Genomic DNA, 72089 nt, shown 5'->3' on the forward strand with positions numbered 1-72089 from the left:
ACATTGTGTCACATTCCTAGTCCATTGGACACCCCTGTTCTTGCATGTTTAAAAAACTCCAGATTCCAGTTTTTCTCCAGGAAAAAAAAAGAAGAGGGCCACACTGATTGTGAGCTCTGACCATCATCCTCTGTTCTTTCTCTAGCTACCGCAGACAACTTGTCTCGCCTGTAAGTCCAACATTCCTCTTGAGGCCAAGCACAGCATGAGCACCACAAGAAAATTCAGACTGAGTATCCATGCTTCTTGTATGGACTTAAGTCAGAATTCATACACACTACTCAGCTTCTCTACCGCAACTGTGAACTGCTTCTTACCTTGCATGTGGTCTCTGAGGCCATTCACTGACTTGGGAGTTGGGTGGAGGCCACTTTCCAGCCATCCGGTGTGCCATTTGTGGTGAGAGTGAACACACCCAGTCATGGCAGCGACACCATTTTTCCCCTATACTGCACTTAATCCAAACCCTGAGGTAGAGGTCAATCCCTTCGGCTAGGGAGTTGATGCTGAGGGTTACTGTTTCTAGGAACTATTCCTGTATTCTCTAACCTGATATAGACCATGAAGCCAAAAGATTTATGTTCAAATCCAATCCAAGTCCTATTCTATTGCTAATATGTCTCTTACTTGTGAACCCTTTAGAATGTTCTATATTTCTGTATAAATTTGACAGAAAACTTCAGTCTGTGAGTCTTCAGGGTTAGCAGGAAATATGAAGGACAAATTATAGACTGGTATTTTCAATAAATGGGATGACATTCAAGTGTGAACAGGCAAAGCTCTGTTTTATTTAAACATGTATCAAAGTAGCATGTGGAAGTGTATCATGGTATGAACAAAGGAGACTTCTGAGGGGCTCAGACAAAGAGTTGTAGATGCTCATCAGGCTGAAAAAGTGTACAAAAAAACACCAATTCACAGACTGAAAATTCAAGACCATGTATACCATTCACAGGAGGAATCAACCAAAAGACTTCATGAAAAGCACAAGGTAAGTATGAAAAGCATGTGATAGTCCTGTAATAAGTGACTTCTAAGCAACTAAAGGCCTTTCTCACATTGGCTAATGTTAATGTTCATGAATGGTTACAAGGAAAAGGCCACTGTAGCATTGCTGCCCACTTGCAATTTGCTAAAGCTCACATGGACAAGCCAGAAGGCTATTGGAACAATATTTTTAAACAGATGAAACTAAATTTGATCTTAAAAGCATTATATTTAGACAATGTATAACACTTTATTCCACCATACAAAACCTAATCCCATCTGTAAAACACAAGTAAATAAAAAGTCTTTACCTTAATCCAATATAAATTCTGTGGGAACACCTTAGCAACCACCATGGACATCATAGCAACACCTTAGCAACACCTAAGCAACCAACCAGCTTTTGAGCAACAGTTTTGGCACTACAATCACACTCACAGTTTCTTCAGGAGCTTTAATCAAGTTAGTACTCTATCTCATAATTATGACTTAATATCTCATTATTAGGACTTACTGAAGAACTCTTTTTTTCTTTAAATGGAGATAATTGGCTTCTATACTTGTATGAATATGAAATATGACAACATACCAAATACTTTTAGATAACAAATGTATTTTTAGTTTCAGTCCTGTTCCTCTGGGACTGGGGGGCTTTTGGGGTCAATGAGGGAACAAGAAATGAATTCTCAATTATACCAGCAAAAACTCTTAAGGAAAATGTCAGGCCAAAAGAATGTGGGTCATGCAGCAATACAGCAACTCTGAGCACACAAGTTGTTTTACAAAAAAAAAAAAAAAAAGATAAAACAAAAGTCCTTACCTTAATCCAAAAGAAATTCTGTGGAAACACCTTTGTACCCACCTAGCAACTCCTTAGCAACCACCCAGCTTTTGAGCAACAGTATTGACACTCACAGTTTCTGCAGGAACTTCAATCAAGATTACTATATCATCATCATATCATTATTATAACCTAATGTCTTATTATTATGACTAACTGGAGAACTCCTTTTTTCAAATTGAGTAAATGGGCTTCTATGCCTTTACAGATACGAAATATGAGATGTAACAACATACCAAATAACTTTTACATAGTAAGATAGTAAGAGTATTTTACAGAGTTTCAGTCCTGTTCCTCTGGGACTGGGGGTATTTAGGGGTCAGTGAAGGAACAGTTAGAGAACAGTGAGGGAACAGTCAAGCCCCCTCACACTGGAACGGCAAATATTCTAAAAGAAATTGTCAGGACATCTATTCGTGAACAGAATCTCAAGAGAACATGGGTCATGCAGCAAGAAAACAACCCTGAGCAAACAAGTTGTTTTACCAAAAAAACATTTAAGATAAAAAAATAAGACAATAAGTAAATTAAAAAAGTAATTACCTTAATCCAATAGAAATGCTGTGGGAACACCTTAGCAACCACCTAAAAAAACACCTTAGCAACCATCCAGCTTTTGAGCAACAGTTAGTAGTAATACATCTTGTTAGTACTTACTAACTCATAATTATGACTTAATATCTCATAAATAATACTTAATATCTCGTTCTTATGACTTACTGGATAATACTTTTTTTTAATTGGAGGAAATTGGCCTTTATACCTTTATAGGTATGAAATTTGACAACATACCTAATAACTTTTACATAGTGAGAGTATTTTACAGAGTTTTAGTGCTGTTCCTGTGGGACTGGGGGTCTTTTGGGGTCAGTGAGGGAACAGTCAGAGAATAGTGAGGGAACAGTCAGGCGCAGACTGTACAGAGAAAGCGCCCCCTCACACCCGAACGGCATGCTGGGTCAGAGCCGTGGCCCCAAACAGTAACACGGGATACGGGGAGGTTTTAGACTCGTCCAGCCGCTCTGAGGCTCTTTATCCTCGGGGGATTTTACTGTACAGCCCCGCTGAGGGACCGAGGCGGTGAGCGGGGATCCGGAATGTGACGGCGTGTCTGTGAGAGGGGGAAACTCCAGCGCGTGCTATGCTAGCGCGGCTAAAGCTAGCTAGCTCCTCGCTAACTCGGACAGCTGGCTAGCTGCGGGCCCGCGGCGCTTTCCCGTAAACCGGAGGATTTTACCCGCTTCTGAATAAACCCGGTGAGTAACGGAGGTGTCGGGGTGTCCTGTTTTTAGCGTGTCGGTGTCTGAGAGAGGACGGAGCTGCGGGTTTTGACGGGCGGCGTCACACAGTTAGTTAGCTAGGGCGCTAACTGTTTAGCTACGCTAAGCTAACGCTACGATAGCTGACTTGGCTAGCGCTGGTGTTAACCTAGCTAGTCGAAAATAGTGTTTTCAGTATTTAGCGGACTTTTGTCTGATTTTATTCGTTTGGGCACTTCACGTTAAAGTTATTCGCTACTGTCACGGTCAGTATTAACTTAATATTTAGTTTAAATCCTCGTTTTTGTGACAAAGAGTTAAGAATTGTCTTTAATTTGCTGTTAATTTTATCTGCGACTCATTTGTGGACAGTGACAATACCAGCCTGACAAGCCAGGAATGGTAACGTTACTAACCCTCACAGCCAGTGTTAACTAACTGCAGCAGGTTTTGAGACAGATGTTAGTACAGATGTTGACAGCAGTGCGGAGTTTTTAACAGAAAAAACATGAGCGCGCGCGCTCTTCAGACCACGTAAACAAAAGCAACTCGTGCGGAGAGCCACGCCCCTTCAACTTTCCCTAACAAGCCAGTGAAGAGGCCTGCAGCTCAGAGTGTCCCGTTTTTTATAGTCGTATAGTCTCTTAACTGAAAGATAAGACGTATTGTTATTGTTATCCTGCTTTTCGTTGAGTAGGGAAGGTTTTGGTTGCTTCGAGGATTTGATGTTAGATGGTCTGGATGTTAGATGATCAGCTCCCCACCTCATCCCCAACCATCACATTCATCTCCAGCTCCCCACCTTATCTTTAACCCTCCAACTCGTCCTTAGCTCCCTACCTCATTCCCAACTCATTCAACTCATCCTCAACTCCCTACCTTATCCCCAACCCTCAAATTTATGCCCAGCTCCCCACCTCATTGTCAACTCACGCCCAGCTCATGTTCAGCTCCTCACCTCATCCCCAGCTCCCCACCTCATTGTCAACTCACGCCCAGCTCATCCCCAGCTCCTCACCTCATCCCCAGCTCCTCACCTCATCCCCAGCTCCCCACCTCATTGTCAACTCATCCCCAGCTTCCCACCTCATTGTCAACTCACGCCCAGCTCATGTTCAGCTCCCAACCTCATCCCCAACTCCCCAGCTCCCCACCTCATCCCCAGCTCCCCACCTCATCCCCAGCTCCCCACCTCATCCCCAGCTCCCCACCTCATGTTCCGCTCCCCACCTCATGTTCCGCTCCCCACCTCATGTTCCGCTCCCCACCTCATGTTCCGCTCCCCACCTCATGTTCAGCTCCCCACCTCATGTTCAGCTCCCCACCTCATCCCCAGCTCCCCACCTTTATTTTATTACAAAGTGCTCCGTTGTTCACTCAGGAAAACCCCTAGCTAGTTTGAATTGGCTAGAATCCAAAGATACCTCAGCTGTAGATACTGTCAAATGTAAATGTCAGTATCCAACATATTCTAGGCTTTGCCTGATCATATATTTGAAAAAAAAACCTATTTGGCTTGCATGCACTCACAGGAGCAAGATTAGTGCTGATTAAAGTACTCTTGAAAGAGGTATGTTTTCAGTAGTCATGTTAAGATAGCAAACAATCATTCAGACACCCAGGAGACGGGTGATTTACTGTACACTTTATGTGCTTTCCTAATACAGTTCCTAAACTAGATAAAGTGGCAGGCCGTACGTTTTTGGTAAGAGTGAGTAATTTCTCAGAGCTTGCTAAAAAAGTACTTTTTAAATGTACATTGTGGTGCAGTCTCTTTTAAGAGTGAACACATCTTGAGAGTTTAGCTAGAAACTTCTTTAGCTTGCCAGCTCTCTTCAGTTCTAATTATTTGTTTCCTTGGCTAAATAAGGAGTAAATGAACATATGAACACTGTGTTCGCTGGTCCATCTATGATCATAGTAGCTCATGTATCAGCACCAGTAGCAGTGCTTTGTTCATTTAACCAGCAAAACTTTTTACATCCTGGGACCTACTTTGTATGTGGACCTTGTATGTGGCATTGCAGGAATGGTAGCAGAGCAAATTGATTCCGTTTATTATAATATATTATTCTCCCTCCATTTAGAAACACTATTGTAAGGACCGCTGCTTAAACACCAACTATCCCACACATCCTGAAAAACTTGGAAAAGTATTTATTCAGTCATAGAAACTCCTGGAAATTCTGCTATGAGAGATTCTGAAGAATTCAAGATATTGAGTCACTTTTTCTAACAAGGAACATGGCCTGTAGCTGGGTGGCCCGCTGTCCACTACTTATGTGTTTATGGTCTTACAGCTAACGTTTAGGAGTCTCTCTATTTGAAGTATGATTCATATTGACTCAAAATGGAATTTGTCTTTATGCATAAAACTGTTGGAGTGTCATAGTGATTCTCACTTATGTCACGCACTCGATTTAGCTTCTTGACTACCTAAAACCAGGAGTTCTGTTATGTCTTGGAATACCTGGAAATTTAAGGACTGTTTTCCAATCATGGAAATTCTTGGAAAATGAGGAAAAAGCTAAACATATCCCAGAAATATCTGTGAGGTCTTGGAAAAGTTAAGCTAATTAGCACTTTCCGTTAGAAGAAAAGATGCTAGTCACTGTTTATAGACTCTCTGTTGACTGTGTTGTATGCATTGACTCACAAAGGAAATTGGAACGTTTGTACTTGGCACACTGTAAACCTAGTTGGCTAAAAAAGCAGACAATGGGTATATAAAAATAAGGTGGTGTTAAGGATATGGCTTATTGGTGAATAAACTGTGGGATGAGCCAGCTAACAGATGTGCTGTGGGACCTTTCTATGTTTTGCAATCATCTACCTACCTCTGCCATCTAAGTTTAATCAAATTTCTTAGAAGATATGAGTCCTCAAAACGTTAGCAAACTTTAGCATAAGCCTTTTTCAGAAGCACCTGCATGGAAAAAAGTCTTTAAATGTAGCATCTCATTACTGTTCATGTTCAAACCAAGCAAAGCCACTTGATGCCCTGAGTGGGCCTTGCTGAAGCAGAGGTGCTCCACTCTATTCCTGCTTTATCCGGCCGTTACTCCCCTGTGTCTTGTAAAGGTTCTGCCATGAAGGAATGCTATGTGCCTTTCCACATACTCTGAAAATTTAATTCCAAAAAGAATTTGGCAATTCGTTTAGCTGTGAATGACCTCAACTGTAGCCACATAAAAACATCATAATTGTTCATTTTTAACCGCATGGGTCAGGGGCTGTGGATTGTCTGTCTTTTGGAGCCTGGAGGAAGAGGACTGCTTTGTGCTGCCGAATCAGTCTTGGTGCACGGCTCAGTTTAGTGTCATCTGGATCAGGCAGAGACTCTAGGCATGTTATTGCAGAAAGCTTGTGTGGGCTTTGAGAGAGGCACATAATCTGAAATTTGCTCGTTCCACTACACTTAATCATTCTAGAGCGGTAGTGATTTTACTGTGTTTTTATATAGTGGTAGTTGAGTCATGTGTGAGGCTGTGTACGCACTGAACTGTTGGTTTAATAGTCCAGTAGCACAACTGTTCAGCCCAGCCAAGCACCTTATTTTATTTAATTCTTTTTATTTCATTTTGTTCCTCACTTCTCTGCTGAAACTGAGACTTGGGCCAATTTTAAGCTGAGCTAAAGATGTTGCCATGTGGGTCAGCCAGACCTGACACCAGTACCAGTTCCAGTTTTCTCCAGTTTCCAACAGTCTTTTGAAATTGTAAGAAACAGTATTCACCGCTCTCTGGCTTCATCTGTAATTTCTTGAAAGAAAAGAACTATACTTATAATGGTTACAGAATTATCTGTGTTTCTGTGCCTTTTCATATATTTTATGATGAAAGTGTGAATGTGCTGTGTGTAAATGTTGCAGTAGAAAGTGCAGTAACACAATCTGTTCCAGAACTGCTTTATAATTTGACATTTTTAAAAATCCATTGTTATTTACCAGCTTTAAGCTGTTAATAAATTAATTCATTTGCTAAAAATCCTCCTCTTTTTAATTTCTCATTCACAATATATGTTTACATTATACTAAATTTTTTGTACAATATTAAAATCACATTTTTAGAATTTTAGCTAATTTGTTCTAGCAGTTTACTGCTTCATGTTGTACACTTGATTTTGTACTGTATTTCTGGTTATTGATGGGCCCTAAAGAGTCTAAATGTGCAAAAATAAATGAGAAAAAATAGGAAGATGTTCTAAAACTTTTGACTGATGGTGTTTTTTTTAGCGTGTTTGTCTTAGCTTATTTTGTTGTACTGTCAGTCAAAAGATTACAGCAACATTTTTTAAACGTAGGATATTATTTTATTAACAAAGTAAACATATAAATCAGCATATAGATCACAAAAGCAGTTACCAAAGCCAAATGCATAATCAACTGATATAATATATGATAATCATGAGTATTAAATATAATAATGCTATTAATGCTGGTCAGTGATATATTCATGTGACAATAAAAGGCATTTATATTTAAGAGTATTGAAAAATATTAAAGGTGACCAGTTGAGCTGACCGAGCAACTTCAGCAGCTCTCCGGAACCATAAGCTGTTCAATGTAGCTAGTGGACCACCCAACACTAGTGTAGTGTACGTGACTCATGTCAGCCAGCAGTGATTGTTACTGTGAACAGAAATTGATCTACTGATTGACTCATCTGTGAACATCTGTGATGAAGATTGTTATGCCCTAATAATTTTTTCCTCCCTCTTCCACAGGAAATCCATCCTCAATCAGCAGCGAGGATGGGTGTAAAGACCTTCACCCACAACTCCCCAAGTCATAGCCAGGAGCTGCTGGATAAGCTCAATGCGCTGCGTGGCGAAGGCCACTTCTGTGACGTCACCATCCGCGTCCAGGGCCAGCTCTTCTCCGCCCACAAGGTGGTGCTGGCCTGCTGCAGCGACTTCCTGAAGGCCAAGCTTTCGGGAAAGCTCAGCGAGGACGAGGCAGAGGATGACAAGCCTGTGCTGGACCTTCATCATGTGACTGTGGCGGGCTTTGCTCCACTGCTGGAATATGCCTACACCTCCACGCTTTCCATCAGCACCGAGAACATCATCGACGTGTTAGCAGCTGCCAGCTACATGCAGATGTTTGCAGTGGCCAACACCTGCTCGGAGTTCATGAAGTCTAGCATCTTGTGGAACTCTGCTGCGGCTGCCGGGGCCACCGGGAGTTCAGCGCCTGCCGGTCTTCATCGGTCACAGGAGGCTCCAGAAGGTGCCACTGGCTGTGCACTGGCTGCCCTGGACGCCCTTTCTCCCTCCCCAGTGTCCTCTGAGAGCAGCCTGGTTGAGCGTTCCATCCCTGTGTGCCGTGAGTCGCGCCGCAAGCGCAAAGGCTTTGCGAGCCCACAGCCTGCTTCTTCTTCCTCTCCGCAAGTTCCCAACCCCTCACCTTCCTCATCGTCATTCCCGGAGAGTTCTGCACAGGCTCTGGAGCCTTCTCTGGCTTTCTCCTGGACCTACCCATTTGGAGTGGAGCGCCGCTTCGCTCCTGAGAAAGCCAAGCTCCCTGAGGGGCTCCTGGAGACTGGTGGTGCCTCCGGGCAGGACCCTGGCGGTCGGGCGCTGGTTGAGTATCTCTCCTGTGAGGGCGCTCGGGGGATGGGTGTGGGTGGAGTAGCTGTCGTGGAGGAGGAAGAGGAGGATGTGCAGGTGAAGGTGGAAAGGCTGAGTGATGAGGAGGTGCATGAAGAGGCCTCACAGCCGGTCAGCGCCTCCCACAGCTCCTTGAGTGACCAGCAGACTGTTCCAGGCAGCGAGCACGCTCAGGAGGATCTGCTCATCAGCCCTCAGTCTTCATCTATAGGTACTGCTAATCACAATTACCTGCACTTTGATATTTTATCACATTTAAAAAGTCTTAGTCATAGAACACTGGTAAAGAGGTTAGGAGGAACATCTGTAGTGGCACTAACTGGTTTTGACCAACAGATAAAAACGGGTGGTGGTTCTTCTTCTTCTTCTTCTTCTTCTTAGCAGCAGCGGTCTTGTATTCGAAGTCTAGAGCCATGTCAATACTCGATATTTTCCTTGTCTCGACTGGATGTTTGCACTCATCATGAATGTAAATGTTATGTCAACATTGGACTTTTAGTGTTTTTTTAACTGTTTTTTTTTTCTCTGAGGCACAACTGGTTACAACCAACATTTCTAAAAGAAAATTAGCACAGCACTTAGCATTATATATACAAAAAAAACACTTTTGGTAGCTATCAATAAGCCCCTGATTAAATTCTGGTTTGAGATTCAATCACTCTTCATAACAGAATTGGTTAAGTCAAAGTACAATGTACCAAATCTATTGGTTTATCTGGATCTGATCTTTATAAGCTTTTCATCTGTTACATGTCAGAACTGGTGGAAGGCTGAAGTGGACCTCCTGCTTAAAACTCCTTAACTAGTTTTAAAAGCTGGTCTTTTTTTTTAATACATATGGAGCACAGAATTATAAGAAACATTATGCGTCACTAGTAAGGAACAGGGGTGTCACCATGTTTCCCTTCTTATTCAGCAGCTAAACAAAGCTAAATAAACAAAACTGTAATTATTAAAAAACAACAGTCAAACGAGCGCTGAATGGAAAACTGTTTATATGGGTGGGTAAATTGCTTCTGTTTATTAACAGTAAGCTTAGATTTCCAGAATTTATCCCACATAGCTTATTTTAACACGGCAAACTTGCAGACTACAGTCTGATACTCTCACTTCTGACTGGCAAAAGAACTAGCGCCTAGCGAGGTTAGCGGGTGATGCTAATGCTGCTCCGGCAGTGCTAATCGGGGTTGCAGCAGGCTACAGGCCGATAAACTCACCTTTAAATGCCGAAAGAGCTAGCATTTAGCGCAGTTAGCGGGTAATGCTAATGCTGCTTCAGCAGTGCTAGCCAGGGTTAGCAGCAGTCTCAGTGCTGGAGAACTAAACTGAAACTCCTGTATAATGCTGGACTTTGGCATAAGTGGCTTTACTGCTCCTTAATACCTGACCGGTAAAATTCATACATGAGGCGCACCGGATTATAAGGCGCACTGATGATTTCTGGGAAAATGTAAGTATTTTAAGTGTGCCCTATAGTGCAAAAAATATGGCACATGAAGTATCACCATTGCTCCTCCAAACGTGTTTGTGTCATTCAGAGACTGTAAAAAAGATGGACGCTGTGTCTCCGTTCCCATTCATTCAATGAAAATGAAGCCAAAATCTTCCGCCATGTTGGCGATCCTGCCACCTGATTCTGCGCAGTAGAGACCAGAGGAGGGAGAAAGACTGTGGATAGCAGCCTACTCATTTGAATAACCCCGCCCCTGAGGGCTGCCTCGCGGTCACAGACTGCAGAGCGGGACGGAGCGGAGCTGATGGTCTGTTATTGGTCCCGCCCATAACCAGCCCTTTTACCATAACCACACCTTTTTTGAATAGAGCTGAATAACGTTTTAAAAACCGAATTCTGTGGGGATATAAAAATTTGACAATATAAGCAGAGGTTACACTAGCTGCTGCATTTAAATAATGGAGGTAGAATTACAGTATATTAGAAAAAAACGTGATTGAATGTTGTCTGTTTTGCCATTGAAACCTATGGGGATGGGTGCAGTTACACGGCTTTCTGCAGCCGAACAGCAGGGGGCGCCCGACCTGTGGTGGCTTCACTTTTAAGAGACGATGCTCTGTCCAGCTATATACAGTCTATGGTCTCATTTGACTAGTCCTGTCACAATGATTACATCATCTACTTACCGTACCATAAATGGTTTATGGACAATTCAATAACTGCGAGTCAATACACACAGTGTGCACAGACTGCAGTAGATTAAAAAGTATACAATTCCCAAACTATAATTATTTAAAATGTTGTCTTTAAAAGGGTATAATGGCTTTGTTATGCTGTTCCATTATCATTATATCAATGGCATTTATCCACAAGACAAATACCATGACAGGCCTACATCTGACCATAAAACTTTCCTCTAGTAGTTTCCTCTGTATTTCTCCATGTGGTCAACTGCAAGCTGTAGTTGAGCTTGAAGGTGTCAATTTTGGAGCTGGAGCATCTTTCCTGGACACCAGCCTCTCAGTTCTTGGTGATGAAAAACTGGCTTAGCCATAGACAATGACGCTGGTGTTCCTGCAGCTTTCTGTTCATGGCAGACGTGTGTCTTGGTGGTTTGTTGATTGTTCTTGAACACCTGAACCAAATTCCTTTCAGCTGAGGGTAAACAAGCCTTGGCAAATTGGCTAAACCTACCAATATTTTGTACCTTTGCAGAAAAATATGTTTAAAACTGATGATCTTGGAATCTGCTGTTGTTTGGATATAGCTTCAAAAGATATTCCTGGCTACAGCTTCTCTTCCTCACACAGGCTTTAAGCTTCGGTCATACTGTACTGTGTGTCAATCAGTCCAATAACTACTGGGGAAGCTACCTGCCATAGTCTGTCATGATCACTAGCACGCCCTGGCTTTGGCAACTTAAAAGACATTTTGTGATTTTCAGCACCACTGAATTTGCGATCCAAAAGTGTGTCTATTTACATTTTGACCCTATACATATAATACATATTCAGAAAGAACTACAAATTAAAACTTGTACACCTCATTGCCATTGAACTTCATGTCCATAATAAGTTCATATAACCTTCTGACATTTTTTTAAACAAACCAGAGTATGTTTTGTAATTTATTTATTAAAAGTAGGCACCGCTTGCTTAGATGACAGCTTCGCACATCTTCAAGAGTTAACTACTTGAATTTCTTGCCTCTTAATGTGTTTGAAAGCATCAGTTGTAAAGTTGTGAAGAGAGAGAGTTACAGGTATATAATGAATAGCTCTATTTGAGTAATGTTCTAATCCATATTATGGCAAGAACTGCTCAACTAAGTAAAGAAAAAAAAAAAAGAAATGAAAGTCCGTCAATCTGAAAAAAATCAAAACTTTAAAAAATATCCTCATTTAGAAAGACAATCAACAAGGAAAGGATGAAACTGGCTCTCATGAATGGAAGATTAAGTTTTACCTCTGTTGCACAACCTCAAAAAACACAAGTTAACAGCACCCCAGATAAGATTTTAATATTGTGGTACTTAATACATGATTCCTTATGTGTTCCTTCATAGCCCGTTAATAATTTACAATGTAGGGAAGTATAATGGAAATAAAAAAAAGAATGCTTCTACTTTATCTAATATCAATTTAAAATATCAGCCAAATTTAAATGTCTGCTGATTGCATTAATAAAAAAACGCTATCTTCCAGTAGTGATACATAATAACACTCATTATGCATACAGATTAGTCTTTTTTTTTATTAACCTAAAACATTTATTATTCAACTCCAGAGGAGAAAAATTTGTGTGAGCTTAGTTGATAATTTGCTGATATATTTGCTGAATAAAATGCTTAGAATAATAATAGTAGTGTGTCAGTGGAATATTATAGTTGTTAATGTTTACACTGTGCTTATTAAAGCATATTGAGACAAATGTTTTCATGTAGTTTTTGTGAGTTTTTTTCACTATTTTATCATTGAAGAAGTTAAAACCATTGCTTCTTTGTCCCCTCAGGCTCCATGGATGAAGGAGTGACTGAGGGTCTCCAGTCCATCCAGGGCACTCCAAACACCACCGGCCACATGGAGGAGGACGAAAGGTAGGGGCCTCTCCACACGCTTACGTTGTTTTTACAGAGTCTCCTCTTTACGATGTCTCACTTTTACGATTTTACTAAAAGGCCCCTCCGAGGCGGGACATTATTTTTCATCCTCACAGTCTCCATCTTTCTTCACTTATGCTGGTTTATAAGTGGTGGAAGCTTACGCAGTATTGTCGTGGATATTAGGACAGTGACTCGTTGCCAAGCGGCCAGAAGCTAGTTGGCAGGCTTTCTGGAAACTTCTTGGATCCTGAGTTTTGTTGGAATCCTGGAAGAAAAGTGAAGTGTCATGATGCAAAACAAAAGGGGAAGAAAAAGACACAGCTGTCCATCTCTGGAGAGGAGTTTATACTTTTATATGACAACTTGATATGCCTGACTAAACCTGTTATATGTTAGCCTGAAACCTCTCTGGACGCATCTTCATGGAGCTGTGGAGAGTGGTGGAGAGAGCTGGTATGAAAACAAGTCTAGAGGAATTGCTAAGTTGGCGATTTACAGTCATTTAGGCAGATCGCTGCATAGAGGTTTAAATTATATTTCCAAAAACTCTTACGCCAAGTTAGTGAGGAATAAGCCTCCTTGTCATTTTTTATTTAGAAATATAGATTGTTTGAAAAGCACATTATGGTTATGCAACCTGCAAGAATTGTAAACAATCTACTTCTGTTTATGTAAAATCAAAATTAAATAAAGATGTTTAATCGAATTAATCAGAACATATTTGCTCATGTTCTATTCAAATCATATCTACTGTATTTAAGTGGGTCACTGGAAAGCCATATGACTTACATTTTAAACTAATACATAACTTTCTTAAAATTTTGTCTTTGTAATTTGCACTCGGTCAAAGGTTTTAGAACACCCCTGTTTTTTAGTTTAGTTTGTCCAGTAGCAGTGCTGTATGACCAGACAAGCTGATGTTTGATGTTCACAATGACTTTATCACTGCACTTCACCTGTCAGACCTCTAGTTCTTCTCTTCACTGCTGAAACTGAGACTTAGTCCAATGTTAGGCTGAGCTAAGGGCGCTGTTGCCATGTGGGTCAGCCAGACCTCTCCCTGTACCAGTTTTCCTTAGATTTTCAATGTGCAGGAAACAGTACTAATCGTTTTCTAGCTTCAACTGTAATTTCTCTACAGAAAAGATGTGAAAATTGTGTGTCTGTGTCTTTTTCTGGTTTTGATGAATATGTGAATGTATGTGAATTGATTAAGGCACACCAGATTATAAGGTGCACTATCAATGAACGTCTATTTTCTGGTCTATATTTTTTTTATACATAAGGCATATTGCATTATAACAGTACAAAACAAATGTGCCGCCATGTTTCCCTTATAATTTAAGCAGGGGGTGCCTAAGTAAACGAAAGTAATTCTTAAAAAAATATATATATATATTTTAAAGTCAAACAAGAGCTGGATGTTAATCTACACAGATTTCTCTCCTGAAAGCTGTTTATTTGGGTGAGTAAAGCGCTTCTGTTTACTACAAGTAAGCTTTGTTTTCCAGTATTTTAGCAAGTTAGTGGCAGTGCAAGACATGGTAAGCAGCAGTGGTTAGCAGTAGCGCTAGCCGTGGTTAGCAGCAGTACTTGCTGCCCGACAGCCAGGGCGCTTCATCCCACATAGCTTGTTTTAATGTGGTAAACGCACAGACTACAGTCCAATATACTTACCTGTGAATAGCAAAAGAACTAGCGCTGCGTTTAGCAGCTAATGCTAATACTGCTCCAGCCTTGGAGCTGGAGAATCTTCACTGAAACTCCTGTATAACACTGTACTTCAGCGGTGTGGCTTTCCGCTCCTCAATACCTGACTGGTAGAATTCATACATTAGGCGCACTGTTGTGTTTTGTGAAAATTTAAGGATTTAAAGTGTACCTTATAGTGTTAAAAACACTATAAGGCGTGGACCTGTTTTTCTTTGTAAAGCTGCTTTGTGACAACCTTTGTTGTAAAAAGCGCTATATAAAAAAAATTGAATTGAATTGAATTAAAAACGGTAGTGTGTGTTGTATAAATGCTGCTTCAGTATAGATAAAAGCTTTGTAATTTTTTTTATCTCTGTTTAAAAATGTAAAGTTTTATAAATCGTAACTTTCTTTCCAAAGTGGGGTTGAACATTTCTGTAGTCTGTGTTGCAAAGTTCTGCACATCCCTAATGCAGTCTGTCAAAAATAATGCATAAGGACGTCTGGTGTTTTTGTCTTGCTTGAATAATGAACAGCTAAAAGCTGTTGAGAGCAGATTATCTTAGTAGTTCTGGCTTCTTCTGCTGCTACTTTTATAAGCTCAAACTGCTCTGTATATACTACTGCTCTGAACATACATCATGAAAATGGTGCCTTTTATACCCTGGAAGTTCAATAGATGTCACACAAAGAGCCATTTGGGATCAGGCCATGTATACAGAGCCCTACTGGACGCAGACAAACATAACTCAGAATCTGCTATGGAGGAGCGAGCCAATCAGCATTCAGTCGTAGTTGGACGTTTGTGATGAATGTGATTCATTCATGTGATGAAATTGATATTGATGTTGACATCATGTTAAATTGGAATTGAGCTTTGTATACAGAATCAGAATAATGGGTCAGTTGTTGAAAATGTGAAACGATGAAACGAGTGCCAAACCAGCAGACAGACATTGTTTATATGAGTAGTTACATATCAGGACCCTTACTGAATGTTTTTTATTTTTATTACTATTTTTTTTTTAATTCATCCATAATAAGTATACAGCCCAAATCCAAAAAAGTTTGGAACAGTATAGAAAATGCATGGTTTCTTACAATTACTTTAATTTTTATTTAATTGGAGATATTTCACGGTTTTAACTTAATTTTATTTATTATACATCTATGTATTCCTGCTTATTAACCATACGACACATTGCAAAGAAAGGACAGTAAAGCATTTACCTTTACGTTTCACAACACTTATTATGTTTTGGCACAGTGGATACCAAGCAGTGAAGGGTTTTCTGTGTTACTTTGTCCCATTCTTTCTGTATAGATGCGCAACAGTACAGGGACAACAGCGTTTACATTTTATTAATTTTACAATTTTCCACACATTCTGTATAAGGGGCAGGTTAGGACTGCTGGCAGATTTATTTAGTTCCTGGACCTTTTTCCTCTGCAGTCATGGTTTTGCATTGTCTTGTTGAAAAAAAGCATAGACTTCACTGGAAAAGATGTCATCTTGGAGGCATCAAACATGTTATTCAAAGATCACATTTAGTGATGCACGATGATGTAGGAATTATATTGGTATTGACTAATGCCTAGATTTACCAGTAGACGTTTTTCATTTTATTGTTTGTATTCAGTTGGGAAGTAAACAAAACTGTAATTCATAAAAAAAAACTTTCTTTCAAAGTCAAATGAGTGCTGGATGTTAATCTACACAGATTTCTTTCCTGAAAACTGTTTATTTGGGTGAGTAAAGTGCTTCTGTTTATTTACAGTAAGCTTAGATTTCTAATATAAAGGTGATTTTTTTAGTAAAGTTTCTCCAGCACTAAGTCTGGGTGCAGCAGCATTAGCATTAGCTGCTAAACGCAACACTAGCTGAATGTAAATGCTACCTGATAGCGCTAGACTGAGGAACCCAGGGCACTATCAGCTAGCAGTTTCTCTCATGTAGCTTGTTTTAACACAGCAAAGACGCAGACTACAGTCCAGTATATTTACCTCTGAACAACAAAAGAGCTAGCGCTGCAGTTAGCAAGTAATGCTTGTAACGCTGTACTTCAGTGAAGTGGTTTTACTGCTCATTAATATATGACTGGTAGAATTCATATATAAGGCACTCCGGATTATAATTTAACGCAGGGATTTTATTTTGCACAGTAAAGAACTGCAGATTTTAGTGCTAGACTATGGTTTACCAACGTAATCTCTTGCTCTTATGCTCTAAACCAGAACCATCCCACCTTTTTTAATTGGAATTTGCTGCAGGCCTGAGATGCATGAAATGTATTGTAACAAATGAAAGTTGTGTACATAGCAAACATGAAATATCTTGGAGAATATATTGCCTACAATTAAATAAAGTTAAATAAATGAAGTCAAGCAATTAAACGCCTCTTACTGTCTCAATCCTTCCTGTTTTTTTGGAATATAAAATACTTTATACAGAGAATGTGTTTTATGTTGTTATGTGATGAAATATAAAATTCTATTAGCTGTAGGGCTGTACATGCTTGAATTACTTTGGTTTTTGAATTTCATTTTATCTCTCCTTTTCTCTTTCTTCTGTTGTAGGCTAGAAAACGTCCAGTACCCGTACCACCTCTATATCAGCCCCTCCGCACGGCCCGGTCTCAACGGACCCGAGCGCCCCTTCCAGTGCCCCACATGTGGAGTCCGCTTCACCCGAATACAGAACCTCAAGCAGCACATGCTCATCCACTCCGGTGAGAGCCTCTGCCATTACGTAACCAGCTTTCAGAGCACCAGAGTATAACTCATCCTCTGCAGCCTTTCAGCTTACACACTGCTTCTCTTCACTATCTAAACATCAGGGGCTGTTCATAATAGTAGTATATGCTGGGTTCTTCGCTCTGGTTCTTGTTATTTAAAGATCTGGTACAAAAAGAAAAAAGTGGGTCATGTGATATTTATCACAATCATGAAGAAAAACAGTGGTATAATATATATATATATATATATATTTTTTATGTATATATATATATTTTGTATGTTTGTCACTCTTAAGTGTTTCAGATCGTCAAACAAATTAAAAAATATATATATTAAAACAAATAAACACAAAATCCAGATTTTAATCCAAACCTACATGGCCCTGTGTGAAAAAGTATTTTTCCCCTAAAGCTAATAACTGGTTGGACTTCCATTAGCAGCAACAACTGCAATTAAGCATTTGTGTTTAACATGCAATGAGTCTTTCACAGCCCTGTGGAGGAATCTGAGAACACTGTTCTTTGCAGAATTGTTGTAATTCAGCCACATTGGCTGACCTTTTTAAGGTCATGCCACAGCATCTCAATAGGATACAGGTCAGGACATTGACTAGGCCACTCCAAAGTCTTTATTTTGTTTTTCTTCAGCCGTTCAGAAGTGGACTTGCTGGTGTGTTTTGGATCATTGTCCTGCTGCAGAACCCAAGTTCATTTCAGCTTGAGGTCATGAACAGATGGCCAAAAAGTTCTTCTTCAGGACTTTTTGGTAGACAGCAGAATTCATGGTTCTATTTATTACAGCAAGTCTTCCAGGTCCTGAAGCATCAAAACAGCCCCAGACTACCACTACTATGTTTTACTGTAGGTACATTGTTTGTTTTCTGAAATGCGGTGTTACTTTTACACCAGATGTACTGGGACACACACCTTCCAAAGAGTTCAACTCTATAGTATTTTCCCAAAAGTTTTGGGGATCATCAAGACGTTTTCTGGCAATATTGAGACAAGCCTTAATGTTCTTTTTGCTCAGTAGTGGTTTTCTTCTTGGCATTCTGCCATGCAGACCATTTTTGCCCAGTGTCTTTCTTAGGTCCTTTGTGACCTCTTGGATGAATAGTCACTGTGCTCTTGGGGTAATTTTCATCACTGTTCCACGTTTTCACCATTTGTAAATAATGGCTCTTACTGTTGTTTGCTGGAGTCCAAAAAACTTTAGAAATGCCTTTATAACTTTTCCAGACTGATAGATCTCAAATACTTTCTTTCTTTTAAGGATCTTTTGGTGGACTTCCCTTTGTCAGGCAGGTCCTATTTAAGTGATTTCTAGATAGAGAACAGGTGTGGCAGTAATCAGACCTGGGTGTTGCTAGAGAAATGGCTAGAGATAAACCCCAGTTAAGTTCTGTTTTAACTGGGGGCAAACCTGCCATAGAGGTTCGGATTTTTTTCTCCTCCCTTAATAATGAAAACTTTTTTACTATACTATTTAAAAACAGCATTTTGTGTTTACTTGTGTTGTCCTTGAATAATATTTCAATTTGTTTAATGATCTGAAGCATTCAAGAGTGACAAACATGCAAAAAACTTTTTCACACCACTGTAACTCTCAATATGCTTATTGAGTATTAGGGTTGCACTTAGAGCTGGACACTGACATTATTTTATTATATCATGCAGCATACAGTAGAATTTATTTAGCGTATCTTGGGTTTCATTAGTGCTGTAAGAACACTGACAATATGCACATTTCATAAAGAAATATAATTAGTCCTATTTAATTTGATGGATTGCAAATCTAAAAATGACTGTACAAAGTCATAATATAAATTAGCTAAATAATTAATTAGCTAATAATTACTTTTATTGCCCATTATTTTCCAGTTATTTTCTCCATTTATTTGTTTTAAATAATGTAAATAACACTTTTTTAATGGTCTGCATTGAATATGGTTGTATTTGTTGTTATTGCTGACTTGTGTGTGACCGCTAACCCGCTTGTTCTGCAGGCATTAAGCCATTCCAGTGCGACCGCTGTGGGAAAAAGTTCACGCGGGCCTACTCCCTAAAGATGCACCGGCTGAAGCATGAAGGTAAACGCTGTTTCCGGTGCCAGATCTGTAGCGCCACATTCACTTCCTTCGGTGAATATAAGCACCATATGAGGGTGTCCCGCCACATCATCCGCAAGCCTCGGATTTACGAGTGCAAAACATGCGGCGCCATGTTTACCAACTCCGGCAATTTAATCGTACACCTGAGGAGTCTGAACCATGAGGCGTCAGAGCTAGCAAACTACTTCCAGACCAGGTGAGGAGGAGCTGATCACAATTAGAAATGCAGGCTCAGTCAGTCACCTGGGTTCACGATGGCAGTCACTGAAGCGATATGAAAACTGCAGTCCTGTTTAAAAGTTTGGAGTTGCTTGTCGTAATGATCGTATTGTTGATTTATATTTTGCAATCTGAACATCTGGTTGTAGATGTTTTCTCAATTGTTTTGGAATTGTAGGAAACAATGAGATATTATTAAATAAAGAATAATATATTGTTATTTCATGTTAACTTTAATGACATTTCAAATATAAGGAATTTTAGATATTGCTCTTATTAGAGTTTCTATTTTTAAGCATTCTCCTTTTTTATTTTAGAATTATACACAGGTCAATTCTGTTGAACATCTGTGATTTTCTTAAATAACACTTTCAAACATTGATTCCAAACTTTTAAACAGCAAACCAGTGGTATACATATATATATCAGGGCTGGCCCAATTATTTTGTATACAGAATTATGCACTTGTTACATTGGATTCTGTTTCGAAATGCATTGTTAATATATGGAAAAGTAAATATATTAGGGGGGATTAGAGCCGATGTAAAGTATTATAAACTCTTCAGTGGTCTTCACATATCCGTCAAGTTAAACATCCAACAATCTACACCACTTTTAAGCACATATGTCTCAAGCACTTTCAAAAATGCTGATCAGAACAGTTGTGGTTGGAAGAATTCATGAGAATATTAAACTTTCATTGATGCTTGTTAGTACCAAAGACTTTCAGCTAACATTGTCAGTCCCTCTGTGTTTGCATAAAAAAGGATTGTGTGACTGCGACTTCGCCATGGTCTGAAAGAACTTGGCAAATGACCATTAAAGTGTGGGACGAACTGTTAAGCATGGTGGTGGGAGCATAGTGTCGTGTAAAACACTGCTAACATGCGTTCTTGTCAAAAACATTTTTTTACAGCATGATTTTTACAGCAGAGAGGCCTATGCCAGTTTTAGATTAGTCTATGGTCAGTCATTGGTTTGATTCATCAAATTTACAATATCTTATTTCGAAAGGTGGGCTTGATATAAGTGATGCAAAGTGATACAAGTGATCTGTAATACACCACATTAGGCACTAATGGTCAAATTTTAATAATTTAATTAAGATATATATGTAATGCCATCTTGTGGCTTTTTTTGGTAGCAGCAGTGTGCACTATTAAAACAGCAATGTGCAACATAACAAAATAAATAATAAAAAAAATACAGTAACAGTCATGTACAAAATAATAGAACAATTAGAGCCTTAACAAACTGAACTCTATCCTACTATAACAGTTAAACGTGAAAAATAAGACTCGGTCCCTGAGAATGACAAGTTTTTTTCTTTAACAAAGATATATTATTAACTTTATTTGAGAGAAAGATGCTCCTTAAGGTACCAAATCTTTTAACATATTTAAGGCTAGACAAAACAACTGTTATTTTTATATTTTCAAGTTTTTCTTTAAGGAGATGAGAATGTCCACATTCTCTGGAGAAAGGGCTGCTCTGCAGAAAGGTCGGCTACAGTGTGCTGCGCCATTTGCGTAGCACGCATGCTTGCGTAGTTTAGAGGGAGGGATCGTCGATCCTCTTTTTGACTTCGAGGCTCGAGACCATGACATAATTTCGATCGATTACGATTAAATATCGAAATCGTGACACCCCTAATGTACTGTTACCACCTAATATTCTTGTTTAGTAGAGTATACAAATACTGAGTTATTTTTATTCTCTATGTCATCAGTGGTCACATGGCCATGGTAGCTTATTAGAGCCTCATAGATTCTTCTGTCACTCACTGTCATAAGGAATCTCTTTGACTTAACTGCCATCTCTGAAGTTATATGTGATGATAATCCTAAATTAAGAGCTTTATGGTCAGATGCAGGCCTCTGTGAAACAGTGCTTGCATTATTGCGTTGTGTTGCCTCAGTCACAAAACTGTTTGATAGCTGGATAGACATTCTTACCCTTGGGTGATCCTGGTGTTTTATCCCTGGAAACTCATGCTCACACATGTTCCTGATGTGGTTCATGTCCCAAAACATTACGTAGGTCTTCTATCGCTTCATAAAAACTCTTGTGTGTTCTTCAGCTACGTGTTGGGCAAGAGTCTTGATGATAATCTTTATGCAGATAGGATTTATGAAGCTGAAATAATGGAAAAAATTGTGGATTGTGTTTCCAGTTTGGGGTTAGGAATGAGTGTTTATGAAATGTTATTTATTAGAAAAGCATTAATTACTACGTTTGAATGCATACAGAAACCCCAGCTTATTCTTACATGATGTAAGGTGGGGTACTCAAACCCCACAAAATAATCACATACACAAATGTTATGAATACAGCTTTGTTTTTCAAATTTAAAGCGTATTAAGCAAATACAAACAGATCAAATGCCTTGAGCATTGTTGTATTATGCTTCACAATACTGTATTAATGCTTAAAATTATACTGTTAATTTTGATATGTTTGCTAACATGTTTTAAGGATTGGTGTTAGATATTGGTTCAATTTGTGTCATGTGAGATGTATAAAATACTAATGATCCAGACCTTTGTACTTAAGTATAACAAGTAGTTTATTATAAAGGGTAGTACTGAAAGTAAAAGTTACAGAAAGCAGTGGAAAGTTAGCAGAGCTAAAGGCAGAATGGGAGCAGCGATGTCTTCTTAAAAGACCAGCTTGATCTCTTGATTCACTCACTGATGATGAGGAGCTTCATCAAACTGGTGAGAGTGCAGAGCATCTACTGCTCTGGCTTTAGTGATAATGTGGGTTTAGAATGAATACTAACACTTTTATCATTGTAACGAGTAACGATGCAGCACATAAAAAAAAATATCTGAGTTAAAGTATTAATTAAACTAATGGAAAATATATGGAAGTGGGAGAAAAAAAAGAATACTCCAGTAGATACAGATATTTAAGCACAGTAGTGAAAGAGTTCTACTTTGATATTGTACATCTCTGGTGGCAGTGTTGTTCACTGTTCTGTTTAGATAAAAAAAACTTTTTCTTACTCAGATTTAATTCACAGGCTGCTACATTTTCTTAAACAATTGCAATATAAGCCTTGCTTACAATATCATAATATGCATCATGATACAAGGCTTTAATATATTGTAATATACTGTATCAACAGGTTCTTGTCAATTCCTTAGTTCTAGTTTGTTACAAATGTGATTCTGGAACGACATGAAGAAAATAATGTGGCTATGATGACTAGAGTAAGTTAACTGGCAGCTCTTCTATGTTTCCATAAAAGCTTCTTAGATTATTTAATTTATTATTACCGGTTGAGCCCTGACTGTCCTTTATATGTTATTTATCGTGAGAAAGCTGAGACTGCGGTGCTCTCTGCTCTCTGTGCAATGCTGATGGGAGGCAGTGTATAAATTGCTCCCCCACTTGGCACAAACTCAGACTCATGCCCTGTCTGTCCACTACAGGATGTTGTAAATGCTGAACTTTGAACATTGAGAACATACTAAACATTAAAAATAAATTATTCACATCCCACACAACAGAGAAAGCCTTATTCCTTTGACCGACTGATAAATGGGAATTTGTTTGATATTTGATAAGATATTGTGCTAAATCTTGATGTTATGACAAATGGCAAATGTCATAGCAAAATGTCATGGGATACGATACTAGTTCTCAATTATAATCGTTTTTGTTTTTAAACATCAAACTACAGATGACAAAGAAATAGTTAAAAACTAGGTTTATATATATATATATATACAGAGAGAGAGAGAGAGAGATTATTATTGTTTTCCACAATTAATCACGGATCCTCACCCGAGAGCAATGACGCTGCAGTTTTAAGAAAAGGTAGGATTTATTTCTAGCTAAATATATGCTTTAACCCACCGGCTGTTTGTGTTGAAAGTGCTGGAACAGAATATTTAGAAAATATGCGTGCAATAGTCTGTGGGAGGCACCGGTAACCAAGGTAAGACAGATAAACACTTAAACGGATGAATAAAAACAGAAATGAGTAGCGTTTTCAAATAATTTAGATTAAAAGATAAAATGTCTGTATGTAAAATCATGATTACTCCATTTTGAAAATCGCATTAAAACTGTAATTCGAATTAACCAAATTAATTTTGAAAATTGCTCAGCACTACTGTGAGTGCACAAAACATACACTAAAATGTTGAATACTAAACCTCCTCACAGTAAAATCATTATGGAAAATGGAAAATATGCTAAAAAAAAAAAAAAAAAAATATATATATATATATATATATATATATATATATATATTATATATATATGAACTATTTAATACAAAATACTGGACACTGAGAGAGACTGGCTGTCAAAGCTTGGCATCTGTTTGACATGTCATACTTCTTTTGACCAGTCCAAGAACATTTTAGTCAGAACCCTTCGCCTGAAGAGCCTCTGCTGGTAGCAGCTGTGCCAAATATCTGCATACGTATTTTTTAATCAGTGAGATTTCCTTGGTCAACCCCTAATTCCGATGACATTGTGCATTCCTAAAAGTTTTTCTAAATTCTGCAAATTGCAGACTTACTGGTTGTGTAACAGAGATCACAGTTGTCATCTAATGGTCTTGGTCTTGTGTACAATCAGTATAATATTACTTACATACACTTATTCTTAGCACTCCTTTAGTCTGAGAGTTCCAGTAGATGTTAAGCCCTGAGCTCTGAGCCCATGTGTACCCATTCTTTCTTCACCCAACCCACCCTCTCAGTCTCTCTCTGCCCCATCCATGTGTGCTCAGCCCAAATAAACAGCGTCTGAGCTGACCAGGCCTGCAGGAGTGAGGCAATGCTTTGGCACTCTTTCAAAAGCACAGACAGAGAGAGAGAGAGGGTGAGAGAGACAGAGAAAGAGAGAGAAGGAGAGAAAAAGTGAGAGATCGCTGGCAGACAGAGGACGTGGCTGCGTTGTGTGTTCTGATGCATGTTTCTCTGTTGCGATAATGGGATCCAGCCGCTGTCTACCCCATGTCTCCCTGCTGTCGGTTCCCGCTGAACCCAGGTGTTCCCCAGGTTTAGAGTAGAGGAGAGATGAACTAAGTTTCTTTTAGTCTTTAAAGGAGTATTCAGTCATTTAGAATTACTTTGTTGTTCTATTATTAAAGACTGTAGACCCTCTGTTTCTCTGCATAAATTTATCATCCTCCTTTTACTCTGTTCTTCAATTTTTAGGTCCCCACAGGATAGACCACCACAGACATGTATTATTTTGATGGATTAGACCCAGCAGTGCTCCTGAAGTTTTTAAAAACCTCAGTGTCACTGCTGGACTGAGGCCCCGTCCACACGAATCCGGATGTTTTTAAAAAAAAGAGGTTTTTTTGTCTCCGTTGTGTCCTTCCATCCACAAGAAAACAGCGTTTTGGGTCACTGAAAACTGAGCTTTTCGAAAATGCCTTCGAAGGTGAAGATTGTTTAAAACTGTGTGAACGGGGAAAATTAAGCTTTCTGAAAACACTGATGTCTCACAGTCTGCGCATATCTGCTTTTTGTAAAGACTCCAAGCTGTTGAAGCGGTCATTCATCTTGCCACTCCTTTTGTGGATGGCCGAGAGAATGTATGATATTCCTGGATTAGCCGCTGATGTTAGCGAGGTAGCCTCGCCCCTGCATGTCCTCGCATGCTCCATCAGTCTCGTTACTTGGTTTCTCCAACTTTTTTGGCAACTTTGGCTTGGTCATTTTGTGAATTTTAACCAAAAATGTTAAACGCTGGAGGGGAGCTCATGGAAAAGACGTCTACACCATAGAGTGCTCACTACCACCCCCATGTCTGCTTTTTGTGTAGCATTAGCTTAGCCTGTTCAGAATGAGCCTGAAACATGGACAGTGCCTGAATTGGTTCTGTTCTCTCTGTGATTTGCAGATTAATAACTTGTTTACAGCTTAATTTAATATTACTTTCACATTACCTAACACAGTGCTGGCACCAAAATGTGTTTTTTCCAATCCTCCTGTCCATAGGTACAAACCTTATCGCAAACTTACCGCAGGACCAGGCCTGGACAAACAAGTATCTGGTGGGAAAATTTTAAAAATTAAGTAGTTGTTGCTGAGAAGTGGCGCGAAAACAATATGAAAAAATAATATCCGGGTTCATATGGACCTGAGAATAGTCCACTGGTAGCGTCCTGTGGACAACCTCCTATAATAACTGATAAAGGACATAGAAACTATGTAGTAACAGATGAGCTTCTGTCTCTGACTTTACATCTACATAGTGGACCATCTTTGAAGGAGTGTCTGACAGTGAGTGAACACAGTGTTTAAAAACTCCAGCAGCACTGCTGTATCTGATTCACTCATACCAGCACAACACACACTAACGTCTGGTTTATACCTCATTATACCTACATTTTTAGGGAGGTATGGGTCAGGTTATGACATAGGCTGTGACAAAAGTTCAACACAGAAATATAAATTGGTGCCCACACACCACCACCATGCCAGTGTCACTGCAGTGCTGAGAATGACCCACCACCTAATCAATAGCTGCTCTGTGGTGGTCTATCTTGTGTGGTCCTGACTAATGAAAACCAGTGTGAAAGGAGGATAATAATAAAGTAGCAGAGAAACAGATACAGCACTACAGTCTGTAATTATAGCTCTAGATTTACAAAGTGCTTCTATATAATAAGTGGAGTTTTTAAAAAATCGATAATGAGTGTTGAAACAAGGAAGTGGTCATAATATTATGACCTAAAATTAATGTAGAACACTCACAATAGATCACTTATAATACATTGGACTGTTGCTTTAATTTAGATACTTAAGCAGAACTCTGTTTAGATTCAGGTTTTTGTGCCAGAGGACATGACATTAGTCTCGTATTCAGATTTGGAGCTCTGAATGGAAGGACTGACTGTGAGCAGAAGTCACGCAAATGCTTTTATAAGGCTTTGAGACAAATGTAAGGATAAATGTCAGTTTAAATAGCGGATTAATTAGGTTTTATTTAGGATTTTCTTTAGGACACATGAGAAGGGTAGTGGAACATACCAGTCGTGCAGTGTAAACTCTTGCCTCTAAAGGCAATTAAAAGACTAATGATCTGAGGGAGTATCCCATCTCTCTCTCTAAAATGTGGTGGCAGCTCTTTCTCATTACTCGATTCACTCCATAGATGTAGTGTTTTGTTTTTATATTATCATCAACTATGTTATAATAGCATAAGTAATTGGGTTTTTTTCGGTAGCCTAAACAATCTATAGATCAGAGAAATGATGATGATTTGTTTTGAAAAAAAGCAAATGAAAGTACTGTACTTATGAGCTCAAAAAAACGTGTTAGTCACACATTAGTCCACTTGCTACATATATGACCGAATTAGTGTCCTGTCAGCAAAAACAACAAATGGTTATATTCAGTGATGTCACCCCACAGCAGTTGAGCCCTGCCCATTCACACTAAATTTATCTAAAATCTAGCACACAGGCAATTTACCTATGTACCTATGTCTAATAAAGAGAAGGTGGGAATGTTAATTCAGATTTTTTTTATATGAATTTGAGTATGTTTCTGTTTTTTAATCATACAAATATTAATTAGATCTTTTATTTTGTATAACTTCATTGTAATTTTGCAGTATGTACCAATGTAGTATTATACAAATACACTTTTACTTTTTCAGTATTTTTCATAAATCGCACTGAATTTCTAAAAAAGAAAGAAAGGGAAAAAGTCCACTGCAAAATCATTTATAGCCACATAAGCAATTAGATTAGATTAAATAAAATTGTATTGACATTGTGCAGAGTACAGGTACGTACCCATTGCTGTAGTAACTATGACATGTGGAGTATTAAGAAATGTATAATATAATAATATAATCATCTATATAAACAATTTACATATACATCTATATAAATACTAAAAAATTTAAAATGTATAAAGTACAAAAAATGTATAAAGTACAAAAATAAGCAGTCAAAATACTAAAATGCCATACTGTAATATTAGATTCACAATAGCGCTCCATCACGCAGAATACATTTTTGAAGCCTTAGTGTATAATATGTGTTATTATCTCGTTAGATAAACAGCCCATAGCTTTTTCATCTGTAAAACATTGATATCTGTAGGACCGTTTGGTGTGTTAGTTGTGCACATCCTCAGAAATGAACAGTACACATGCACAAAGTGTACATTAATGGTAGTGGACATGCACATCAAAGTGGGGATAGTTTTGAGCACCATAGACGCATACCCGCCATTGCCACATCTTTGATTTAGCAGCCTTTATTTTTATTATAATCAAATTATTCTCCTCAAGTATACCTTGTTTGCATTATGTAAATCCAAATGTTCTTTGTGGTTAATGTTCCCTGGTCTGCTATCAGTAGCACATAGAGCACATGGGTAAACGTAAGGGTACAGCCACTATGCAGCCTGTTGTCTATGCGTACACATGGCCAGTTTCACATATAACCATAGCATTAGATATGCTTAGATTTATGCTTGTTGGATGTTCACCCAGGTTTGCTTATCATCTTTATTTTTCCCATGCAGTACATAAACGCAGACCATACATTTGACACATCATTAATTTATTTATTTTCTTTTTTCACTGTATTCGTTTTTTTTTTTTATTGTTATAGTGCTTAACCCCTTAGAGAGCACAGTTGGTCTTGCTCTCTCTCTGGGTGGGTAGATGGCACTCTTTCTCCTCATCACTCCAAAGGGTGATGTCGACCAGCTCAAGGCGTCTGTGAGTTGATGTATCGGAACCGAGTCACTGCGCTTTCCTCCGAGTGCACCGTGATGCTGCTCGGCAATGCTGCATCAGCAGCAGTTCAAAAAGAGTCGGGGATTGGCTTTACATAGGGGTAATGGGGGATATACAGCTGGCTAGCAGGTGAATGGGTAGAACAACTGGCCAGAAAAATTGAAATAAAAAATATAAAATAAATAAGTAAATAAATAGTTGCTAGTCAAAGTCTTGTGTTTTAGTAAGCTTTAAGCTCTTAATACTCTAACATTGATCTTAAACACTGCATTTGATAAATACAGTTGATTACCTAAAACGGTTAACACTAAAAATAATGGAACACTAACAGATGCAGATTACTACACTGTAAAACAAGACTTTGTACAACATTTCCCTAAATGTTTTCATGCTGACTGTGCTTAAAATGTGTATTTTAAGTTCAATCAGCTTGAATTAGTTAGGTTGTATTGTTTTACAATCTAGATAGAAGCCAAAGTGTAAATGCTTAATTTAAACTGGATTGTTCCTTTATCCTTTATGTCTGAGCTAGAGAGGATGTAGATGATGAAGATGATGATAATGATGTATCCCCACCGGTGACTGTAATTAACCTCTCCTGCTCTCTATTTCTCTCTTCTGCTCCAGTGAGTTCCTCCTCCCAGACTACCTGAGCCACATGCAGGAGGAGGAGGAGAGCCTGGCCCACTTTGAAATGACCGAGCAGGCCTTTGAAACCGCAGCCAGTGCCAACGCCTCTTCCTCCTCCTCCTCTTCCTCAGTCCAAACGCCCGTCATCTCCCAGGTCTCCTCCACCATGAACTACGACCCCCTGCCCCCGGTGCCCCCACCCCACAACCCGGGCTCCAGAGCGGCTCACGGGGGAGAGGCGGAGGGCGAGGGGACACCGGCGGAGCCGCCGAAGACCACCGCCGCTCTCACCTCTCTGCCCGAGCCCGAAGAAGGCGAGAGAGAGAAAGAAGTGGAGGGGCGAAAGCAGAAGAAAGCGCTTGTGTCCATTACAATCGAGTGAAGGAGGTGAAGAAGGGGTATTCTTCAGTTTTTGTTTTTTTTTTCTTTTCTTTTGCATTTTTTTGGGTCATTCGTGTTACAGTCAAGCAAGCAAATGCAACAAGAAAAGTGAACACTGGTCCCTACGTGTGGAATGCTATTCGGAATACTGCTTCGAACATCTTGTCGCTGACTTTTTAGACGCTTCAAAGTTCAGTCGTGAATCATTCTTCAGAGAAATGTGAATGTTCTTCCCTTCATTTCACCTGGAATATGAACATGAGAAGTTTTATGTTTGAAGATTTGTTCTGAAGTTCAGTTTAAACTTGAAACGTTCGAGGATGGACGTTGATTTTAAGGACGTTGTGTCTGTTTTGTTTTATTTTACCCCATATCTGTTGTATTATCAGATTATCTATATATATATAAAATATGCTATGATCCTCATTCGAGGCTATCTAACAAAGGAATCAAAGTGTGTGCAAAAGCTGTGAGATGATGAACCACGCCTACTGAGGTGACGCCTTAGCCTTACGCAGTCGAACTGGGTCGTACTGGATAACGAGTGAATGAGCAGGTTGATCTGTCTTGGGTCTGTTTTATGGCTTATTGTGTCTTGCCTCCTCTCCCCTGCTCCTCAATCCAAGGTTTGTTTAGTCTCGCACAGCAGAGCCAGCAGAGCGCCTCAACCGTAGCAAGCCTCTATCCTTGGCCTACAGATGGAAGTTCTTACAAATGTGAAGCGACTGTGTTACTACTTCATCTGCATTCTTTTGCAGCAACAGAAATGCATGTGGGAGTCCAATAATGACGTGCTGTGCGGCCACCGCTAAACCAGATTTAGTAAAGCAACCTCAGACTCCTTTTAAGGAATCCTGTGCCAGCTGTTCAGTGAGCGAGTGAGCTTTGGAGAGTTGCATTCAGGGAGTGGAGTATAAAGTTAACCCCTTAAACTGAGTTATTTTTATTATTATAAGGTATGGATGTACTGATTTCTTGAAAACTATTTGAGACAGTATTATTTCCCTTTATGTATGTCTCGCTCACATTTTGCAGGCAAAAACAAACATGTAAAACACAGTAGCACATTTAAAGTAGTTCCTGTCAGCCAAAATAATATGCAATATAAATAATATTTGCTCCATAATGGGTCCAAAATACTAAAACATTTACAGTCACATTATATACAGCTTTTAAAAAAATTAAAAGAGCACTTTAGTTTCTAATTCAGTTCCTCTGATTTTGCTATTTATATTAGTAAAATTAAAATAGTTGTTTTATTCTATAAACTACCGACATAATTTCATAAGTTCAGAACTCAATATTTGATGTAATAACTCTTCTACCCCAGTCTTACACACTGCTTTTGGATATCTTCATTTCACTCCTGGTGCAAAAATTTAAGCAGTTCAGCTTGGTCTGATAGCTTGGGATCATCTTCCTCTTGATTATATTCCAGAGGTTTTTAATTTGGTAAAATCATAGAAGCTCATCATTTTTAAGTGGTCTCTTATTTTTTTCCAGAGCTGTATTTGAAGTGACTGTGTTTTGCTCAAGTAGAATTGGTGAAGTGTGCTTTGTTTGCGCATGGATCATCTAAAAATAATAATAAAAATATTATTCGTAGTTATTAGTAATTATTGCTAGTTTGGACCATAAATTGGCTTTGGTTAGGGTTTAAAAGTAGCTTATCATGCACAAACTAATCAAACCCTTTCTACAAACTACATTCTACATTCTCACACAGTTTTAATTCCCTCGTGCATATAGTCATGGACTAGACGCTTAACTATGGTTGTCATAGTTACTCACAAAATCAAACTATTAATTGATTTAGATTTGCAATCTAGATTAAACAGATAATATATTATATTTAAATAAAAATATAAATAAAAGCTATTATCAGCATTCACAATAAATATCAGTGATTGAGTTTATGTCCATATGTTCACAAAAAAAGAGAAACAGCCTCCACCATGTTTGACAGATGATGTGTTTTACTATTATTATAACCTATCCTACCCACCAAAAGCCCAGGAAAGCTAAAATCCAAAAAATATGTCTATTCTAGTAGTCCTGTCATGATAACTTTTTTGTGTGTTTTTGGATGATATAATTTATTAAAAATATTTCTGTTAGAATATATTTTTGTCACTCTAAGACCATTTTATGACCCTTTTTTTTTATTAATCAGCAGAAATAATTGTGATTATGTCCATATATTGTTAATATGAGAGATTAATAATGTAATTATTGTAACAGGTCTAACCTCTTGAAACTATTATAAGCATGGGAAAGTGTGGCCTCTCCCACAAGCATTTGTAGAGTATAAGGGGTTAATTCTCCACTCCCTTGTTCATTTTCTGCTGTATATATATATATATATATATATATATATATATATATATATATATATATATATATATATCATGCTGCTAAAGTTTGTCAGCTGTGCCTCGTGTCCGTGTTTGAGAACGCTATGCTACTGCATTGGGTTAATCAGTACGCTACATAATAGCACAGGTTTAATTAACCTGTTAAAAGGTCTTTGTTGCTTTGTTGCGCTTTCCTCATTTCCACAAAGTTATGGAATTGTTCTCAATAACTATATAGTATACTTTTTTTTTTTTTAATACCTGTGACTCCATAGGAAAGTACGAGGCAATTCTGAGAATATTAGGATTTGTCAAATATGTAAACAGCACTTGCTCAATCTGGACATTCTACAAGCACACTGTTTCATTTAGAATGTGTGTAAATATGTGTGTGTGTGTGTGTGTGTGTGCGCATGTGTGTGTGTGTTTTCCCCCTTGTTGTATTTGACATTGCACAGGGCAATCATTTGGCCAGAAGCGGCTCCATTCCAATGTGATGTTTTCAACTGAACAATTAGTTTTCTTCTTTTATTTTTATTTTTTTATTTTTCTTCACTATGTGACATTGTGCAATATCCAAACTTCTGTAGATGACACCCTTGTTTTTCAGAACTTGCCTGAAAAATGTGAAAGTTTCTTTTTTATATATATATATACATACATATCTATATATATATATATATAGATATATATTGCAAATGACAGTGAATATTACGACTGATAGTCAGCAGGAGGTTGTTGAGCACATGTTGATGGACTTTGCAACAACCCCACTCAAACCCCTGAAAGATCAGTTTCATTAATTAATGCTATTTAATTAGCTCTGCACTTAAAAATAATAATAAGAAGAAGATCAAGAAGGTAGTTTATAAGAAAAGACCCCGACCAATCGAAAGGAAGCTGAAGACAGGACGGGATATATCGGGGTATTGGCATGTGATGTCTCCGTTGTTCATGTTTTGAGTCAGTATATGTACTGCACACACACATACAATATGCACAGTATATCCAGTATACGATAACCACACCCTCCCCCTATCCCACCCTTCCTTTTCTCCTTTCCCATCTGGACTGCTGTGGTCAACCGAAGAACCCAGTGTCTCACAGAGTCTTGAGAGTTTTTGTAATTGTGTTTTTCTGTTTTTTTTTCCCCACCCAGAACACAATATTGCCTTTCTGTGGTACCTGCATGTGATCCCGAGTACAAAAGAAATCCGAGCAGAAATCAATATAGCATGGGTTGATTTTTCTTTGTTGGATGTTGTTTCAGATGTGTGTGGAACTGCAGTTTTTATGTACACTATTCAATCTTCTGTGTCCGATGTTTTAACAGAGCGAAAAACTTGGTGTTTTGATGGTCATGCCGCTTTTTTCTGATCCTGCAATTATTATTATGACGATATTATTAGTCACCTTAACAGTGTGAATTTTGTACATTTCTTATACAGACGTGAGCGTGAATTGTTCTTTGACTTGAGCCTTGTAGTGTCCGCTTTTGTGACAATGTCTTAATGGTATTTACTCTGAATTTCTGTTCATCGGTTCGTTTGTTTCTTTCCTCGTGTTTAGTTCTATTCATATCTTGTGCCTTTGTATATTGAATCTGTAGTATATTTTAATGGTTAAAAAAATCATACATTGATATGAATTCATACCATTTTGTAGACAGAATGCTGGTAGACTTCTTCTAATGTAGCTAGTAATCTAAAATATTTTTGGAAGTGCTATACTATGGTTTTAATATATGTGTGCTTGTTGTTTATTTTGATAATGACAAAATGTACCTTTATTGTTTTGTATCTTCTCAGTGGTCCTTATTATGCCAATGCAGATTTGCTGAATGATGTTTTGTAAAGACAAGTTACGATTGAAAGTAAATGGTTACAGCCTAACACTCCAAATGTGGCCTCACTGAGTATTATATTCACTTATATTCTATGAGCTCCCCACTCGACTACTGCTCTGGTAAAAATTTGTACCACTTTAGTTTCTCTGATTTTGCTGTCTATAGGTATATATTTGAGTAAAATGAACATTGTTGTTTTATTCTATAAACTACGGACAACATCTCCCACATTCTCCCCAATTCCAAATATAAATATTGTCATTTAGAGTATTTATTAGCCGAAAATGAGAAATAGCTGACATAACAGAGCTTTCAGACCTCAAGTAATGCAAAGAAAACAAGTTCATATTTATAAAGTTTTAAGAGTTCAGAAATCAATATTTGGTGGAATAACCCTGGTTTTTATTCACAGTTTTTATTGGAATGTTCTCCTCCACTAGTCTTACACACTGCTTTTGGATAACTTTATGCCACTTCTGGTGCACAAACTTAAAGCTGTATACGCTTATACATACATATGCATATATATATATATATATATATATATATATATATATATATATATATATATATATATATAAAATGTTGGTTTTATTGTTTTATTGGGAATGGGAATATATCACAAAACGGCAGTGGGTAACGGGGCCAGGCTAGCACAGTTTGCTGATTTCCCTGTTCAAACAGACCTGTCTATTAGCATGCACTTTAAATCATGATATTCTTGAATTGGAATCCAGCCTCCAGGACCGTAAATGGCTCACCTTCAACTAGAAGAAGAGTTGAGAAGTTTGAGAAGTGTTGCTATAGGTACATTAATCCTGCTTTTCTCCACAGAATGCTAACTGCTGCAAGAATTTGTTTTGGTAAAGGAATCATTCGATGGTCAATTTCACCTATAAGTTTTATGCCGTCTTGCTCGCACAGTGCAGTGTTGGGTGGTCGTCGTCTTGTTTTTTGGGGAGGGGCTTAGTTTTCGCTGGGTGAGACTAACATTACAATACATCAATACGCCTTTACATAGAATGAGTTGTGCATTGCTATATTAATGTGTACATGTGTGATATATATAAGCTTCAAAAAATCTTCAAACAATCTTAAACCTCCAATCTTCCCACATTCCTGAGAAAAGTTTTTTTTGGCTAATTAAGCCAGTGGTGGTGTTGCTGCAACCAAAGGCACGTTTTTCTTGAATCTGCTGAACTGCACCAAAAATCCAGCCCTCCCTGACCAGAAGCTGTTCAGAACATGAAATATTGTGCATCACCTTTGGCCTGTAATGGAATCCTAATGTACAAACGATGCGTGACCGGTAGTTTTCTGGGCGTCTGAACGTGCAGGAGTAATTGCACGTGGGTTCATGTCTAGGACACGCACTGCCGGTCAGACTGTAAGAGACCCGACATGAAAATGCTGAGCGCAGGCTGGCCAGCTGCACAAACAGATGATGAGGGAAAAACGTATGCTCGTGCTTTAGCTTTAGGTTTGCCTTGGCTTTCTAGATAAGGTCTGAAAGTGTGTAGCGCTGTGTTGGTCGCAGACTCGAAGCACCTGCTAGTGATTTTGTGTCCTCTGGCTCGTGACCCACGTCAGAGAGCTGAGATGGAAGGGAAGGAGGAGGGTGGCACGCTCAGAAATTAGGTCAACGCCACAAAAAGTGGGTCACAATTAGAATCAGATGATGTGTCGGGCTATATTAGGGAAATTAATGACCGTGACTTAGTGTAGCTGATACCATCTATCATGGATTAAGATGGAAATTGAGGCATTTTTAAAGCTATTGAAACATTAAAAAGGTCAGATATCTCATTTTAATGGTTTTATACCAACGCTTGAGGACGAATATTTCCATCGTCTCCCAGAATCAAGACACTGTTTTTTGCTGATAGACTGGGGTTTTTTTGAGAACACAGCCCTAAGACATCCAGATCGATGCTGAAGTCTGGCAAAAACAAAACTTCACACTTTTCTGGCATTTTTATGTTTATTTAAGATTTTCAAAGTGCTTAAATTCAAAGACTAAAAAAAGACATTAGAACACTAAAGGAAAAAGAAATTAAACCATATCATATTTAAAAGAATGGTTGACAGTATTTACTGAATTCGAGACAATTTGAGGGAATGCCATTCAAGCTGCACTCTGCCGGTAGGGTTGCCAAACGTCCCGTAAAATTCGGAATCATTTTTATTTGGCAATTCAATATTGCATCGTTTGTTGAACCAATACCGAACACGATATGTTTTATATTTCCATAAAAGCCCAATACACACGTCTGTCACACACACACACACATCAACACTAAATCTAACAATAATGACAAACAATAAAAAGAGTCCCTATAGTTATACACTTAAAAAGTTACATTAAGTTCATAATTTATTTAGTTTATATTTGTAAACGTTATTATTGCACATTCCACACAAACAGATTCAATGTAATATTAAATTTACTGCACTATATAATAGAATGTGTTCTTTGTTAATCAAGCATTTCAAGTTTAAAGTTAAGTTAATTGTCTTGATAGCTGTGCTGCGGGCACCACCACCCCGGGAGAGGAGGAGAGAGAGGTCTTGGCCCAGAGGAGCTGTGGTGGGTCTACCTTATTTTTGTTTCTGACAGGGTATTTTTATTTGTAGCTGGGTTGTGAGGGCAAATCCCACTAGATGTTGTCAGACCACAATTTTTTTTTTTATTAGTAAATAGAGCATCAAATCTGTCCTGCTGTTGGGTTAAGGTCCTGTTCTCCTGATATCTTCTCTATGCTATTAAGACTGTACTTCTAGACACAGCAAACCTGATTGCGTATGCTTCCTAATTGGACGGGTTGAAATCACCTTTGGCCTGTTATGGAAGCCTAATAAATGCAGCATTTTTAGTGTCAGAAGTGTGCTTGTTTATACATGTGCTTTGGCTTCAGGACTGGAATAGCTAATAATAATAAGTAATGGAACTTATAATCATCCATCAGGATAGCACAGTGGAAACTTGTAAGTCTCAAAGCGCATGAGAGTGTTAAGTAATCGGAAATAGACTTGTTTTCATGACTTGAGACACTGTATGACGTACTGTTATCTATAAAAATGGACACAAGCACAAAACAAACCGTTGTTATATTTGTGCGTTTATATCCAAACAAGGGGCTTTTATCCTTGGCTAGGAGTCTACGAGAGCATAATTAGCCTCACCCGCTTTGGGTGGGTAGGACAATCCTTTCTTACCACTCATCATCCAGCAAGATGCTTGCCAACTCTGCTGCCTGCATCTGTTAGCTGACATAATAGATTTTTTTTGCATTTGTGGCTGTTTAAAAAAAAGGAGCCTAATGTGTCTGTGTTTGTGTGTTTTGGAGCTACTATCTGCTAAACCTTACTCTATAGCTTGGGTGGCACTGTGTGATTGCAGTCATGGCATGGTTATATATATATATATATATATATATATATATATATATATATATATATATATATACTGCTCAAAAAAATAAAGGGAACACTCAAATAACACAATATAACTCCAAGTAAATCAAACTTCTGTGAAATTAAACTGTCCACTTAGGAAGCAACACTGATTGACAATCAATTTCACCTGCTGTTGTGCAAATGGAATAGACAACAGGTGGAAATTATTGGCAATTAGCAAGACACACTCAATAAAGGAGTGGTTCTGCAGGTGGGGACCACAGACCACTTCTCAGAACCTATGCTGTCTGGCTGATGTTTTGGTCAGTTTTGAATGTTGGTGGTGCTTTCACACTCGTGGTAGCATGAGACGGACTCTACAACCCCCACAAGTGGCTCAGGTAGTGCAGCTCATCCAGGATGGCACATCAATGCGAGCTGTGGCAAGAAGGTTTGCTGTGTCTGTCAGCGTAGTGTCCAGAGGCTGGAGGCGCTACCAGGGGACAGGCCAGTACACCAGGAGACGTGGAGGAGGCCGTAGGAGGGCAACAACCCAGCAGCAGGACCGCTACCTCCGCCTTTGTGCAAGAAGGAACAGGAGGAGCACTGCCAGAGCCCTGCAAAATGACCTCCAGCAGGCCACAAATGTGCATGTGTCTGCACAAACAGTTAGAAACCGACTCCATGAGGATGGTATGAGGGCCCGACGTCCACAGATGGGGGTTGTGCTCACAGCCCAACACCGTGCAGGACGCTTGGCATTTGCCAGAGAACACCAGGATTGGCAAATTCGCCACTGGCGCCTTGTGCTCTTCACAGATGAAAGCAGGTTCACACTGAGCACATGACAGACGTGACAGAGTCTGGAGACGCCGTGGAGAGCGGTCTGCTGCCTGCAACATCCTTCAGCATGACCGGTTTGGCAGTGGGTCAGTAATGGTGTGGGGTGGCATTTCTTTGGAGGGCCGCACAGCCCTCCATGTGCTCACCAGAGGTAGCCTGACTGCCATTAGGTACCGAGATGAGATCCTCAGACCCCCTGTGAGACCATATGCTGGTGCGGTTGGCCCTGGGTTCCTCCTAATGCAGGATAATGCTAGACCTCATGTGGCTGGAGTGTGTCAGCAGTTCCTGCAAGATGAAGGCATTGAAGCTATGGACTGGCCCGCCCGTTCCCCAGACCTGAATCCGATTGAGCACATCTGGGACATCATGTCTCGCTCCATCCACCAACGTCACGTTGCACCACAGACTGTCCAGGAGTTGGCGGATGCTTTAGTCCAGGTCTGGGAGGAGATCCCTCAGGAGACCATCCGCCACCTCATCAGGAGCATGCCCAGGCGTTGTAGGGAGGTCATACAGGCACGTGGAGGCCACACACAATACTGAGCCTCATTTTGACTTGTTTTAAGGACATTACATTAAAGTTGGATCAGCCTGTAGTGTGTTTTTTCACTTTAATTTTGTGTGTGGCTCCAAATCCAGGCCTCCATTGGTTAATAAATTTCATTTCCATTGATGATTTTTGTGTGATTTTGTTGTCAGCACATTCAACTTTGTACAGAACAAAGTATTCAATGAGAATATTTCATTCATTCAGATCTAGGATGTGTTATTTGAGTGTTCCCTTTATTTTTTGAGCAGTGTATATACAGTCATATGAAAAAGTTTGGGCACCCCTATTTATCTTAATCATTTTTAGTTGTAAATATTTGGGTGTTTGCAACAGCCATTTCAGTTTGATATATCTAATAACTGATGGACACAGTAATATTTCAGGTTTGAAATGAGGTTTATTGTACTAACAGAAAATGTGCAATATGCATTAAACCAAAATTTGACCGGTGCAAAAGTATGGGCACCCTTATCATTTTATTGATTTGAAAACTCCTAACTACTTTTTACTGACTTACTGAAGCACAAAATTGGTTTGGTAACCTCATTGAGCTTTGAACTTCATAGCCAGGTGTATCCAATCATGAGAAAAGGTATTTAAGGTGGCCAATTGCAAGTTGTTCTCCTATTTGAATCTCCTCTGAAGAGTGGCATCATGGGCTCATCAAAACAACTCTCAAATGATCTAAAAACAAAGATTGTTCAACATAGTTGTTCAGGGGAAGGAGACAAAAAGTTGTCTCAGAGATTTAACCTGTCAGTTTCCACTGTGAGAAACATAGTAAGGAAATAGAGTGATGCGAAAGAAGCCATTTCTGCAAGCACGCCACAAACAGAGTCGCCTGAGGTGTGCAGAAATGGCATCTTTCGCATCACTCTCCCATACAGCTTCTCCTTGTAAAAAGTGTGCTGTATTGTTGACCGATGCACAGTGACACCATCTGCAGCAAGATGATGCTGCAGCTCTTTGGAGGTGGTCTGTGGATTGTCCTTGTCTGTTCTCACCATTCTTCTTCTCTGCCTTTCTGATATTTTTCTTGGCCTGCCACTTCTAGGCTTAACAAGAACTGTCCCTGTGCTCTTCCATTTCCTTACTATGTTCCTCACAGTGGAAACTGACAGGTTAAATCTCTGAGACAACTTTTTGTATCCTTCCCCTGAACAACTATGTTGAACAATCTTTGATTTTAGATCATTTGAGAGTTGTTTTGATGAGTCCATGATGCCACTCTTCAGAGGAGATTCAAATAGGAGAACAACTTGCAGTTGGCCACCTTAAATACCTTTTCTCATGATTGGATACACCTGGCTATGAAGCTCAAAGCTCAATGAGGTTACCAAACCAATTTTGTGCTTCAGTAAAAAGTCAGTTAAAAGTAGTTAGGAGTATCTGTCCTTAAAAAGTCTTAAATTAGATTAAATTAGAATCCTGGTAATTAAGGTCTTAAAATGTCTTAAATTTACTGGAAATTTGCTCTAGGTATTAAATGTTGTTTAATGCCAGTGTGAAAACACAGTGGCCCACCATGAACATCTAATCGGGGGAGAGAACTATCATCAGTGGAGAGCTAGCTAAAATTAATAGAGAGCTAGCTAGCATACTAACATCAGCAGCAAGCTCGCTATGTTACCGAGGAGAGAACTAAGGTTAGCGGAGAGCTAGCTATCATTAGCAGCAAGCTAGCTACGTTACAGAGGAAAGAACTAAGGTTAGCGGAGAGCTAGCTATCATTAGCAGCAAGCTAGCTACGTTACAGAGGAGAGAACTAAGGTTAGCGAAGAGCTAGCAAACATTAGTGGCAAGCTAGCTAACATACTGTCCTTACTGGTGAGTTAGCTAAGCTACCGGCAAGAGAACTAGGTGGAGGTTTCCAATACATAAAATGTTCTCCCAAAGAAATTATGACTATATTTTGGGGTCTTAAATTAGATTTAACAAGGTCTTAACATGATCTTAAAAAACATAAAATTTGACTTGTTTTATTCTATAACCTACAGACAACATTTATCCAAAATTCCAAATAAAAATATTGTCGTTTAGAGCATTTATTTGCAGAAAATGAGAAATGGCTGAAATAACAAAAAAGATGCAGAGCTTTCAGACCTCAAATAATGCAAAGAAAACAAATTCATATTCATAATGTTTTTAGAGTTCAGAAATCAATATTTGGTGGAATAACCCTGGTTTTTAATCACAGTTTTCCTGCATCTTGGCATGTTCTCCTCCACCAGTCTTACACACTGCTTTTAGACAACTTTATGCCACTCCTTATACAAAAATTCAAGCAGTTCAGCTTGGTTTGATGGCTTGTGATCATCCATCTTCCTCTTGATTATATTCCAGAGGTTTTCAATTTGGTCAAATTAAAGAAACTCGTCATTTTTAAGTGGTCTCTTTATTTATTTTTTTTAAAGCTGTATATATAAGAGGGAGTATGATTTATCATTCTCGAAAAACAAGACAATGTTCCTTCACATACTGCTGCTGTCTCAAGAGCTGGTAAGAGTTGGGAACTTTATCGGCACTCACTGGACTGACCTACAGAAGGAACAATGGGAAAGCTCTTATATGAGCTCATACATTCATTCTCTTGAAGCAAATTTCCAAAAGTTTCCAATGTTATTGGGAGTTGTAGCCACTTTGCCAACGTCTGGAACAAGACCCAAGCTGTCACCCTCAGCTGAGAGAAAATTGGACTGGATGAACAAGAACAACCCAAGAACCACCCAGACTCACAAGTCTCCCATGAGCTGGAAAACGCCTGTGTTACCATATAGTCTATAGTCAGGCACGTTTTTTCACCATAGACTGAGAGACTGGTGTCCAGGAAAGAAGCTCCTTCTCCAAAACTGACACTTTTGAGCTTGACTTAAGTTTGCTGCTGAACTCATGGACAAAGAAAAGACATCTGGAGCTGCAGTTTTAAGCTCTGATTAAACAAAGATTGTTTGGTCACAATGAGCAGAGGTATGTGTAAAGGTGTGGCATTCAACATGTGCTAGCATCATTCAGAAGAGTTCACCTTTAAGGTGACATCATGTTAAAAAAAAATGCATGGCCACGACTTATTAAGGCACTGGAATGAGATCCTAAGGTGTGGCCACAACTTATTAAGGCATAGGAACAAGAACCTAATGCGAATTAATGGGACCCTAATGCATGGGTACACGTTAATGAAATCATAGCCATTAAGGTCCTTTTGTTTCACAGCTAACAAGGGGTTGTGCTCAATATGTCTGTGTAAGGAAGGTAAACAGATGTGCATACTGTCTGCGTCTGAGCCAATCAGCTTTTAGTATGAGTATTACGCTTCTTTTATTTAGAATAGCACCATGTTTCACTGCAAGAGACTCCAAAATATTGCCATCATTCATTCAGAGATGAAAATAAAAAGTAACCAATTCACTCTCCGTTTTCTCACAAAAGATTATCCTTGAGGGACCAGGAGATCGCTGGTTTGAATCCTGTTAATGTAGCTTGCCATCAGCTGCCGGAGCCCTGAGAGAGCACAAGTGGTCTTGTTCTTCCTGGGAGGGTAGATGGCACTCTCTCCCCACATCACTCTAAAGGGTGATGTTGATCAGCACAAGGCTGCATCTGTGAGCTGATGTATCAGAACCGAGTCACTGCACTTTTCTTCAGAGCTGCTGTGATGCTATGACTTCACATGTATCAGAGTAGGCATGTGCTAGTCTTCACTACCTCTTGGTGTTGGGGCATCACTAGTGATAGAGGGGATCCCTAATGAATGGGGTTGGTAATTGGCCTGGTTAATTAAGGAGAACATAGGATGAAAATAAATAAAAATAAAATATTATCTTTGCATTGGAGCTTTGATGCAATATTTAGTCTTCATTGACATTCGTTAACAGAAAAGCCACTTTTATTATTCTCTGGCTACAACTTATCTTGTATATCTCATTATTATTCCATTCCCATGCATAACTAAGTAGTGGTCACAACTTAATTATCTTATTCCCTTACCTTAATAAGTCATTGCCACGCCTTAGGATCTTGTTCTCAAGCCTTAATAAGTCGTGGTCACACATTTGTCACCTTAGGGGCTCATTAGTTTTTACTGCCATTGCATCTGGTACACTGCAGAAGTGGCTGAAGTAATGAAGATGGATATTGTCTCAGAATTCTTTAGCAGAACCTTAAAAACTTCAGCTAGATGGTTGAACTATAGGCCAATTGGGTGTTTCAATACAATGATGATTATGGGATGGATAAAGGTCCATGATGAGTGTATGTTAAACTTCCAAGCAACAACTGTATCCAGAACAGATTCCTTTGTGAGCACAGCCTCAAAAAACCCCACTCTCACTCCCCCTCAGCTAATGATTAAGTGTTCAGGAATTTGAGATTGACACCCAAAGATGGATTCTGTCAAATTGATGAGCCTGAGGAATGCAGTGCTGATTTACAGGGTACTGCATCTCATGACTGATAACCATATACATATTTTTACACTCACTCATTCACTCAAGGAATCAACCAACAGGAATAAAACTTGGCGGGTGGTTTATCGTCTCATGTCACATGTTTAGAAGGCCTGGTGTCATGGTGTGGGGTGCAGTTGTGTACAATGCTATGGACTATGAAAGCCCAACATTACATTAATTAGCTCCTGCAACCTGTGGACCTACGTCTCTGAACATACACTCTGGTGAGCTATTCCAACAGAACAATGCTTGTCCACATACAGCAGTTTGTCTCAAGAACTGGTTATGCCAGCCGCATCACCAGACCTATCTCAGATTTAAAATGTGGGATGCCCTTAATGCAAGGTGCAAAAACTGCATTAATAAACAGTGGATTAGTCCAAAGGACTTGATAATAAAACACAATGGACCAACACCAGCAGATGACATGTCTCTCCAAACCATCACTGATCGTCAGTAAATTTTACATTTCATTTGGAGATCAAGGGAGCAGAGTCTGGAGGAAGAGTGGAGAAACTGCTTGAGGTCTAGTGTGAAGTTTCCACAATCAGTGATGGTTTGGAGAGACATGTCAACTACGGGTGTTGATCCACTGTGTTATATCAAGTCCAAAGTCAGTGCAGTGTTTTCCCAGAAAATACAATTACAAAATACAATAACAATTGGTCTTATATAATCTAATTTTCTGAGACACTGATTTTTGGGTTTTCATTTTTCAATTGAAAACCTCTGGAATATAATCAAGAGGAAGATGGATGATCACAAGCCATCAAAACAAGCTGAACTGCTTGAATTTTTGCACCAGGAGTGGCATAAAGTTATCCAAAAGCAGTGTGTAAGACTGGTGGAGGAGAACATGCAAAAATGCATAAAAACAATGATTAAAACCAGGGTTATTCCACCAAATATTGATTTCTCAACTGCAAATAAATGCTCTAAATGACAATATATTTATTTGTAATTTGGGAGAAATGTCTGTAGTTTATAGAATAAAACAACAGTATAAATAGCAAAATCAGAATCAGAAACTGAAGGGATCTCATTTTTTTTCTCATTTTGTTCACATGTTTCACATTTTGAAATTAATTTTGATATTCTAATGATATGAAATTTTTTGATTTGCAAAAACTTTTCAAATTGCAGCAAACTTTAGGACTTAAGCTTAGTAGTAGACAATATTTTCCTTTCGATGCAAAATCTCCATTTAAAATACTGTGTAGTCCAAGATTAGACTTAAACATGTCTGGGAAACTCCTCCTCTTAAGTGTTCAAGTGCTTTCCACTTCTCAACTTCCAATTCCATCAGATTTAAGAGGAGCTAATTGGCTGGAGACTGTTTGTGGTGGCCTAGGAGAGAGCACAGCAGGTTACCACAGTTTGTTCCATGCATAGAAAACATATTTGGTCCAGTAGGTTTTGTTCTGCTTTACTTGAATGGAGCAGGTTTCCATTATCATCCGTTTTAACATCTCCTCGTGCATCTGCAAAGACTTCACGAGCAGTTTGTGGTTCTGCAGGTTCAAAAGGCCCAGGCACAGGCTGTACCGCCTTCGGTACACTCTGACCACCATAGTCGCCTCTGTTGTGTAATGTTCCAGCCCAAAAAGCTGCTGAATAAGCATTTCCACAGGTTCTCCTGCCACGCTGACTGCTGCTTTTAACAGGGCCTCCTCAACACCTTGATTAATTTACCGCGCTTGTTTGTCGACAACAGTCTGAAGCAGCCTCCGAGTCTGCTAGAAACATCCAATAAAAGTTCCAGGATAGGGGCCAATGAAATCATGTCTTCTATCAAACAAGGCCCTATTAAACGGAGCAGACTCACGAGCAGATGTACGCAAGTCACCGTAACCGCTGGATACTCTCCATATGTGTTCCGTTTGATTCTGGCACACATCTCTGTCTTGTTAAAAGCTCTAGATAATCATGAGACACACACAACCTTACGATCTGCTGCCCTAGTTAGCGGCTCAGGTCGTAATTCATCTAATTGAGCTGATAAAGTTCTCCAAAAAGCCCAGGAGGCCTTAGAATAACATATCCCACAAGACAAGTGTCTTACAAGCAGCATTCCTGCAGTGATTCCTCGCTCCTAAATTGTTGGGGTGACGTACACCCCGATATTCTGCAGACAGATTTTCAGGAATGGTTTCCTCCAGGGATTTGATGAACGCCCTTCTACAGTCTGCAGTGTTCAAGTCCGTTTTCCCAAAATCAAGAAATGAAAGACTGTAAAAGTAGTTATGATTTGAGTAAAGAAGGACTGTCCAGAGGTTTTCAGTCCAACAAAAAAAACACCTGCAAAAGATGGAAATGGGCCTGATCAGGAATTTATTTCCACTCTCATCCAATCATTCTGGTCTTGGTGTCCATATACAGTAGAGTGCAAAGACCTTAAGGCAGTTTTTTTTATACATACATCGCATGTGGTGTGCCGTGTTGCTTCTGCTGTTTCCGTTATGATGAAGCTGGCCCTCATCGGGACCACCCCAGAAAAGGAAGAGAAAGAGTTTCCTCTGTTGCACAGGATAAGTTCATCAGAGATACCAACCCCAGAAACTGCAAGTTAACAGCTTAACCCCAGATTAGAATCATCTAGCTAAATCTAGCTTCACAGAGAAGAAAAAACTCAAATAGAGGAAGCGCTGCAGGAGTCACGGTTGTAAAGGCAAAAGGATAGGTGCTCCTGGGGAATGGGTGCAGTAGTCTGATAACGAAATAATGCACTGGGATCAGAGAAGGCTATGCCATCCATACACATTCACAAGAAAAATCCACAAGAGAAAAAAGTGAAGAGTTACCCAGAGCAAGGAAAGTCCCAGACACACTATCTTAGAAAAATTAATAAAAGCCTTAGTTGAAACATTACAAGTAGTAAAAAGTGCCAACGCATTGCTGCCTACTCAGGTCTTCATTGGGGCACAAAATGGGACCTCAGAACAAAACACATGGGAGTATATCTGCACACACAATGTAACTGCCCCCTACTAGACAAGAAGACAGAGGGGGAGGAGAAAAAATAATCACAAAAAAGGAGTAAAGTCAATATCTTCATTCAGACCTGGAAAATCCATGGCTTTAAAAGTATAAATCCAAAATGTTTTCCTCTGAAGTAACTTTCTTAAACTATTGCCCCCTCTAATCGATTTCGGAATGACCTCAGTTGCAATCGCTTGTAAAGTATTATTTTGATTTGTTTAAGTTACTACATGATTCCATATGTGTTCCTTTAAAGTCTGAATAACTTCAGTATTACTTTACAACAGAGGCGTGCAGACATAGACATCAGGTGTTGCTAAAGCACCACCAACTCTGCCCTTTATCAACCAAAGTGCCCTTTTGAAACTTCAGGTTTTTTTTGTTTTGTTTTTTTATATTATTATTATTAAGATTTTACTGAGGCCGGCTTGAAATGATCTTTTGAAAACCTGAGCGATTAAAAACGAGTGAAAACAGCTCAAACACACCCGACCTCTCTCTTCCTCTGTCACATGACCCCGCGTGGTCGCGCGCTGCAGCAGCAGTTCAGTTCAGCGAGTCTTCAGCACAGCACGCACGGCAACAGAGAGGCTTCTTCTCCCCCCATGTCCCACCAGCCAGGCAGTACACACATCAAGTAAAATTGTACCGTTTGCCCTCTAAACCCAAAGTGAAAACATTTTGTTGTGCAGTATAATGTCTCATACAGCACCAAACTACTAAGCATCTTTAGCCGACTGGTCATCAGATAAACTAGCCGCTCTAGCCCAAATCAATGATAGATAACGCGAGGACGAATACGTGCCCTTTTTCCACCCTGAGCACTTGCCCCCCAAAATGTCTGTGCACGCCACTGCTTTACAATGTAGGGAAAAATCATTGAATGAGAAGATGGTACTGCATATGCACCTGGTAGAACGGAACTTATCCATACAGTCTCTGGAGTTCACAATAAAGTTATGTTTTTATAACTGTATTGTTCTAAAATTCAAACCAATACCTTCGCTAACAGACAAGCCATTCAAATTCTTTAGTATGTTTATAGTTGTGTTCATATTTGTGTATATTGTGTATATTTGTGTTTGTGTGTTTGTGTTCTAATGTTATGTTATGATGTGTTGTGACAGGTTAAGATAAACAGTTTTAATCCATATTAAAATGGATATGTGACATTCTCAAACTCTGCTGAATGTATCCCAAACCCCAAATCAAACTCACTATTGCTCTCTCTTATGTTATTAGCTGTCTGTTGTCATTTAGCGGGAAATTCCATCGTGTTTTGTTGAGGAACGTGCCCATATGCACCTGTGCTGGATTAGGCCCTGGGGCTAAGTTACATTGCTTATGTAATGTCAGAGATGTCGGGACGTCTCGAGTGATCCAGCAAGCGCAGCAAATACCAAAAGTGAAAAGGCCTGTTTTTCAAACGTCACTCGAAGATCAGAGCGCATACTTAGCCTTTTCCTCGTTTGTTTATTACCATAAATGCAGAAAGCGAGTTTGGGCCGCAGCTGTCGTCACGCGGGTGGGAAGGTCCGTCTGCGCAGGCTTGCACAACAGAAAAGAGGAGAAAGGAATAAGGGGTCAATTTCGGTTCATCCGAGAAAAGAAGGAACAGAAACGTCTCAGCTTGGTTTCAGTCAATACAAACACTCTTTTCTGCTTGATTGAATGAGGTGCTAAGGCGATGGGGAGCTTTGTGTTTGTCCAGCGGGCAGTCTGACATTAGGGATTAAGGGGAGAACAATGAGAAGAGAGATGGTTTGATGGTGAGGCAGGAGTCAGAGGCCTCCCAGTGTACACACTGTTTGATACATGAGCGGCGAGAATGCATCTTCTTGGCGAAAATACGCTAGCATGCTTTCCAAAATGATCTTCACAGTTGTTCTTAATAGTTGTTCTTGTGTGTGGCCTCCATCTGTTTCTCCATGGCTGCTCGTCCCAGCTGACGTGGTTAGAACCGTTGTTTTTTAGTGAAAGATTTTTTTACTGGCGTTCACGTTTTTTTGTTCTCTGCATAAAAACAAGCAGCTACACTGACGCTTCTGATGCTGCTACGACAGACAAACCAAGTCTCCCTGAAGCTGCGGGAGTCTCCCGCATTTGGGTAGCGGCTCCTGATGCCCGCGAGTCACGTATAATCTCCCGGAATTCAGAACGAGTGCACCAAACGCGCACACAGAGGCGCACACAGAGACTTTTATTCTCTAATCGCGTGTGGGAAGGAAAGAGAGAAAACAGAGAGGGTTCTGATTGGCCTGTTCTCTGCAAAGAGTCTGTGAGACAGCCAATCAGTTTTTAGTGTGGGCGGGCAGTGTTTTTCCCCCCTCCCGGACGGGATTTGTTCAGTGAGTGAGAGAAATTTGATGTTGTGCAATTTTTTGTGATAATGTAACTGTCAATTTTTGTCAAATAAAGCCCCCCCCCCCCCCCAAAAAAAAAGGAAAGCAGAGGCAGGGCCTTCCAAAAAGAAAAAAGATAAAACTCATTTTAACTTTGAATACCCTAAATTTAATTTAAAAAAAGTAATTCATATTAAAGTAAAGTTTCATTATCCTTTGGTGTGTGTGCAAGTTTTTTTTTTGTTTTGTTTTTTTTGGCGGGGGGTGGGGGGGTATGTGGTGGTAGGGCAACCTCCCTGAAATCAACTTTTGCAACTTGGGATGTCTGCTACGACTTATGACAGGTTCAGGTGACATTCTTCAGGTTCATGCTTTAACATCAGTGTAATGTCTCATCAATTTGAATGTAAAGAAATGAGATTAGTTCATTTTTGTCTTGGTATAGTAACAAAGAAACTAAATTATATTTAAAAAAATAACATTGAAAGATCCTCAAGTGCAGTTGCAAAGACCATAAAAAAAAACATTATGATGAAACTGGCTCTCATCAGGACAGGCCCATGAAGGGAAGAGTAAGAGTTATCTCTGTGTCACAGGATAAAATCATCAGAGTTACCAGCCTCAGAAACTGCAAGTTAATGGCACCCCAGATAAGAGAACCTAGAGAATGCTTTAGAGAATACACTGTCTGGCCAAAAAAAAAAAGTTGACGTGCGTTAAAACTATTGTTCACTAGCGTTCATGTTTTTTGTTCTCTGCACAAAAAATGCAGATACACTGACGCTTCTGATGCCGCCACGACTGCAGGTTCATGTGGCGTTCTTCAGGTTCATGTTTCAAGATCAGTGTAATGTCCCATCAATTGTGAGAATGTAAAATGGGGTGTAAAACTTTTGTTTAGTTTTAGTTTATTTTTTCTGCCTGGTATAGTAACAAAGAAAATTTTCCAATTTTTCATTTCTGCCTCTCAGTTTAAATTGAATGAAAAAATTATAAATGTAATCTTTACTTAATTTTCTGATGTTACAATTTTTTTCATCTACTAATGAGAGTTCAGTGGTTGGATTATACCATCAGATTGGCTGAGAAAACAAAGCTATGAGTGAGCAGTGATTGACTGTGTGCCATTGTGAGGGGGTTGTTGTGTTCTTCCACCACTTGTGGCATATAAAGTGAGCTGGTCACTTTTATTATTGATACCAATTTAGAAATAGCATCAGATGAATTCAGTAAGAAGTTCTTTCATTTTTGTTTCTTATTACGGGAACATGACTTTCAACATGTTAAGGTTAAAATTATGAAGTAACACAAATGACGCAACTATTTCCTATTTTTAACATTCAGGTCAGAACTAGTAATATAGAGAGTAAAACCTTAAAATAAAGTGTTTGAATAGTTAAAACCCATTTAACAATTCAAATGCTTTAATTAAACACTGTTCTACAGGAATAGACCTGTAGAAGCAATAATACACTTTTAGAAAGGGCTAGATTTATCTATAGCACTGACCCAGCACTTCTACATTTTGTAAATAAATAAGGTGAGATGAACAAACACAGATTCACACACTGCAGCTAGCTATATGTCACTTAGAGACTTCATAAGTCAAAGTGAATGATAAAGTTCTTTACGGAATGTTATGTTAAGTCACACATATAAATGTGAAATTCAGACTATGGGGGCATAAATAGAAATGTAAAAAAAAATGGAGAAAAAAGAAAAACAAATAAAAAAACGAATTTTGTTGATTATACCAAATGGCAAAAATGAAACAATGACGTTTAACATAATGAATTTAGTCTTAAATCCTAAGAAAATTGAACTGATAAACATTACACTGAATTTTTAAGACACAAGCCACATTTGTGTTTGAGCTCCAGTCCTGTCAAGTTGAAGTTCTGGTCCAGCGCTGTCAGATACTGAGGATTAATGCCCGGCGATACTGAGCGTCTTTGTGAAGGAAGCATAATGACAGGCGAATTAAACTTAAGACCAGGCAGGCTGTGGAATCTCAATTTCCGAGGATGTTGATTTAAGCGCTTAGGATACGATACTTTTCCAAAACGACGAGCCGTAGATGAATCGGGTGTTAGAGCAACAGATTACGTAATGATAAGATAACAGAGGATTCTGTCAGCTCTCAACTATTCCTTCCCATCCCATCCATGTGCTGTTGAGACTGCGTCTGGCCTCTCGGAATAGCGGGATCTCTGTAGATCGCTCCGTCAGCCGTGGGCTGGTTTCTACCTGCTCAGCAATAACAAGAGCTCCCAGTGTAAACTGGATATAAGCTCTGAAATTAACTTGATGGAAGTCTGATTTCTGTCGACGCTCTTTCTTTTTTTGAACCTGGATTCATCAAGAAGCCCGGCCTCTTCGGAGAAAGGCCGTGGGCCGATAAAGTATACTATGACTCATTAAGGTCTGCCTTGTCCAAGAATATCATAATTCTTGCCACGACAGTGGAATGAGTTTCTTGACATGTGGGTCGGCTGCTACATGCACTCAGCTGCTCTGTCATTTTCATGTTTGCCCTGTTTCCCTGGGAAACCGTCCACGTGGCTGGCTTTTTGGACGCCGTGCTCAGTCTACAGCGTGTCAGGGAAGGTAAAGGGGATTTAGTGTGGGCCCCGAGCTGAGAAAGACAAAAAGGCTGCCTCTTCTTCCTTTCCCTTTTATCTGCTACACAGATGATAATGGCTTTGACCGTGCCTCTATCTAAATCCGCAGAGATAATCCTGTGAGGCCTTCGTTTCGATCGGCGCAGCATGCCACATTCATTGATATAGGCCCAGGGTTTAAACTCTAGAGCTTGGATTGTAGGCCTATTGCATCAGGTTGAGGTTTGGCTGATTGTAAATATGGCTAGATCCATCAGAGAACCATTCTTCATTAAGACACTTTGTGGGATACAGTACTTTAGGATACAATACCTTTCAAAAACGACAAGCCATAGATCAATCACATGTTCAAGCAACAGATTATGCAATGAAAGACAGCAGAAGATTCAATCAGCACTTAAGTATTCTTTGCTATTGCATCCATGTGCTGTTGAGACTGCATTTGGCTTGTTGGAAGGCCAGTAGAGATTAACACAATATTCCACTTGAAAAAACCCTGTCCCTTGACTTTGACATGTGATTGTGTGTTTGTACTCAATAAATAGAGTACAAACACAACCCAATGTGACAGACACCCATCACTAGAATAAGCAGTTGCACCCAGCAGGAAGTGGCATAGTGTGTCTTCAAGGCAAGATCTTGAGATGGTAACATTATGTGGGTGAGTATCACCTTTTAGAAAATCACACCAAACCAGAGTGCCTCCCACACATGAATTAATTGGTCGTCTCCACCAATACAAATGCAGATTGGCATTTAATTGGAATTCAATAATGAGTTCCATACAGTATTTGTCTTGGTGGAAACGACCAACAAATTCACATGTGGAAACTCCTTGGTCAGCACCAAGACTAATAATGGTTTGTTGTCATGTGTCACATGACCAAAATTACTGGGGTCATGGAGAGGGGTGCAATTTTCTTCCAGATCACCTTTTTACATTAATAAGGCTTTTCTGGGATGAATAAAGTATCTATCTATCTGATTTAAAATGTGTGTGATGCTACTTGGCAGAATCTCAATGCTCCAGCCCTCCTGACCACAAAACTTTCTATATTTGAGCTGCATGGGATGTATTACCACAATACACCATGAGGAACCTCTACAACCCCATGCCAATAAGTCTTGGCTATATCAGTCTCAATGTATCAATTATTTTTCCTGGTCATCTTGATCTTCTGGATGCATTGATAGATCACTTTCTCTTTATCCAAGTCACGCAAGAAACGAACAAAATGAACAGGCTGTCTTTTGTATGCAATAAAGAGATCCCATGCTCCTCACAAAATGTGCAGACACTGGATAAGCCATATTCCATTTTGGAACAGAGAAAGGAGCATGGACAGCATTGTCGCCTTATTCAGGAGATAAAATTTTAAGACTGCTTTTGTATTCATACACCTGTAACCTAGTTTGAGTCGCTTTTAGAGAATCTAGGCCAAGGCAACATAAGATCAGCTAGTCTATTTGGTGCGTGTCAAAAAGTACAGATCAGTCATCCTGGTTGTTTTTTGCGAGTTCTTAAGTGAATTTATAAGGCCTGCATGTGTCAAACTGGGATGAATAAAATAATTATATACAGTGTTTTATTCACCAAATAAACCAGATCAAGCCAGGCATCTGGTTTTACACCAGACGGTCTGTTTGGAGCTCTGCTGACCAGTGTCCTGCTGGTACTTTTGAATGGATGTTAAAATGTCCAGTCGAGTCAGTATTGTTCTTGATAAAGTGTGGTTTTAGCCTTTTTTACTGTAGCTCTCTCACTCACCTACACACATGGGATAGGAGCTTTTGTAATCTGGAATATATAACAGTGGAATATATATAGTGTGTGAGAGTTTTCAATTCAATTGCAGGCTGGGTTTGTCTGGAACTGAGACATTTTACTATAATGGTATGGTATAAAATTAGTACTAATAATGAGGCATATAATATATTGCTGCAGAAATCAAGCATAAGACCAACACTGGCTGGTAGCTTGTTTTGGATAGCCTAAGATAGTCTTTAATTAAAGCCAAGGGGGTTAAAAAGCTGGTCATCCATGTAAGCCAACTGGTTAACCAGCATAGATTATGTTCCATTTGATTTTGGCCATGCTAGTCAACCAGCAAATCAAATGCTTTTGTTTTTACAATGTCACAAAGCAACTTTACAGAAATCTGGTAGCAGGACAGAGAATCAGACAAAACATGAAACCTGCAGAGAAACCCCAATAAAAATGTCAAAGAAAAACTTCAAGGCTCAAGTGGGGACCCATCCTCCTCTAATTAGCATACTTTTAAGTCAATGATTTGTTGTGGAATCAGTAAAATACCAGTAAAATAATGTAAAAAGCAAACGTAAAGCAGTAAAATGAGCTTTATTTACAATAATCAAAATTATCAAAATGCTGTTTTTTCTATTGATTAATAATACATTATTATTCAGACTTTAAATGTAATGCGCTGCACCGTCCGGCTTATATACTGTGTGTACGCTACAAGCTTGTGAGAGTGATGAGGCGTGATGTGGACAAGGTGGGCGGCACTTGACACACTGGACGTCCAACTTCAACAGATTTTTCTAAGTTTTCTAAGAAACTACAGGTAAAATACTGTAAAACAAAGCATATCAAAGTCAAAGTCAAAGTGGTTTTTATTGTCATTTCAGCTATATACAGAGTACACAGTGAAACGAAACAACGTTCCTCCAAGGACCATGGTGCACATAAACACAGTGTAGACAGAACAATAGTGCAACAGTACAAAAGTGCAGACAGACAATACAACACCATACAGACAAAGAATAATAAATAACAAGACAGTGTGCAAATTTCGCAGTGTGCAAAAAAAGACCAGGTGAGGTAGTAATTACTCTATTACACAGTGTGCAATAGAGTCCAGTGAGGTAGTAGGGTTTTTAGTGCTTTCCATTTTCTGGGGTAAGTGGGGTAAGAGTGTGTGTGCATGTACAGAAAAAACATCAGTTCAGTCTCTGCAGTTAAGGAGTCTGATGGCTTGGGGGTAGAAGCTGTTGCAGAATCTGGTCGTGCTGGACCGGATGCTGCGGTACCTTCTTCCCGAAGGCAGGAGGGAGAACAGTTCGTGTGAGGGATGAGTGGGGTCATTCACAATGCTGGTTGCTTTGCGGATGCTGCGGGTGGTGTAAATGTCCGTGATGGAGGGGAGAGAGACGCCGATGATCCTCTCAGCTGTCCTCACAATACGCTGGAGGGTCTTGCGGTCAGAGACGGTGCAGGTCCCAAACCAGGCAGTGATGCAGCTGCTTAGGATGCTCTCAATGGTCCCTCTATAGAAGAGTGTGAGGATGGGTGGAGGGAGACGGGCCTTTCTCAGCTTCCGGAGGAAGTAGAGACGCTGCTGGGCTTTCTTGGCTGTAGAGCTGGTGTTCAGGGTCCAGGTGAGGTTATCTGCTAAGTGGACACCAAGGAACCAAGGACCGATGTTGAGTGGAGAGTGGGTGTGTTGTGCTCTCCTGAAGTCAACAACCATTTCCTTTGTCTTGTCCACATTCAGGTGAAGGTTGTTGACTGTACACCAGTCTGTCAGCCGCTGCACCTCCTCTCTGTATACTGACTCGTCGCCTTTGGTGATGAGACCCAGCACGGTTGTATCATCGGCGAACTTGATAAAGCTGTTAGAACTGTGTTTTGCAGCACAGTCATGAGTCAGCAGGGTGAACAGCAGAGGACTCAGGACACTGCCCTGGGGGGCCCCCGTGTTCAGTGTGATGGTGCTGGAGGTGCTGCCCCCGAACCGGACTGACTGGGGTCTCCCCGTCAGAAAGTCCAGGATCCAGTTGCAGAGGGGGGTGTTGAGGCCGAGCGAGCTTAGCTTCCTGGTGAGGTTCTGTGGGATGATGGTGTTGAATGCTGAACTGAAGTCTATAAACAGCATTCTGACGTAAGTGTCCTTCTTCTCCAGGTGGGTGAGGGAGAGATGAAGGGTGGTGGTGATGGCATCGTCCGTGGAGCGATTGGGACGATACGCAAACTGCAGGGGGTCCAGTGAAGAGGGCAGTTGTGTCTTGATGTTCCTCATGACTAGCCTCTCGAAGCACTTCATGATGATGGGTGTAAGTGCAACGGGACGGTAGTCATTGAGGTAGGACACTGTGGACTTCTTCGGCACGGGGACGATGGTGGTGGACTTGAGGCACGTTGGGACAGTGGCGCTGCACAGGGAGATGTTGAAGATGTCCGTGAGAACATCTGTCAGCTGGTCTGCGCACTCCCTGAGCACTCTGCCGGGGATGTTGTCTGGTCCTGCAGCTTTTCGTGGGTTGACTCTGCGCAGAGTGTTCCTCACATCCACTGCAGTCAGGCACAACATCTGCTCGTCCGGCTTGGGCATGGTCTTTCTCGCCATCGTGTTGTTTTGTGCCTCAAACCGTGCATAAAAGTTGTTTAGGGCATCAGGGAGGGAGGCATCACGTTCACAGGACGGTGGCATTGTCCTGTAGTTGGTGACTGCCTGGATGCCCTGCCACATGCGCCGCGCGTCACCCGTGTCCTTGAAGTGGCTGTGGATTCTCTGGGCGTGTGCGCGCTTTGCCACTCTGATAGCTCTTGACAGGTCGGCTCTCGCTTTCCTCAGGGCCACCTTGTCACCCACTCTGAAGGCGGAGTCGCGGGTCCTCAGCAGCGCACGTACCTCAGCAGTCATCCAAGGCTTCTGGTTTGGGCGTGTGGTGATGGTCTTGGAGACAGTGACATCATCAATACACTTGCTGATGTAGCCAGTGACTGATGCTGCATACTCCTCCAAATCAACAGAATCGCCTTCAGTAGCAGCCTCCCTAAACATGTCCCATGCAGTGCACTCAAAACAGTCCTGAAGGGCAGAGATGGAGCCTGCCGGCCAGGTTTTCACCTGCTTCTGAACTGGTCTGGAGCGTCTGATGAGTGGTGTGTATGTTGGTGTCAGCCAAACACACATGTGATCCGAGAAAGCGAGGTGGGGGCGGGGCTCCGCCCGGTACGCGCTGGGGATGTTTGTGTAAACAAGATCCAACGCGCTCGCTCCTCTCGTTGCAAAGTTCACATGTTGGTGGAATTTAGGGAGCACTGACTTGAGATTTGCGTGGTTGAAATCTCCGGCGATAATAAACAGTCTGTCTGGGTGTTTGTTTTGCAGATCGCTGATAGTCCGATAGAGTTCACACAGGGCCTCTTTAGCATTAGCACCAATGCTAGCGCTGGGTGGAATGTAGACAGCAGCTATTAGCACGGCGGAGAACTCCCGTACTAAATAAAAAGGTCTGCACTTGACTATCAGGAACTCCACCAGCGGAGAGCAGTGTTTGGCGACAGTCACAGCGTTGTTACACCATTCCGTGTTGATGTAAACACACACGCCTCCACCGCGGGTCTTCCCGGATAGAGCCGCGCTTCTATCGGCTCTGAACGTGGTTAGCCCGGCTAGCTGAATGGCGCCGTCCGGAATGTTGTTGTTAAGCCACGATTCCACAAAAACCAAAACACAGCAGTCTCTGAACTCACGCTGGGTAGTTCGCTGGAGTCGGATGTAGTCCAGTTTATTGTCAAGGGAACAGACGTTTGCAAGAAAGAGCGATGGTATAGCCGGCCGGCTAGTACTAGCCTTTAGCCTCGCGCGGATCCCGGCTCTCTTTCTTCGCTTCCGCTCGCACCGCTTGCGATAGCACTTCCGCTGGGCTCCGGCGTCAGGAAACACCGCGGGCTGGCGGCCTGGGTCTCTTAGCAGGCTAAGCTCAAGTAGCGTCTGCAGAATCTCGTCCGGTAGCGTGTTTTCTGGCTGGTTTCTCCACTGTAGCAGGGTCTGGCGGTGGTAGAACATGTGCACGGGTGTTCCGATGCACATATTTGCAGGAAATAAACGGAAAAAACGACAAATAGTATCACAAAAGCACCATTTAACGGACCCGGGGCGGCCGCTGCGTGTTAACGCGCCGCCATCTTGGGTGGGTACTCTGAAGCAAAGAGTAAAAACTCATTAAAACAAACTAAGGGAACATCATCTCCATAAGAGATAAAAAAAAACAAGCTAAAACACAGCACATGGTTTTACAACAGTTCTTTTTCTGTTGTAGCCATCTTGGAGTCTGCATTAAAAAGGTAGGCCCCTACCCTAATACTTCAACCAGGCCTCCCATTGGTCAGCAGGTGGAGGAGTCAGCAGCACTTCCTGTGGAGGGATAGCCAGAGAGAGAGAGACAAAGAAAAAACAAAAAACAAAGTTCTTGCACATGAAAAGAGCAAAAGAAGCAATTAGCAAATTGATATTTAGAGTTTATGTAAACTTCAGTATAGTTGGTAGTGGAGAGTGAGCAACTACTCAGAGGCAGGTGGCAAAAAAGAGGAAAAAGGGCTAAAAAAAAAAAAATATATAACAGCCTGACTAAAGGGAGAGAGCCAGAAGGTAACATAGACATGGAGGCACTCTCCATCCACAACCCGGTAGAGTTTTGTCAAGCTTGGTCATACTTGTCATTTAGCTTAGTCAGGTTGATATTGCCTGTAGACCAACTAAACCATCAAACTAAAAAAAAACGTACCCCATACCATTAAAGAGCTTCCAAATTGATCAACCAGCATAACCAGCTTACTCAGCTCTACACATACAGTATAAATAAATATCTATCTTCATCTACCAACCCTACTGGAGACCCCAGTTCCAGACACTTCACTCTCGTCAGCAACACATATGTATGGCACGCCACCAACCCGACCTTTGCATTTAATGGTGTTCTTTTGGAGAACATTAGCTCAGTCCTCTCAGTCTTCATGATCTCACCCCAAAATATTTCCGTATGCCCATAATTCAGTTTATTTTTTACTCTACGCTGATCAATTTCAAATTATTCGCTTTGCCTGGACCAAAAATAAACGTGCGTTACTGTACTCCGCTCGCGGACCTTCCACGGCGTTCCGAAGTTCAACATAATAAGTCATGGTGGACCTCTCACTTTGGCATTTGGCGCTATTTTACTGTCTGGACTCTGAGCAGTTATAGGTCTGAAAAATGGCTGTTTCATTTTAAAGCTCCTACTCACTCTCATCAGTAATTAATTGTTGGCCAGACAAGTGTTCCATTTTCACAAAGAAAGGGGGATTTTTTTTCTTCTTTTTCACTGGCCCACACCGTCGCTTTTCTCTTCTTATTAAATATAAGGTATCTCATAACCGCCATGCTGCCGAGAGTCCCTGATGCATAGCCAAGTGTTGTGAAAATAAGTGATAGGCTGTATAGTTTTTTTTTTCCATCAATGTTCCACTCTTTCACGTGTATGATTCCAATTTATTTCCATTGCAGTTTTCCATTCCTTGTCGGAGAATAGCTGGAAAAGCCAATCTGACGCAAATGACGAAGTTTAAAACATAACACGATAAGGGTGATTTTTTTCCAGACGGCAGGAGTGTCAACTGGTTGGGGACTAAGGCTGATGAGAGGGACAGTTTCAGAATTAAAATAACAAATAACAGTCACCTGTACAGGTCCATGCCTTGCCAAAATAGCAGTAGAAGAGTAAAAGTGGATTTCATTCTTTCTGGCATTGTGATTTGTGTGGTGACATATTCCTGAACTTGCTTTAAAATTTGACAGTATGTTAGTATACAGGGATAAGTATACAGGTATCAAGACTTTTGGAGACTCCAACTGGTTTTCTTCCAAGATTGCCCTGTATTTGGCTCTATCCGTCTTCCCATCAACTCTGACCAACTTCCCTGTCTGTCCCTGCTGAAGAGAAGCAGCCAAGAGCATGATGCTGCCACCACCATGTTTGACAGAAAGGATGTTGTGTTCAGAGTGATGTGCAGTGTTAATCATCCGCCACACATATTGCATAGCATTTTGCATTTTGACCAAAATGTTACATTTTGGTCTTATCTGACCAAAGTTTCTTGTTCCACATGCTAGCTGTGTCCCCAACATTTCTTCTGGCAAACTGCAAACAGGACTTTTCTGTAACCTAGGTTTTCTTTTAGCAATGGCTTTCTTCCTGCCACTCTTCCATAAAGATCACATTTGTGCAGTGCACGACTAATAGTTGTCCTGTGGAGACATTCCCCCACCTGAGCTGTGGATCTCTGCATTTCATCCAGAGTCACCATGGGCCTCTTGGCTGCATCTCTGATCATTGCTCTCCTTATTCGGCCTGTAAGTTTAGGTGGACGGCCCTGTCTTTCCATTTCAGGATAATAGATTGAACAGTGTTCCGTGAGATGTTAAAAGCTTGGGAAATTGTACTTTTTTATAGCCTAAGCCTGCTTTAAATTCTCCACAATCCTATTCCTGACCTGTCTGTTGTGTTCTTGGGACTTCATGATGCTGTTTAGTCCCCAGTATTCTCTTAACCAACCTCTGAGGCCATCATGGAGCAGCTGTATTTGTACTGAGATTAGATTACACACAGGTGCCCACTGCGCAAAAGGACACTGGGCCAGATCCGTTTTGAATTGTGCCGGATCCGGGCCAGATCCTTTTTGCTATCTGGGGTGGATTCTTTTTAGTCATTAGCACTCATCAGGCAACTTCTGAATGCACTTAGAGAAAAGGGGGACATTTTCTTTTCACTTCACAATACTGTATACCACTTTGTGTTGGTCTTTCACATTAAATTCCAATGATATTTATGTTTGTTCAAGGGGTATGATTACTTTGCAAGCCACTGTAACTGCCTAACTAAATTGAGAGAGCCAGAAGGTAACATAGACACGGAGGCTCCCTAAAACAATAGCATCCACCCACTCCACCGTCCACAAACCTGGAAGAGTTTGGAAGGCTTGGTCATACTTGTCATTTAGCTTGGTCAAATTGATGTTGTTTTGTACAGGTCCATGCCTTGTGTCACAATAACAGTGTAAGAGTAACAGTGGCTTTCATTCTTTTTGTTGTCCTTTGTGTGGTGACCTATTCCTGAACCTGTTTTAAAATTGACAGTATGTTAGTATACAGCACTGAAGCTTTCATACAGTCTGGAAGCAGATCTAAGCGCACGTCATCCCAGAAAGAAGTGAAGTAAAAGTGAAACAACGTGATACAGTTGTTGTGCATGCACACTACTGCACTTTGAAATAGTAGAACTAAGTACAGAACCATGAAACTCATCAAAGCAGATGTGCAGAACTCACTGTTTCCTGTGAAAACATTGCATTACCCCCATAAAGTACCATGACATGCATCTTCAAACAGCCCTGACTGCAGAGAAACTCCAGTCTTGGCCTAAATACAGAAGTAAATATTTGAAACAAACCTGGAACCACAGACAATGCAAGCCTCTTTGGAAGTGTCAATGTAAAGACTGTAACACACACACACAAATACACATCCACATCCACAGATTTAAGCTATCACTGCGCCACCACATTCTCGCCAGACTGGGCCAATTTTCACCCTCGTATAAACACCCAGACCAGTGCACATAAATAAGTCTGGCTGACACAAACACTCTGGGTAACTCTGGGTAGCACATGGGCTTAGAGACTATACAGAAGAAGTCATGTGTGATGACTGCTATAGAAGAAGATGTTTTTATATGGTCATGAGGAGCTTTTACAAGAGACATGTTTCCGACATGCAGTTTTATTTAGTCTTTTCTGCATCAGAGGAACAAGACTTTGTGTGTAGACAACCCTTCAAAAGTTTCAAAAACGATTTTTCATCATAAAAGGAATCGTGGCAAGAGATAGTTATCAGATTGCAATGCTGTTCGGAATGAAGGAAAGTGTTACCAGGAACAAAGCATGTAAATTTAATTAATTTAGGCTGTTACAGGCAACGCTTGGTCACATGCACTGAGCTTCAGATACAGAACAAGTGTGTAACGCTTGTGTAACGCTGCAACGTGGCCAACGTCTCAGCTTGTAGTTCTCAAGTTGTAGAGGTTCCTAATGGTGTTTTGTGATAATTCATGCAGCTTTAATATTCAGACCGTTCCTGCAGATCTTGTAACAGGATTGTAGTGTTGTTAGCAAGTCCAATAGCATCTGCCATATTTACAGTCAGGGACAGTATCTGTATCTTCAAGCAGGGCCGTTTCAAGGCATTTGGGGGCCCAAGCAAAATGGAACCCACCACATACCAGCACCCCCCCACCCCTTCATGCAGTGCGCAGAACTTAACTCAGACAGAGTGCGGCTACAAATATAACCATATAAAACTCAGAAAAGTCAAATAAACTTAAGATAAGTAAGGGCAGGGCTCGAATCCTGTTCATGTAGCTTGCCTTCGACTACCGGAGCCCTGAGAGAGCACAATTGGCCTTGCTCTCTCTCCAAAGGGTGATGTAGATCAGCACCAGGTGTCTGTGAGCTGATGTATCAGAACCGAGTTGCTGCGCTTTCCTCCGACTGCACTGTGATGCTACTTGGTAATGCTGCATCAGCAGCAGTTTAAAAAGAGGCGGTGGCTGACTTCACATGTATCAGAGGAGGCATGTGCTAGTCTTCATCCTCCTGGTGTTGGGGGAGTCCTAATGAGTGGGTTGGGTAATTGGCCGTTTAAATTGGGGAGAAAATGGGAAAAAAAAATAGAAATAAAATAAAAAAAAGATGAGTAAGGACATGTAGTTAAATCGAATATTGTAAAATATAAAAGAAAATGTTTATTTGTTCTATTATTAAAGACACTAGTGAACAGCTGGTGTTTAGGGATACTGCTGAACATGTTCCAGTCTGGTTATATTCTACTGTCAACTAGTGGGAGGCGTTGCATTCAATTCAAAACCAGTCTTTCTCTGTGGGCCCCAGGCAAATGCTTGGTTTGCCTGTCCTGTTGCAACAGGCCTGTCTTTCGAAGCAAGTTCTTGAGATGGCAGCAGTGTGTGGATGAGTATTGTCCTGTTGGAAGAACACACCATAGTCATTCCAAAAACTTTTATTTTATTTGAATATTTTGAATACTTTGCAATTAAATATATTTTAAATAAAAAAAATGTTTTATTAAAATATTACTTTAAATTATGTTAAAAACAGTGGTTGGGAATAAACGTACAGTTATCTAGTCATAGCCAATCCCATACAAAAGTCATGGGATAGCAGTATGTGACTTAAGCATGAAGTGTTGCCAGAGAGGACAGCTTGAGAACACCCACACGTGTATAAGTTGTGAGGTGTTATCTTGTAAATGAGGCTGAACACTGGCCTTGATGCTTATGGAAAGATGATGTGAATTATGGGAGTTTGAGTGAGTTCTGACAGTCTGTGACAGACGAATGGGATTGATTCCATTTGAACAACACAAGTCGTGCTGGCGTGTCATGTGAGTATTGGGAATACATTATAGAAGGCATTATCACCCACAGTGGGCAGAGCAGTGGATGCTTATGATTGTGACCGGTGGTGGCTGGCTAGAACTGTCCACAAATCCCACAGGTCAGTGCAGCATTCTTTAGCTTCAATTGGGCACACCAAAAGTCATGGGAAATATTAATAAGCTGGCACACGTTGAAAGGGGTGGGGGGACGTGTCCTTCCCTGAAATGACGCAAGATTTACAAGGTTTTAAAGGATCTGTAAGGTTATTGTGTAATTATTTGATTTTATTTGTATCAACATTACGTAACGATGATCTGTCGAGATGCATTGCCTGAGAAAAGGTCTGCAGCTCAGGTATCTCTCTCTCAAGAGCATATTTCTGCGCTGAGCTGCAAAATAACTCTTGCAAATGTTTGCATACCAATCTGTAATCAGACTCAGAACAGTTTATTTTATTTCAGTATCATCAGTAATGCTTTGCTTTATGAGTCACGGTTATGACATACACTTGTTAATACGGGAAAAAGAAAGGAGCCCTTACCTGCCCTGCCGTTAATTTACAAATGACATCATTTTAACAAGCATGGTAGTGCTATGGAGATTTGTTGAATTACGGCACAGCACTAAATCCTCCTTAAATCATCCTTTCATCTTATTAAATATTACTCTTGGGTTCTCTGCTCAGTGCTGCTCTCACAGAGGTGCTTCTAAAAGAGATGATCTACAGCCCGCAGCAGTAAGTATGGTGCTTTCTTTGAAGGTAAAACGGGTGAAATTATATAATTTTTAAGTAGAAACATGAAAGTTACCATATAATTCCTTCAAATTCAGTGTTTTATCAGCATGGAATAGATTAGCTTTGATCTGAGCACTATAAGTATCTCTGTAGTTATTTTTTTTATTTTTTTTTATAATAAGTATAAGTAAGTATAAGTATAAGTATTTCTAAGTCTTACTGGGTAGTTTTGCGGTCATTTTGGGATCATCTTAGTTTCCTCTCTGTACAGTGTACCATTAACTAGCTAGATGGGTATAAAAATGATCATTTTCATGATTTTCCTTTATAAATCATTGGTTATTCGGATCAGCAATTTCAGTTAAATATATCATATAGCAGAAGAACACAGAGATATTTGAGAAGTGAAATTAAGTTCATAGGATTTACAGAAAGTGTGCAATAATTCTTTAAACTAAATTATTCAGGTGTATAAATTTGGGCACAGTTATCAATTTATTGATATAAATACCTTTAGCACTAATTAATTACTGGAACACAACATTTGTTTGGTAAGCTCATTGACCCTTGACCTTCATACACAGGTGAATCCAATTATGCATCTTCTCTGAAGAGTAGCAACATGGGAGCCTCAAAACACAACCCAGCAAAGATTGTTCAACATCATGGTTTAGGGCAAGAATACAAAAAGCTATCTCAGAGATTTTAGCTGTCAGTTTCCATTGTGAGGAACAGAGTGAAGAAATGGAAGATCACAGGCACAGTTCTAGTTGAGGCCCCGAAATGCCAGACCAAGAAAAATCTCAGATAATCAGAGGAGAAGGATGGTGAGAACAGTCATAGTCAGCCCACAGACCTTTATATGATTTATAAAGGAAAGCTTTTTCAAACCACTGTAGAAGTGCAACAGTGTTCAAATCTTTTCACCAGACTTTTAACTGAATGTTACTAAAAATAGCCAACTATTACACTTAATGTGATTTCTTCACAAAGTGCACATGCTAATTTAAAACAATATGATATTATACAGGTCATTTGCATATTGACGTCATCTTCTAAAAAAAATAAATAATTGGCAACTTTACAGAATAAGGAAAAAAAATCTTAACTTTGAGAAAAAAGTCAGTGTAAAAATATTTTTTTCAAGGTTATTTAATATATAGTATGACATTTTGAAACAAAGTGATTTTTTATGACAATGTGAAAAAACAGCAAAAATTGCAATCGACTCAACTTCTTTTTTTTGTGACATATGTTAAAATAATATTAATCGTGTTTAAATAATGTAACATTATCATTTACAGTCCTGAATTATCATAAGTTAATGTTTAATAAAGCAGAGTGCGTGTCTAATGCTGTAAAACTCATAGCAGCACTTTCTGTCTTGGTCATTGGAGCGAGAGCAGGAAGGCTGAATGTCGTGACGGTCTGCGATCCAGCAGCTTTGACGTAAACCGCCCCGGCATCCTCCGTTCTTTCCAAGGAAAGTTTGTTACCATGGCAGCCAAACGCTGCTCTGGGACAACTCGTGGCCGGCGTCCCATCGTTCCTCACACACTGCTGGAAGAGCAGCGTGCATTCCTGACCGTCTCTCCAGCCAGAACTCGATAATCAGAGATACATCCTCATCCTCCTTCATCCAGACGCAGAAAAGTGATGAGTCATATAGGTGCCTTCACTGTAACGCTCTGAGGATTTCCTGATTAGCACTGTCCACAACGGCCTGTTTTTATATTTAAAATCCAATAACAAACCTGTAATAACCATCACAGACACCAGCAGCTCTGTGCAGCTTGACCCACCATAGTTGACTCTTTAAGATCAATATAGCTTTAACTGTTTAAATAGTTGCTTAAACTTTTTTTTAAAAATCAATATATTAACATTTTTTTTTTTACTCTGAAGGAACAGGTTATTGCATTTATAGAGAAATGCAAGCTTTCACTCCAGCATATCTTTTATATATTTTATACAGTTCTTTAATGTTTGTTTGGTGGTGGGTGGAGTTTTTGCAGTGTCTGCAGCAGTGATGGGAGTAACAGCGTTGAAATAAACGCCGTTACTTTTTTCAGTAACGAGTAATCTAACTAATTACTCTGACTGTAACTGTAACGCGTTACCATTTCAGACACCCCGTTACTGCACGTTACTGTAGCCGCTCAATGAGCTTTTTTTTTTTACTTCGTGCTTACAGACAAATTGGCACGTGTGTGTGTGTGAGTCACAAGGGAGGGGAGGATGAGACCAGGGTTTCTCTAGGGGTCCGCAGACTCATCCTCAGAGGGAGACAGTATTCTGCAGTGAGCACTTTAAATCAGGGGTCTCAAACTCGCGGCCTGTACGGCAATATTTTGTGGCCTCAACACTGGTCTGCAGTGATGCCTATTAAAGTTAAATCAGGGAAAACTTTGGAAAGTCATGAAATTTCAAGCATGACTATTTAGCTTTAGACTAAACAACTGTCTTGTTTTCATTCAGACATTTCTACACATGCTGAAAGTGTCCTGTCTCATTTATTTAATCTAATAACTATACTGTAATAACCACCATTGAAAAAAGAGAAAAAAGGAAAGGCCTCAGCAAGTGGTTGACATGGTGTTGCAGGTGGCTGTTAGAAAATTTCTATGTTATCTCAGAAGTTCTTGGTTAGCAGGCAAGGAATTAGCAGAAAAATAAATTTGCTAAATAATTAAAACTGAAAAAGTTTAATTAATACGTGGCTAAAGACTTTCTCTTTTAAATTTAGTGCAATCTGACTGTGTTTTTCTCTTTTTGTACAGGGACAAAATAATTTTATTTTAATGTTTTGGTTTTTTTTTTGTAATTTTTGTAAATAAAACATTTCCAGCGTGATTTAAACTGAGTATGCAGTCCAGCAAAAGCAATTCCAAATGAGACAGAGACCACTCATTTATAGACATATATAGACCTTTATAGAGCGGATACGAGTACTATAACACTGCATCACTGTAATGATCTGAACAATATCTCAAAATGTCCTTGTTTTTCAGCTTTAGCCTCGACAAGTGTCTGTTTTCTGCTGTAAAACATTCAGATATTTTTATACATTCCATAAGTGTCCCATCCCATTTCTTTAATCTAATCACCATGCTGTAATAACCACCATTGACGCCACCTCTGTGCAGCGAGACTCACCAATGTGGCAACAGTCAGCGACCAAAAACCACGTCCAGCCATCTAAAAGGGGGACAGGGGAGGGGAAGGAGGGGAGGGGGGGGCGTCCGGCCAGGGCCCTGGTCCTGGTCCTTCCCATCATAAATAAGAAAAATGTTTGAAGAAGCAGAAAAGGCCTCAGCAAAGCCACCAGGATGAGAGAGGCTAATGACACTAGCATGTGTGCGCTTCCTCTCTGGCCTCCGAAAGCCACCGCGATGGCTTTCACAGACCCTGTGCAAGACCCTAATCCTCAGTCCACCCTCCGCCTGTCTGTCCTTCACATCAACATCAGCCCAGCAGGCTTTCCTCCAGCCACTTTTCGCACATTTTCACAGCCATGATTCCATCTGCCACTGAAAACACCAAAATTAGCGCTAACATTCGGCCAGCGGGTAAACAGCTCAGGTCGGTTTTATTTAGAAAGTGTTTTTTTACGACGCTGTCACAAAGCAGCTTTCCAGAGATGTGTAAAAGGTCTTTCGTGGCCGTAAGAAAGAAAATAACACCATAATACTAGAAAGAAAAAAAAACACAGCAAGGAAAGAGGAGACGGCTGGATTAAGCCTGTCGCCATCAGGATCATAGGTCAAATCAGGGACACAGGAAGTGGGACTCCGGCACCCAGTGATTTCAGGATTAATGAGCTGCATCTGCAACAAATAAAATAAATAAAATAATGAAATAATAATCTGAGAATAGTAAAGTCCTATACTATACTCTTTGTCCCAATGTTTGTGGACACTTCTTCTAATGAATTTATATACTGTACTAGTGCATCTTAAAAAAAATAGAATATCATTGGAAAACCACTTTATTTTAGTAATTCAGTTCAAAATGTAAAACTTATAACCATACTTTTGGTAGATGTATTACACACAGAGTGAGCTATTTTCAGCATTTATTTATTTTATAAAATCCAAAAATCAGTGTCTTAGAAAATTTTAATATTATATGAGACTAATTGGTACTTTTGGCAGTGTGGGCACACTAGACCTCAAGCAGCTTGGACTGAATCAGAATCAGTAAATAAAAAATCTACTCATGGTCAATGATGGCTTTATAATCATTAGGTATACTGCCAATTGGTTAAAGGTCTCATTTCATCATTTATTTATTTAATGTAAAATGTCTAGTTGTGGTCTCTAGTGTGAATGAATGCCGTGTGAGCTGTTGTTTGTGAAAAAAAAGTGCTCTGGTGATCTGTTATAACTGTGCTATAGTACGGTTAAGCAGTGGGAGGATGATAGAATTTCGTCTCTTGCTCATGTATATTCATACATGCAAACATATCGCCTCAGATAACAGCACGGACAACAGTTAAAAAACGTTTTAAAATAAAGACATTTTTACACCAATAACAGTCTTTCCAACATGTGTAATGCCCTGCTATATGCAGTTCAGCGACTGACCTAGTCTTAGAGTCTCTGTAAAATGCAAAATCCACCGGAGATCCTATGTAAACCTAGTTACTTATACAGAGGTCGGTAGTCCAGGTCCAGAAAGTAAAACAAAACTTTTAACTAGTGTAAACAGATATGTTTTTAAAATACACTACCTATCTCAACTGTACTTTGCTGGTGTTTTTTTGTAGACAAATTGTAACCATTTGTTCCTAAGCTCTGAATTACTGGGCAATGCATAAAACACTGATGTGTATATAACACTGATTTGCACAGATAATACAGGAACGAACTGCCATGCTGTTCCTAGCGCTGTTAGCTTCTGTCTGATGCGACAATGTTGCTGCCTGTCTGCAGCTCTACCTGTGGGCGATCACAAGGCCATGAATATTAATTTACTGGTTGACGTAGACATGTTGCTTTTCCTGATCATCTAATTTTTCTGAACATTTTCTTTTACTAGCTACTGCAGACAATGGATGTTGAGGAAGAGTTTCATGTGCAGCATCATATACAACTCAGAGACCTATAGTATTTCACACAGAACAGGAAAAAGTGGATTTTATCGGAAGGACATCTTTAATGGTTATATACTCCAGAGAGTCGTATTCTATTGGCATTACCTCTGTACCAGGATTAGACAAGCTGTGTTAAACAGCTGAGAGTTGTGTTTCACTCTCACAGTGTATTTTTTTTAACTCAGATTTAAATGGTGTTCAGTGTTGGAGTTATTTGATAGAGTTGAATATTTCAGTGTTAATTCCACTAAACCCAATAAATACTGGCCAACTCCACAGAGATTTAATTAAACTCTGCCCAGTTAAACACGTTATTTGCATAATGGGTGTGTCCCCCATATCCTAACTTACCATCAGTGTGAAATCTTGCCCACCAGGGCTACCTTCCATTGGGTATTGTGTTATATTTTGTTTAATGGTTGTTTGTCTAGCCAATATATTGTAGGCTATTAGAGCAAGTTACCATCCTTTGTACAGTAAATTGTGATAAAGTGTTGGCAATGCACTAAGAGAGGGGTGTCCAAACTTTTTTTGTTGGGGGCCAAAAGGAGAAATATATTTGAAGTCACGGGCCACAGACTCTATAATAAAACAAATAATGAAATATACCACTTTAAATAATACATTTTCCTGATTACTTTCATTTACACACCATTATACTTGACTTACTATCTTTATCTTTGACAGTGTTGTGTAAACTAAGATTTTTCTAATGAATGTTTCATTTCATGATGTCTCTTAATATTAAACTCCTTATTTACAGCAACTTTTAGACTCTTTGGCCCGTTTTTCTGCACTAGAACTGATCACTCTCTCCGCATTTAGACTATTTGTCCTGTTTTCTGCGCTAGAAATGTGCACCCTCTCTGCTTTAAGACTCTTTGGCCCGTTTTTTTGAGCTAGAAATGCGCACCCTCTCCGCTTTTAGACTCTTTGGCCCATTTTTCTGCCCTAAAACTTCACTCTCGCCACTTTTAGACTCTTTGGGCCGTAGTTTGTACACCCCTGCACTAAGAAATACAATGGAAAATTACATGCTAACCTGTCCTGAATAATAATCAAATAATAAAAAGTCATATCAATTGACTAATCTTCTTCTCATTTATAATTTTTAAACTCTTTTTAGTGTTAGTGTAACAATTTAGTTAAAGTTAAAGAAATACAAATGTGAGTTAAAAAGGAACTCCCTTTTTGCTGAGTGTGTGTGCATTTGCACATCTGTGTCAGCAGCGGGTGCATTTTATAGTATAGTTGAATGAATTAATTTAGAAGGGGTGTCCACAAACATTTGGACATGAAGTGAACATGTTATAATGAAAAAAGCTTTATTAAGCTTTATTTAAAAAAAAAACGAGCAGCACATTTTTGACACCCATACCGATAATCTGGAGCTTAAACAGAGACAATGGCGTACGTTTGTTGCCATCAGGCCCACAGGTCACATCCTGTCTACGATCACAGTTGCCAAAATTGCTTTTTAAAGATAAAAAAAAAACTGTATGGCTTTTGTCTGTGAAAACTCAGCCCACTACTATCATCTGCTCCTCAGATGCTGAGAAGTTCCATGGAGCTAAAGAGATGGCGTGTGCATGACTCATCTTCTCACCAGTAAAATGTGACAGTTTTTCGGTGAGTATGAAATATAGGAGGGGAGGGAGGGGTTCAGTCTGCTTACACTGCTGAGTTCCAAGTAAGTGTTAGTTAATAAAGTATAAGATCTTAGCTCATCCTATTACCAATTTTACAACAGTTACAACAGTACCCTTAAACATGCACACCTGTATACGTTGTGAGGTGTTATCTTGTGATTGAGGTTGTGATTAACGTTCTTAAAACTTTTAATCTGTGAAGTTTTCTGGATGATCTTAAAACGCTTTTAGTTTATGTTCTGGTAGGGCTGTTTCAAGGAATTTGGGGGGCCCAAGTAAATTGGACTCCACCCCCTTAGGTACCCCAGGATCACAGAAAAAAACTCTACCACCCCTCACCACCCACCCTCCAGAAAATCTACAGGTTTAAGTTTAAGTTCACCCACTCTTTATATCAATATAATATTTTTTGTACATATGTTGCATATACTGCACACCTAGTAATGATTCAAATCCCGATCATGCAGCTTGCCATCAGCTGCCAGAGCTCTGAGAGAGCACAGCTGGCTTTGCTCTCTCTGGGTGGGTAGATGGTGCTCTTTCCCCTCATCACTCCGAAGGGTGATGTCGATCAGCACAAGGCTGCGTCTGTGAGCTGATGTATCGGAACCGAGTCGCTGCGCTTTCCTCCGAGCACGCTGTGATGCTACTAGGCAATGATGTATCAGCAGCAGTTCGACTAGCAGTGTGCTAGTCTTCACCCTCCTTATGTTGAGGTATCACTTGTTATAGGGGATATACAGCTGGCTAGCAGCTGAATGGTTGGGACAATCAGCCAGATAAATTGGGAGAAAAACAGGAGAAAATTTGAAATATTTTTTTTTTAAAGAGAGTACAAATTGCTTAGTAACTATAAAGAAGGGTCCCATATTTCAAAATGTAAAATATCCAGAGATATGTCCAGCAAAATATGTGTGTGACCATTTAATAACTATCACTATTAACATTTGTCCATTGCTTAACCCCCCCAGACTTACTACTTGTAGCTTAAAAGAGATCTCTGGTGTGAAATGGATGTTGGGTGTATTAAAACATGATAAAAAGTACTTTCCTTTGTTGAATAGCCCATCTCTGTTCTCACGGACTCTTCTAAGATCCAGTATTTTGTACATTTTGCCCAAACCGGCTTTAGAATTAGCAAGACGGAGCATATATTTTTATCTTTAATCTTTAAATGCACAAGACGTTTATTAAAAGCCACTGTTTATATCCCATAACATAGGTAAATCTCTGGGTGCCGCCATCATAAATGAAAATTAAATTCAACCGTTGAGCACGAACGAATTAGGTAGGATAGTTGAGCAGATTGCAAAATTAATTCCTTGAAAATGCATGAATTTCATCTGTTGCTGAAAATGTCTGGTTACTGTCGATATTAGAATGAAAAGAACTAACAACAAATTACATAAACATTACTCAAACAGTTTTACCATAAGTGCTCAACGGTTGAGTCATTACCACTCACTGGGGTCCTGTCCACTGTGGGTGGTAATGCCTTCTATAATGTATTGGCCACATTTAACTTCAGAAACAGAAATGTCCCATCCATCTGTGTGATCAATATCACTCATCACGCATTCATAAATTTATAATAATCGTTCCTTCCCATACTATCCCTGGGACTTTTTGGCATGTCTTTTCAGATTCATTTGTGTAGGTTTTCTTCCCTGAAACACAAAAAAGAGACAATTGATTGAAAGTGAAAAAGTGAAGAGTAGACATTTATACAGTACTGTAAGTCAACACACACTCATCAACACACACACACACACACACACACACACTGTGGGTGATGCTCTCTGCTTGAAGAGTTCCAGCCACATCTGGACACCAACCCCCACGCTCACCGCCAGGGTCTGCGAGCAAAAAAAAAAAAAAAGACCTGAAAAAGAAAATTTTCATCCCTTTTTTTTTTCCCATGTTTCAGGTATGAACACAAATCCTTTAGTAGTCTCCCATCAATACTTTGCATTATTATTATCCATAACGAAGAGTAAACTGCTCACAGGGACTGAGAAAGAAAGAAAGAAATAGACAAAAAAAGAAAGGAAAAGAACAGAGGAGCACTGGAAGAGGGAGGGCCTGGAAAAACGCATTGCCGTAACCCAGTGTTTATGGCTCTCAACGTTAATCTTCTTCTTCTCGAGCAAAATTAGACATGATGACAGCAAATATCTTTATGTGTGGATTTAAAACCAAACGCCCTTGAGATCCACTAACCGCAAGCAGCTACTTCCAGCTACTGCATTCATCAGACAGACAGACTGCATGGCACTTACACGGCTTAAGCCAAAACATTAACACACTCACAGGCGCGCATCACACACACACACACACGCTGAAGGACGTCCAGCTTTCTTCCTAAACGTTCTGAACACTAAAGTTTCAGAGCTCGGTCGAGCAGATGGGTTGCGTCACGGAAGAACAAATCTTTTAATTTTATTAACACGAACAAAACACATTACATAACCGGCTCTGCTAAGACATGGATCTTAGTTATTGTGTCACGGTACGCTACTCGAGTGAAAATAACCAGGATGAAGGGGAAAAAGGCATAACCAGGACACTTAAAAAACGGAAAAACTGCAGCTGGGATTGATGTTAGCATGGCGATTAGATTCATGGGCCACCTTATATAGTCTGCAATTTGGACGTCCCCATCTGAGCAGTGTCTGCCATCTAAATATCCATAACTTCAGAGGATTATGTTGTCAACACAACCGGCGGAGAAGGATTTACAATC

General features: G+C 39.9%; 1 protein-coding gene across 2 annotated transcripts; it reads left to right on the forward strand.

Annotated features, from left to right (window-relative positions):
* The first annotated feature begins 2632 nt into the window (after positions 1-2632).
* On the forward strand, positions 2633-31701 carry zbtb44 (zinc finger and BTB domain containing 44). 2 transcript variants are annotated; one of them, XM_007260490.4, is made up of 6 exons: positions 2633-3084; positions 7813-8908; positions 12661-12745; positions 17021-17172; positions 19185-19485; positions 28869-31701. In XM_007260490.4, the coding sequence occupies exons 2-6, from the start codon at positions 7840-7842 to the stop codon at positions 29251-29253; spliced, it is 1992 nt and encodes a 663-aa protein (XP_007260552.3). In that variant the 5' UTR covers positions 2633-3084; positions 7813-7839; the 3' UTR covers positions 29254-31701. The 2 variants fall into 2 exon arrangements, with proteins under 2 accessions (XP_007260552.3, XP_007260553.3); XM_007260491.4 differs by having other exon boundaries at positions 2697-3084; positions 19185-19268; positions 28869-29016.
* The last annotated feature ends 40388 nt before the right edge of the window (positions 31702-72089 follow it).

This window comes from Astyanax mexicanus, chromosome 1 (genome assembly GCF_023375975.1).
Source record: "Astyanax mexicanus isolate ESR-SI-001 chromosome 1, AstMex3_surface, whole genome shotgun sequence".
NCBI classification, from domain to species: Eukaryota; Metazoa; Chordata; class Actinopteri; order Characiformes; family Acestrorhamphidae; genus Astyanax; species Astyanax mexicanus.

What these genes read in the sequence shown, in the direction of transcription:
- zbtb44 (XM_007260490.4), top strand. Translation starts at nt 7,840, where the DNA reads ATGGGTGTAAAGACCTTCACCCACAACTCCCCAAGTCATAGCCAGGAG. An exon ending in CCCTCAGTCTTCATCTATAG is followed by an intron (nt 8,909 to 12,660) that starts GTACTGCTAATC and finishes TTGTCCCCTCAG; the next exon opens with GCTCCATGGATGAAGGAGTG. An exon ending in GCAAACTACTTCCAGACCAG is followed by an intron (nt 19,486 to 28,868) that starts GTGAGGAGGAGC and finishes CTTCTGCTCCAG; the next exon opens with TGAGTTCCTCCTCCCAGACT.